Below are 69,913 nucleotides of genomic sequence, written 5' to 3'. Positions count from 1 at the left end.
CGAGGGTCTGGTTCGCGTTGCCACATTCTGACGACGAGAAGGAGGAGATGGTGTCAGAGGAAGAGATCAGCCTGTCTTCCTCTTCTGGCTCCCTCCCCACATCCAAGGAAGATATCAACCAATGATGCCAAGTCATTGCGAGATATGGCATGGAAGAAAGATTCTCGAATTCGTGATGCGTATTTGGCTTGTGAGAGTAAGGGTGAGCATGAAAGGTTGACTACCTTCCTGAAGTTGACGTACACCAGTACAAGGTTTAGTTTCTTATTGCTATTCAGATGTTTTTGTACAACATTCAGTTATGAAAGTTCATACGGTTACTCTTTATTTTTCTATTTCTCTTATGCAGGACAGGATTACACATTATCCTTATTGCTGCAGAAATGGCGCACCAGTTGCAAAGGTGAGCCAAACTTGCATCTTACATAATGTGAACTCTTTGTTTCTTGTATCAGAACTTTGCGATCTTACATTAAAAATTTTAATCAGAGGAGTTCTTATTCACTGCACTACTCAGACATGTTGAAGTGGTTTTAGGATATTTTTAGATTCCTTCTTTTGTTTTTTTTTTTTGAAGTGCCTTCTAAGTATTGTTGCAAGTGAACATTCAACATTTAATGTCTGCTTAGCCTCTTGAGTAATACTAAACAGATATTTCTGTTAAAATACTTGTGCATATCACAATATCTGTTTGTTTTTATGTTTTTGTTGCACACTTCCACTGACTCTTGGACCTCTTAACTTTCTATTCCTACATACAAATCTTTTCTATGTAAATTATGAAATTTATGTGGATGGAATAGGGATGGAATAATATTGTCAGGTGCTATGAATCAAAGGCAATTAAGGATGAAATAACATTGTGAAGTCTAAACTCGAGAATCCAGCTGAAAGTTTATATTTTAAGTGCTTGCCTGTGTACATGCATATGTTCTACCTGGAAATTACCCTTATGAACTTCAATGTTTCTTTCTATTACTTTTAATTTTTTTGTGATCTATATTTATTTTTAGGTTGGTGGTTTAGGGGATGTTATCACTGGTCTTGGTAAAGCATTGCAAAGGAAGGGACACCTAGTGGAAATTGTCCTTCCAAAATATGATTATATACAGTATGATCTTATTGCCGATCTGAAGGTATATTACATTGTTGTTTGTACCAGTTCCTACTTTTGGAATGATATGGTGTTAGTGTAGGTTCTCAGTATAGTTGATGTTGCAGGCACTGGATGTTGTGATAGAGTCTTATTTTGATGGGCAACTATTCAGGAACAAAATTTGGGTTGGGACTATTGAAGGTGTAAAACTAAGTTTATTCTGGTTTTTTAACTTGTATTAGATATACAAATTGAGCTTGACAGAAAGTTAGTTTTCAGGTCTGCCTGTTTATTTAATTGAGCCTCACCATCCAGCCAAGTTCTTCTGGAGAGGAACATATTATGGAGAGCATGACGACTTCAAACGGTTTTCATTTTTCAGTCGTGCTGCACTTGAGTTACTCTATGAAGCTGGGAAAAGGCCTGACATAATCCATTGTCATGATTGGCAGACAACCTTTGTTGTATGGACCAAATCCTATCTTCTTAAATCGTGTTGTCTGATGGTCATTGATTTCTAGTGAAATTCAATGAACCTTAGCTTTATAGATCTATGGTTTATTAACGTAATCAGATTTTTTTAAAAAAATTTTAGGCACCACTTTATTGGGACATATATGCTGCAAAAGGTTTGAATTCAGCTAGAATTTGCTTTACCTGCCACAACTTTGAGCATCAAGGAACATATATATGCTGCAAAGGGTTTTTAAAGCACGGGCACTATTTTTGTTACTTTTCTTTTTATTTATTTATTATTTTGGTAGAGTTCATAAATACATGTATCAATCTTTCATGCTCTTTTATGTTTGTTAAAGTAGTCTATATATCTCGTTCAAAGCTTTACCAATTTCTTTATATATGTGCCCATCCATTAAATTTCAAGTAGAATTGGAGTTAAGGTTGGTGTGAATAAACTCAGCTCTATTAAGTTTGTGTAGTATGCATTTTCCCTAGTTGGTTTAAGTGATAATGAGAGGACTGATTACCGATGTTGATTGATAAGTAAAGTTTGTTGATTTATTTTGTTACTAATGATGTTTGCTTTGTTGGTGCACATATACTGTTATGGAAATAAAAACTTTTCATTGTTTTCTTTGGTGTTTGTAGTTAACAGTAAGCGAAGACTACTATTAGGTGCATATGGAATGATACTTTGCATTTTTCTCGTTTGGTATGATGTATAATATTTTGAACTATTTTTATTAATTTTGTATCTTCATTGTTTTATTTCATTTATACAAATATATACATTGTATTTGCAGGTGACAGGTACTTGGATTTTTATGAATCAATATAATGGTTGAAGATGATCCATCTAATCGAGTTTTTATTTTACAAGACTTTGTTAGTATTTACAATTTAATATTTTGAGTGTATTTGTAGGTTGTTTTGAATGTAAAAGATTTATCATTAGTATTGTATTTGTAAATTTGACTCAAATGAGTATTGGATGAATAAAAATATCTATGAGCCTTTTAAATTTTGTTTTGTAATTTTTTATATTCTAAATGGTCAATGAATTGTGATGATATGTAAATATTGAATTCAAGTTATTTATTCTAAATAAAAATTAATGATAATTTTTAATGTATTTATAAATTATTATAATGATATTTATTATACATTATAAATTAGTTTAGGTGACATTTATAAATGTCCTTAAAATATGATTTTTCTTGACATTTTTGACTGTCAGTATATCCCTATATTGTGACACTTTTAAAGTTAACATTGATATTGTATAAAGACATCATAAAATGTTAGGAATGTGAGGAGGTCTAAGACGACATCACTTTATAGGACGTTTTTTTGGTGATGTCACTAAAATTTAAGTGTCACCAAAAATATACTATAAGGACATTTATGTGTGTCATTATAGACCTTTTTTCTTGTAGTGATATAAGTCATATAGACAAGTCTAACTGATCAACTTGATGCTACTATTCATCTCATAAGACACTAATTTACTTTGACGCTTGTCGTTTGATTCTTTAAAAGAGTTGTATGTATATTTGTAGTTAAATATGCTACTACAATAGATTTTATCGATGATCATTCGGATCATCACTTCTATTATATTGTAAAGAAGTCCTATGAAGATGAAGGAGGGACAAACAATTTATTTTACTGATGGTCATTTCGATCTTCACTTATATTGGGTAAAGATGACTTGCCTCTGAGCCCTCTAGGACACGGCACGATGATAAGAGGTAGTATGGATTTTCATGCAAAGAAGGTTTGAAACTCATGCTAGGTATCTCATACGTCCACGATATTCAAATCACTTGTAATCTTGGATCATTTGTCATGACCTATCTATATTTTTTGGATTTATCCTAGTGCATGGTGGATGAAAAATTTTCATGGGATTGAATCAGTTATTTCAGAATTAGTTATCTTCAGAATTAATTGGTTCAAAGAACTGAACATTTGGATAAAACAAAGACTTGCCTCCGAGCTTTCCACCAAATGCAACACTAAAAGCATGAGTTTAAGTACAATGGTAAAACACTCAAAGAAATTATTATTTGAATCTTAAATGGGACTAAATTTATGTGATAGACAAATTAAGAAAAATATTATTTATAAAAAAAATAGCTTTCATCTGTATGAGATCCCAAGAAAGGGTCAAAGTATATTAGATATATTATATATAGTCTTATCTTAGATTATTTTCACGATTCAAACTCGTAACCTCAATTTCCTATGTCAGCAACTTTAAGTTACACCAAACTTCCGAAAAATTATGTGAAACTTGAATAATATCACATTAAGATAGAAGAAAGCAATCTCCAATAGTTAATGTTGTAAACTTGCCCATTTTTATGATATTTAAATTTATTTGATGAGGTAGTCAAGTCTATAATAAATTAAATTGTTGAAATGATTATTCAAGCCCAGTTTTATTTTTTTATAAATTAGAGTTTAATTCAAATTTGACTTGAATTTGATTTGTTTAGATGTCATAGAGCTCTCAATTTAAATTTGTTGATTATTGAATTGGATAATATAAATTTATTTGTTCATTTTTTTTTCTAAAAAAATCATTTAATATACTGACAAGAATTTTATTGAGGAATATATATATTTTGTTTATGAACATGCTCCAACAACATTACATACAAATATAATTTATGAACATATGCATTCGGGCTTATTTATTTAATTTAATAAGTAATTTTCGTTGGATTCATTTATAACTCAACTAATAGCCGAAATGTGCACCCCTGATGATTGCGATAGAACAAGGCTCACAATAGTTGTATGGGCATTAGAAGGTCCTTTTTGAAGCGTTATAATGATTAAAATATGAAGTGTTGTCAGAATAAAAATTTGACGTATCAGAATGATTCCTCCCTGCTTCCTTTCTCTTGGAGGGTCATCTCTCTTAAAAACTTGTTTTGTCTGTCTGTCCATGAATCTCAGCGCCATTGCCCTCCTCCACTCCTTTCTTACTAACCTCGATAGCTAATCTGAGTTAGTTTAGCAGTTAACACCTGCACACACACAGTTCTGTACGTTATCAGCATTTCAGTTTCACCTCCACGCAGCAGAATTCAGAAACAAACAATTAATTTGGAGTATTTGCTGTCGACAGCCCATTGGTGGGAGGAGGAGGAAGAAGAAAACAAAAGATATGGAGTCCGCCCCCCGCTCCAGAGAAAGATGTCGAGCATGCCGCCTATGGCATTAAGCACGCTGCTTAACCTAAAGGCTAAACCTGAACCTTCTCTTGTTGGCCTGGCCATGGCCTTGGCCGTGGCCTTGACCAAGCAATTGGAGAAAGACTACGACGAGCTCAAGAGACAGCTCGAGGCCGGGAAATCCCAGAACGAGGCCCTGCAGGCGCACAACGACAAGCTCCAAACTGAGGTATACATACATATCACTGCTCATCCATTCTGATCGATCGAACACGTACGATCTGATCAGTGATCACGAAGTTCATGCAGAGCACGGCTCTCGGAAGGCTCGTGCAGCGAGAACAGCTCCGAGATCAACTTGGACATGGAGAGCGCCTCCTTGCAGCCTCACCAGGTCCTTCCTTTCTTGGCGTCGATTAGGCCGGCGGAGATGGAGGCGCAGCAACTTGCAACTTGCTGTGCAGCATGGAAGACCATCACTCTGCTTCCTTCTGGCCATGGCCAGACCACCACCGCTTCCATTGATCATGTATCAAGAATCAGTAGCTTGCAGTGCAGTGCTTGAATTCTACTTTGTTGCTAGGGATTTCGAACTCGACAATTTTATCGAACTGAGCTCGAGCTTAAGGATATTCGGCTTGTGAGTTCGCGAATATATTCGTTTGTAGGCTCACGAGCCAAAAAACGAGCCTTAAATCGAACCAAAAAATGAGCTTTAAAACGAGTCAAAAAACGAGTTCTAAAACGAATTTTAAAATGAACTTTAAAACGAGTCAAAAAAAACGAGCTTTAAAATGAACCTGAAAACGAGCCCGAGCTTGCTTAACGAATTAGGCTCGTTAACTATGATAATCGAACTAATAACGAGCCGAGCTGGAACTGTTTGCGAGCTTGATAATTCCAAGACGAGCCGAGCTTGAGTCTTGTAATACGAGTTCGATTCAAGCTCGAGCCGAGCTTGAGCCCGAATATAACTTAAACGAGCCGAGCTCAAGCCTAATACTCTTCAGCTCGGTTCAACTCGTTTACATCCCTATTTGTTGCGTAAAGAGAGGGTAACACCTCTCAACCTCTAAAACGCGAAAGAAGAGGGAGAGAGAAAAGAGATCGCACGGAGCAATAAGACAAAGACGCATAAAAGGAGAGCAAATACGAGGAAGAAGAAGAAGAGAAAGAAGAAGAGTTACCGTGGTTCGACGACGTGCCTACTCCACAAAAACGACCAAAGCTTTATTTGAATTCTCTCTACACGAGAGAATCATATTACATGATTCTTATGATTGTTTGTTATACAATAGGTTTACAATGACCCCTATAAATAATGCACAAACCCCATATCCGGTAAAATCATAACAGAATTTTGTTATGAAAAATCGTAGCAGAATTCTGTTATGAAAAATCGTAACAAAATTCTATTATATAAAATCGTAACAAAATTTTTTTACGAAAAATTTTAACAGATTTTTCTTTCATAACATCCATCACATTGACCTCATCCAAATATGAGTCACCCGTCAACAATCTTTACCTTAGCGAATATTCACCCGTTCGAAGAACACAAGTATCTGAATAAAACTCCACATGGATTCCTGGGTCTGAGCTTTCTTCCTCTAGCATCTAGAGATATGAATCAAGTTCAAGCAATGCTTAAACTTCTCTGTGGTCACTGGTTTTGTCAACATATCTACAGCATTGTCTGCAGTGTGAACCTTCTCAAGTTGAATTTCTCCGGAAACAATCAACTCTCTGATCTTGTGAAACCTCACATCAATGTGCTCGGTTCTCGCATGATACACTTAATTCTTCACCAAATAGATAGCACTCTGACTATCACATAATAATTCGACTTCACATTGTTGAACACTCAGTTCTTTGACCAACCTTGTAAGCCATAAAACTTCCTTCGTTTGTTTTAGCTGCTGCCATGTACTCGGACTCCGTAGTAAACAATGCAACAATAGATTGTATCATAGATTTTCAACAAATAGGTCCTCCTGCCATAGTGAACACATATCCTATAGTAGACCTTTTGTTATCTAAATCTCCTACATAGTCTGCATCTACGTACACAGCAACTGAAGGATCTTCCAGTTGTCTACTGAACATGATGGCATAATCAGTTGTATTTCTCAAGTATCTGAAAATCCATTTCACTGCATCCTAATTTGGTCAACCAGGATTTGAGAGAAACTTACTTACCATACTAACTGCTTGCGCCAAATTTGGTCTCATGTAAACCATGGTATACATCAGACAACCAACTGCACTGGCATAAGAAACATTTGACATCTCTTGGATCTCGTCTTCCGTCTTTGACACTGTGTACTGGATAACTTGAAGTGATGCGCCAGGGGTGTGCTCACTGACTTTGCATTCTTCATGTTGAACCTATCCAGCACCTTCTCCACAAAGCTACATTGAGACAACCATAATCTCCCTGCAGCTCTATCCATATGAATCTCCATCCCAAGAATCTTCTTGCCCTCTCCCAAATCTTTCATGTCAACTTCCTTGCTCAGTAGCCTCTTTAATTTGTCAATCGCTTTTATCTTTTTCGCAACAGTAAGCATGTCATCTACGTATAGTAGTAAGAAAATCAGTTATTCATCTTCAAGGTTCTTCACATATATACAGCAATTATACTCACATCTCCTATAGCCGTTTTGAATCATGTATGAAGCAAAAATATTTCTACCATTGCCTAGAAGATTGTTTCAACCCATAGAATGATTTCTTCAACTTGCAAACCAACCGCTCTTGTACGGGCTGACTAAATCCCTCAGATTATGACATAAAAATCTGCTCCTCCAAATTTTCATGAAGAAATGTCGTCTTCACATCCATTTGCTCAAACTACAAATCGTGATGTGCCACTAAAGCCAACACCGCTCTAATTGACGTATGTCTTACCACCAGAGAGAAAATTTCTTCATAGTTAATCCCCTTTCTCTGTAAATACCCCTTTGCTACCAACCAAGCCTTGTGTTGGGTTCTTCGGGCCGCGAAAACCGCTTTTCGCGTTGCGGAAACCCCGAATCACCCAAAGTCGTAGATCCGTGCAAGGAAAACCGAACGAAATACAAATACGAGTTTCAAAAACTTTAGATCTACTCCTAGATCCATGTGTTGAGAACTTTACCCTTGTTGCATGCCCTTTCGCGTTCCCGCTCTTCCAAGAAGTTGCCGGATCTCAAGACCGTCAAGCGTCGGTCCTCTAGAAGTATCCACACGGACACGTAGGTGGAGAAACCTCACACAAAAGGCGTGCTAGCACCTTGGTGAGATTCGGCCAAGCAAAGAGGAGAGGGAGAGGGAGAGCTTGAGAAAGAAGAAAGGAGTAAAAATGAGGAGTTGAATCAAAAATTCATTTTTTTCCCCTCACTAAAGTGGCCGGCCACATTTGGTTGTGTAACCCCATTTCCACTTAATTACAATTAAGTGGAGGCCATTAAGAGGTGTCTTGTAACTCCCATGAGGTGGCACACCATGAAAATGTGGACCATTACCATTGGTCCACCTCTTGCCACCTCACTAATGATGTGGCAAATGAGTAACCTACACTCATTTAATATGGCCGGCCACATTAAATGCAATGGAGGCTTGTAACCTCCATGAGGTGGCAAACCATGATGATGTGGAGTAACACCATTGGTCCACATCTCGCCACCTCACTCATGATGTGGCAAAGAGTCAAGTCAAACTTGATTCTACCTCTTCCTCTCTAGTCAAGTCAAACTTGACTCAATCTCTCTCATGGTTGATCTAATCTAACCATTTGATTCAAGCCAACTTAATATAATGAATCTAATTCATTAAATTAAATTGATCTAATGAGTCATAATCTAAATTAGACTCATTAAATACATGAATCAACTTGAGTCTAACTCAATTAGCCCAATTTGGATTACTCTTAATCCAATTTGATTCATCAAATGAATCTAATCCTCTTGGTTCATCATATGAACCAAATCTCCATCTAAATATCCTAAGTGTGTGACCCTATAGGTTCTTGTAACGTTGGCAATGCCCTAAACTCATTTAGGAGCATAAGTAATGAGCGGTATCTAACAACACATCATTACTACCCAAGTTACAAGAATGTCGAGATCCGACATCACCTTGTGACTACTAATTGTGACTCCTCACAATATATGACATTGTCCTTCTATCCTAGACATCTAGATTGATCAATATGAGGCATAGACTGTGTCATCCTCTAATCAATCTAAATCTTGAACTCCAAGTAGACTCACTCGATCAAATGAGCTCAACATCTAATGTTGACTCATTTGGGCATGGACATGCACTTAGTGGTCTCACTCTATCAAGAATACCGATGTCGCTCCCGTCATATGGGAGGGATAGATCCCATCTACATCACTCACATCCCTCTACATAATTCGTTATATACCCAGTAATCGCCTTTATAGTCCACCCAGTTACGGGTGATGTTTGACGAAACCAAAGTATATAACTCCTTATGTAGGGATCCATGGTGACTTCAGGTCTAAGGACTAATAGTCATACTAATAGCCACATGAGAAAGTATATGACACTCATATAACGATCCATGATACTTTCTCATGACGGGTCATTCAGTATACATTCTCCAATGTATACTCATGTGTCAGCTTGATATCTCTATATCCATGACTTGTGAGACCAAGTCATCGAGCTGACCTACATGCTAGTCTTATTGCATTAACATTGTCCCTGAATGTTAATACTCGACTAGGAATGATTTAGAGTAGTGTTCCCTATATCATCTCACTATCGATTCAACTAATCGATTGATATAGGTATGAACCTTCTACTCAAGGACGCTATTATACTTAGTCTATTTGGCACTAATACAAATAAGTATAATAACCAAACAAATGTCTTTATTAATATACAAGAATATGATACAATGAGTCCATACAATCATCAAATGATTGGCTCTAGGGCTCTAACTAACACCTTGAACTTCACTTCTTCTCCCTCTGGCATTGCTTCTTTCTTCTTGAATATCCACTTGCACCCAATAACTTTCTCTCCTTCAGGAAGTTCCACTAGATCCCACGTTTGGTTCTTATGCAACGACTCAATCTCCTCTGTGATAGCACTCGTCCACCTGTCCTTCTTAGAGTCGTGTATCGTCTCGTGAAAAGATGTAGGGTCTCCACTACTAGCGATAAGCGCATAAGATACCAAGTCTTTGAATCCGTATCTGGTGGGTGATTTTACGACTTGTCTCGTTCTGCCACCAGCTATAGTACGATGCTCCATGTGCTTTGAGCTAGAATCATCTTAGCCATGAGTCTCTAGCTCCACCTGCACAATATCTTTCTTCATATTGCTCTTTGGTGTTTCCTTTCCTTCTTCCTGAGTACGCTGTAACATAGCTTTCTTGTCAAACACCACATCTCTGCTAATCGCCACCTTGTTTGCCTTAGGATCCCAAAGCTTGAAGCCTTTAACTCCTTTCTGATATCTCAGAAATATGCACTACTTTGACTTCTCATCCAGCTTTGATCTTTCCTCACTAGATATGTGCATATAGGCTTGACATCCAAAAATTCGAAGATGAGAGTAATTTACTTTATTCTCTGTCCATACTTCCTTTGATATTTTACCTTCTAGTGCTGCCATTGGTGATCTATTAATAAGATAACATGTCATGTTAACTGCTTCCACCCAGAAATTCTTTGTAAGCCTTGCATTCAGCCCGAGACATCTTGTCTTCTCAATGATTATCCTATTCAACCTTTTCGCTATCCCGTTCTACTGAGGTGTCCTGTGAACCAAGAAATGCCTCATTATCTCATGCTGCTCACAAAATCCTTGAAACTTTGAATCTGTGTACCCATGCCCATTGTCTGAGCTAAGACATTTGATCTTTCTTCCGGTCTGGTTCTTTACTTCAGTTTTCCACAATTTAAACTTTGTAAAAGTTTTCGACTTGTGACGCATAAAGTATACACATACCTTTCGCAAGAAATCATCAATAAAACTCACAAAATACAAGTGCCCTCCACGTGATGCTACACTAGTTGGTCCCCAGAGATTCATATGTATGTAGTCCAAAATCCCCTCCATCTTGTTTGCTGTCGTTATGAATTGCACTTTGCTTTGTTTCCCAAGAATACAAAATTTGCAGAATTCAAACTTGCACGTCTTGACACCCTTTAACAAATCTCTTTTGTGAAGTTCTAGCATCCCACGTTCACTCATATGCCCTAGCCACATATGCCACAAGACAGTACTGTCTGATTCAGACTCCACTGAGGTGGTTCCACCTACAACTGTAGTCCCTATCAACTTGTAAATGTTTCCTGCTACATTTTCTCCTTTCATTACCGTCAGAGCTCCCTTACTGACCTTCATCGTCTCATTTACTGATTTGTAATTGCAACCAATACCATCCAGTGTGCCTAGTGAAATCAAGTTCTTCCTTAGCTTTGGTATATATCTGGCATCACATAAAGTTCTAATCACACCATCAAACATCTTGATTATAACGTTCCCTATATCGATAACTTTACATGACGCATCATTTCCCATCAACACTAAACTAGAATCCACTGCCCTATAGGTGTCAAACCAATCCTTGTTTGGAGTCATGTGATATGAACATGCAGAGTCTAAAATTCATGCATCCGTCAACTACTTCGAACTGGACATAATTGATAGCATATCTCCATCACCGCTCTCTGAATTTTCTTCTGCAACTATGTTTGTAAACTTTATCGAACTATCTTTGTTCTCTATAATATATTTCTTTATTTCTGGACAATCTCTCTTGATATGACCTTTGTCTCCATATTTGTAGCACGTGATTACCTTCTTCCTTCTCGATTTAGAATGAGCCTTGTTGTTGTTACACGATCCATGTCGAGATTTACTCCTACCATGCTCTTTGTTGATATTTACCACAAGTTCTTCTCCCTAAGAAACTTTATCGCTTGTTTTGTTCCTTTGGTGAAACCTAGCAAAGTACTTGTGATCTTCTCTAATTTAAGAGTTTCCTTACCCCACATCAAAGTAATAACCAAATCTCACACGTAGGAGATGAAAGTAGAAAATTCAACAACATCAACACTTTATCTTCATCTTCGATCTTCACATCAACCCACTTCAGATCGCTTACTATCTAATTGAATACATTGATGTGTTGGCTCAGATCGGTTCTTTTGTCATCTTCTGCCCGAATAATTTTTGCTTAAAATACAACTTGTTTGTCAATAACTTTGACATGTACCGGCTTTCCAGCTTTTGCTAAACTGTCACCGGTGACTCGTCGTCCATAATATGGTACATCACGTCATCCGTAAGACAAAGTCTGATTGTTACTACTGCCTTCGCCTGAAGTTCTTCCCAATCTGATCTCTCCATGCTTTCCGGTTTTCTTTCTCCTAGTGGCTTCATCATGCCTTGTTGCACCAACAAGTCCTTGACTCTTCTCTGCCATAATCTAAAGTTTTCGGTCCCATCAAACTTCATCATATCAAACTTCACAGAAGTCATCCCCGACATGTTGAAGAAATCCGCCAAACAACCTGTAGCTCTAATACCAATTGTTGCGTAAAGATAGGGCAACACCTCTCAACCTCTAAGGCGCGAAAGAAGAGGGAGAGAGAAAAGAGATCGCACGGAGCAACAAGACAAAGACGCACAAAAGGAGAGCAAACACGAGGAATGAGAAGAAGAAGAGAAAGAAGAAGAGTTATCGTGTTTCGACGAAATGCCTACTCCACAAAAACGGCCAAAACTTTATTAGAATTCTATCTACATAAGAAAAATTATATTACATGATTTTTATTGTGATTGTTTGTTATACAATAGGTTTACAATGACCCTTATAAATAATGCACAAACTTCAGACCTGATAAAATCATAATAGAATTTTATTATGAAAAATTATAAAAGAATTCTGTTATAAAAATCATAAAAAAAATCTATTATATAACATCGTAATAGAATTTTATTACTAAAAATCTTAATATAGATTTTTCTTTCATTATTCATCGCATTGACTTCATCCAAATATGAATCATCCGTCGACATACTTAATATTTACATAAAATTCATGATCGTATTTAGAAATTAAGATTGTGTTCTTATTGACAAAAAAAAACATCATTTACTAATCAATTAGATTATAAAAGTATTAAAATTGTTAGGCATGCATAGTCAATGAAGAAGGGGACTTGATAGCACAAGCTCAAAAGGCACGGCGCCATGCTTTCTTCAGTCAACCACACACGCTGACACGCTGAGGGTGGACAAAGCAGTCAGAGGGACAAAATCATTGCCCATCCAACTCACCGATTCATCAATTAATTATATTAGAAGCAAAATATCAATTGACTTGTACAGAGAAGTACATGAACTGGCCGGTGCCGCTGGATTCCCAACACCCAGCCCCAGTGTGTGCTTGTTCTTCTCGACAGATCAAACTTTTAGCATTACCGTTCGTGACAAATGGCATATATTAGTGTGGAAGCACAACATCGCATTCAAACTAAAAGTCGGTTGTTCACATTAATTACTTGGACCATACTGCACGTCCAGCGTAACTTGTTTAATTTTTAATTTTCTTGTTTATTTTTTTATTAGCGTAACCGATTGTTTAAATAAATAAATAAAATAAAAAAGTTATTATATACCTGATTTATAAGAATTTCAACTATTGATGCAAAAAAAAAAGGTGATGCCGTGGGCCTCATCACGTTTTTTTGCAGCAGATGTACATCGTACTAAATTTACTTAATAATTATCATTTTAAAAATTATATTAATGCAACTCAATTATATTTATACAAATAGATATAATTGAGTTGAATGAACATTATAATACCGATTATGGATGCTCTAAGTGATTAAAATTTAAGAGTTGAATCGTAATTGCAGTGCATTGTGAGTTCTATGGGATGAGAAGAAGTTTTAATACTCAATTATCTCTTGATCCAAACCCTTTATATGGGGCCATTTAAGTTCCAGCCAAGTCCATCAAAGATAATAAAAACTAAGTCATACGGTATGTTATGAGTGGATCAAGTAATAAAGTGGAAGTCAAACCCATCCCATGTGTCTTCTCCATCGGCATCATATTCCCCTGCCAGTGTACCTATATCACCCCTTCGTCAGCCGGGCCCATCTCATGTACCTTCTGCACCGGTTTCATATTCGCCGCCACAAGTACCTTACCCAGAGCAGTTACCCGTCCACTCAGATCCTCCTGACTCAGCAAGAAACTCATTTGCTGAGTTTAGGAATGATAGAGCTCCTTTAGTCCCCATCCGTGATTCGTAAGTACTATAAAATATTTTATTTGTTAGACCTATCTTAATTATTTAACATCGTTATTTTGTAATTTAATGCAGCTTTGAAAATCCGGTACAAGTTGTTCGAGAAATAAATAGAATCGTGAACAACCATTGGGGAGGGGATTCTTTGACATATTCAAGCACTCCACCAGCCACAAAACAACTTTGGTGGAGCGAGTTCAAAGTATATTTTCTTGAGTTTACTTCAATTTTACAGTGATTATATAATAAAATAAATTTCTATTTCAGCGCTTAAATAATTGGGACCCGAATGACGAAATGGAGATACGAAGAATATTTAAAAAGAAATGTGACGATCACATTAGACATGTATTAAGTCACACAAAGAGTCAGGGGAAAAAGCCAAACTTCATCACTGAAGAAAATTGGGAGAGGATCACTGTATTTTGGGCAACGGAGGAAAGTAAACAAAGGAGTGACATGAATAGAATGAATCAATCTCACAATTCTGGTGACTCAAGTGCTATATATGCGGGAGGCTCCGTTAACATAGATGAGCATAGACGGAGAATGTTAATTGTTTCACTCTTTCACAAATTTTTAATATATATCAAATTATTTAATTATTTGAAATAATATTTTTTTAGACCAAGGAGACAGGGAAAGAGCCTTCTTTCATTGATACTTTCACTCACACTTTTAAAAAAAAAAGATAACACATGAAGTGGGGCGAGAGCAAAAGCAGTCAAGGTAATATTTATTTTACCTTAATATATGGTTTAAATTTAATTAGTTACCTACCATTATTGTCTTAATATTATATGTGTTTCTATTATATCTAATCAATATCGTATGTGTTTTACAAAACAGGAAAAATATGATCAACTCGAGCTAGCTCAAACATGCTCAAAGCTGGTATCGATAGTCAGGGGTCTAAGGAGTCTGTTGGCAATAATTTGAGTTTATGGTTAGATGCCAGTGGAGGACCAAAAGGGGGAAGAATATTGGGGATAGGTTCCTTGAGTAGAACCCAAAGATTAGTTGGAACTTCTTCCTCCACATCAGCACTTACGACCCAAATAAATACCTTGACTGATGAGGTTAGCCATCTGAAGGAAATAATATCGCAAAGAGACCAAGAAAGGGTGCAAAGAGATCTAGAACGGGCTAATTTGGAGAAAGATATTAGAGATATGCGCCGACAACAAGAATTAATCATGAAACACCTTCAGTTGAGCTCCGCTCAAAGTCAAAATCCTCCCAATGACGACGATGATGATGCCTACGATGATAACGATGATGGCGGTGATGATTTTTGATGATTTTAATAATGTATGATGAATTTTTTTTCTCATGTTTACTGCTTTACACATTAATCAATGGTTTTTTAACTTTTCAACTCTACCATTTGTAGGTTAAGTCTGTTGTCTTCTTGCACTGTTCCACTGTCAATGTATAAGATGACTTATCTTTGACGTAGACTAATCTATATGATTCTTAGTTGTGTACCAGTAACAAAATTAAAGCATAACTAGGCAATATGAATGGAGTCTTTAATACTCTAACTTTATTTTTATCCTGATTTGATAATGTTGTTTGTGCAGGTCTCAATTTGGTATGATCTCACTGTAGTTGAAGACAGCTGTATTTTTTCACCTCTTTTCGGTATTCTTAAGTTCATTAATATGCATTTACTGATCTATATATACAGTTAGCTTTAAATAATTATGTTATAGTTGTTTAATTATATAAAGTTAACTTTAAATAATTATGTTAAAGTTAGCTTTAAATAGTTGTTTAATTGTGTTCCTTCTTTTTGATAAGTTGCTCTTTCTTGTTTTGTCTTCAATGATAATGATGCATAAAAGTTCTGAATTTGATCTATGTACAGTCTCAAAACTATATAGATACATAAAAGTTCTATATTTCATCTAGAATTACATCACATTATTCTAAAATTCTTTACTAGATAACGATGCATCCTCCTACCTTAATATTTTGCAAAGAGTTGTTAAAAATGTGCTAAAGTTATTCATATGAAATTGTCAACTAGTTAACACAATGAAAGGAACAATTATTTTAAACATCATTTAGTTTACATTAAATATCAACCAAAGACAAAACTATAAATTCAGCAAATTAAAATGAAAAAAAAGTTAACTAAGTGAGAAAATTTGAACCCTAATACCATACTTCACAAGATCTCTTTCTCTTTCTCTCTATATGATGTGCCAATTATATTAGGTTGTATCATAGTTACGATACATGTACTTAGCTTCAAAATAATGCTTATAATTTTATTTACCGTTGCTATGACATGGATGATTCATATCGTTGGTAAATATGACTTTTATTAGAATTAGGGCTTTTATTAGAATGTTTAAGGAATTTCACATTTATGTTTTGTTTCCAATTATTCTTTTTACATGGCCATATCGTATAATATTTACAATATTTCTTGTTACACATAATCTAGTTTATTTGTTTGTTGTTATGTAGGCAAAGGAGATTTGATGGGGATCAAATATTTTGTGGCACACGAAGATGACTATATGTATTCTTAGTGTTGTTGGATGGATGATGGACTTATAAAACATTGGGTTGTTGAACTTGTAAACTTTGTTGAACAAGATGGATTTTGTAAACTTTGTTGAAATCTTTATATTTCTTGAATTATGAGTTGATGTGTTGAATGTTAAATTAGGATGTGTTGAATGTTAAATTAGGATGTGTTGAATGCATATTATTTGTTATTTGAATTTCGTTTTTATGTATTTGGATTGTATTGCAGAAATAAATTGAAGTTGGAAAAAAATATTTGATATAGGGACGAATTTGACAACGAAAATGATTTGTCCCAATTCTATCATAATTTGGGACAAAATTATTTTCGTCCCAGAATTCGTCCCAGATTCTGGGACGAATTTTGGGACGAATCCACAAAATTCGTCCCAAAATTCGTCCCAGCATTTGGGACAAATTCTGGGACGAAAATTTATCTTATGATTATCAAAGAATTTGGTAAGTTTTTGTATTCGTTGCCAGTTTTGCAACAAATTTATTATTCGTTGCAAACTTAGGAACAAAAATGGCAACAAAAAAAATTTTGTCACCGAATTTGTCCCCAAATTCATTGCAATATTAGGGACAAACTTGGCAACAAAATATAATTTATCACCGAATTCGTCCCCAAATTTGTTGCAAAAATAGAGACAAATTTGGCGAAAAATTTATGTGAATTCGTCCCCAAATTCGTTCCTAAGTTTGCAACAAAAATAATTTTCGTTGCAAATTTGTATACTTTTTTGCAACGAATTTGGGGACGAAAATTTTATTCGTCGCCAAATTCATCCCCAAATTCGTTCCCAAATTTGCAACAATCCATAATTCGTTCCAAAAGTTGGCATCAACCATTTTGGGACGAAAAATTTTCGTCCCAAATTTTGTCCCTAAAATTTTTGCAACGAATTTTTTTTTAAAATTCGTCCTCAATTTTGTCCCAAAATGCCTTATTTTTTGTAGTGAATCAAGATCAAAATATAAGTAGATGGCCAAGTCACTCATCAAAACTCAACTCCTCACCCCTCAACTTTAAGACATTCAATACGGAGCTGGTTGACTTTAGAGCCGACCTAACTTAAGGGTCTCAACGCTCTACATCTAAGTGCTAAGACACATAATAAATCCAGTCGACCCCAAATGACTAGTCAAGTTTATAGGGCATAATTCACCATCTCTCATCATATGATTGGTTGGCCCAAGCGCCAGTCAAGTTTACAAGGCATTGCTCCCTACCTCTTAGTATATGTTCAGTTGACTCCAATAGTTGGTCAGGTTTACATGGCATAACTCCCTATCTCTTAGCGTATGGTTGGTCGACCCAAGCGTCGATCGGGTTTACAAGACATAGCTCCTTACCTAGCTACATCTCAACATATGTTTGGTCGGTCCAAGGGCTGGTCGGATTTATAGGGCATATATATAGTTCCCTATCTTGCAACACTAAGGCAACTCTCAGCATATTGTCGGTTAGCCTAAGCGTCGGTCAAGTTTACAGGGCATATCTCCTTACCTCTCAGCATATGTCTGGTTGGCTCAAGGGTTGGTCAGCCCAAGGGTTGGTCAGCCCAAAGACTGGTCGAGTTTACAAAACATAGTTTCCTGTCTTGCAGTACTAAGGCAATTCTCAGCATATGGTCGGTTTGCCTAAACACCAGTCGAGTTTACAGGGCATACCTCTCTATCTCTCAGTGTATGACCGATCGATCACAACACTGATTGGGTTTATGAGGCTCAGCGCCTCCACTTATATATAAGACAAATGTATGAGGCAATTCTTAGTACAAACCTAGTTAGTCATATTTAAGAGACTTAGTTCTCCATTTTTATTATCAGTGTCCCATCAAACAGTTGGTCAGATATTAGGTTGGTCAGACAGTCAATATGGGATAGCATTGTTAGAAAATCACAACAATCCGTCAGAGAATAACAACTACTTATTAAAGAATATTTTGTTGCTATAATATATACGTGCGATGGAACTTTTTTCGAATGGTAACTATATATTTTTCATCACCCGACATTCTGACAGTATGTTCTCTCATTTGCCTCATTGATGACAAAAGTGATAAAAAAAAATGATTCATATATCAATAACGGAAGATTTCTCGGAAGATAACTGTATATCTTTCAGGTTGTACATCTTCCATCACCAGATATATTCTGACATCAAATATTCTTCGTCGCCTCATTAATGCAGAGATTATGAGAGACGACATAAAAGGAGGTTCTCGCTATTGGCTAGATATGTAAAAAATATCCTCACGCTTTACATTGCGCATATGCATCTATTGTTCATTTTCTTTTTCACTTTTCACTCGACCACCGTATTGACTTAAGCATTGGAGGGTCTACGTCAAAGACCTCCTCCCTAATTCTCGCTTTAATACTCCTTTTACGCTCTCTCTAGTGTCTAGAGAAGAAAAATAAATCCTTTTCTCTCCGGTTCGAAGCCTTCTCCCATTCATCAACATGCCTACGCACATAAAATCATCAACAAATATAAGTCCACCAAACCAAATGAAAAAATAAATTCCAACTTTAATGGAAAAAATGAGTTAAATTCTCATACGTTTAGTCCGTTGTCCAAGTCCAAGCACGTGCCAGTGTAGGAACTGCTTTGTTGAGTTTCTGCCCCCTCAAGACTTTAATGATCAAGACTTTAAGAACCCCACTGATCAGACCCTTCACGGAATGATTAATGAAAGAGCACTCCTAAAAAGATCTTAGATTTTGATGTTCCCACACAGCACAGCACGTTCAGGGTGAGTAAGTGATAATCCAGATATTCAAGTTTTCAAATCTCAATTTTTTTATCACTGAAGAAAATTTCTTACAATACACCAGAATCAAACCATAAATATTTTGGAACTGTGGGAAAACCCCTACCGCTGCATCAGCCCTAATCGAGCAAGTTCATACATGAGCAGAGCCGTGATTGATCAAATTTTCCAACTAGGTTGTTGACTTCAGCCCTAATGCTCAAGTTTGACTGTATGATGTGAGAAAATTCTTCAACCGGATCATGAGGCCAGACTTCTTCCTTCGTTCCCCTGAGTTTCCCTTTCCCTTCATCTGTTCCTTTCACCAATCAGAGTCCCTTGGAATCTTTATACTGTTTAATAAAATAATTTATTTCTGGAGATTTATGAAATATTAGTTATTTTACTAGGGTAAATTTTATCCTAATCAGTTCGGCATTCGATGCACGTAAGTCGTGAGGCTGATCAGGCGGACCAAAGCTTGCGATTGACACAATTTCCTTGAAACAGATTCGCCTCACCTGCGACAATATTTCGAATTGACCATTAATCGTCGAGCTACGAAACACTAGTAATTTTGCAAAATGTTGATTATTCCACTTAAGTAAATTTTATCTTGATCGGCATGAGTCAACATAATTCAATATAATCTAAGCCTTGAATTGCACCTCCTTGTGTACTGAGAAAAAACCTCTTCTCATATATTTATTCACATCCTCAATATATGTGAATGAATATAAATCAAACAAATCATGAAACTCCCAATATGAACTTCTTTCCTCCTCCACTCCCCATTAACATCACTTATATCGAACACATACACCTCCTAAACCTCCATTTTTTTTGGCTCTCTCATTCCCATGCATTTCTAATCTCCTCTCCTTCACAATCTCGTCGACAGATTTCATGGGAAACTGCTTCAACTGGTTCTCTAGGGCGGACACCACGCAAAATCCTACTTGTGAGTTTTCAATCTCCTACTTTTATCATTGTTCTTCGTTTTTGTCTTTGAACTCCTTTTCAGGCAGTTCATGAAATATCTGTTCTTCATCTGTTACTTTCGTTGATCTTACTGCTTAAAGTTGCCATCTTTCAGCTTGATTCTAACAATCCAATCCTGCTCATGTACAGATGCTTCGAGAACCATAACCAGCAGGACCGACCCTTCTTCTCTTCCTTCGACTCTGACATATTCGATTTCGTCGAATCTTTACTCGACTTCCTACAACGGAACCATCGCCGGCGGAGCTCTTCCGGCGCGGGAACCCGAAGGGGAAATTCTGTCCTCCAATTTGAAGGACTTCAGTCTCAACGATCTAAAAAACGCCACCAAAAACTTTCGCTCCGACAGTCTCATCGGGGAAGGCGGCTTTGGCTACGTGTACAAAGGTTGGATCGGTGAGCCGTCGTCGTCCATGGTGGTCGCGGTGAAGAAACTCAAACCTGATGGAATTCAGGGTCACAATGAATGGCTGGTACGATCTGCTTAGTTCTTCCTCCTCTCTGAACATCGTTGACCGGAAGCTACCAATTCTTCGCAGACAGAAGTCAACTGTCTGGGTCAACTCCACCACCCGAACCTGGTCAAGCTGATCGGCTACTGCTCGGAGGGCGACAACCGGCTCCTGGTCTACGAGTACATGCCGAAAGGAAGCTTGGACAACCACCTCAACAGAAGTGAGCAACGAAGTTCAAATCTCTGCTCGAGCTATCACTAAAATCTTCTCTTCTCTTCGCAGGAGCTGAACCTCTGTCATGGCAAACCAGGATCAAAGTTGCAGTTCAAGCCGCCAGAGGCCTATCGTATCTGAACGACGAGTGCAAGATCATCTGCCGAGATGTGAAGTCGTCGAACATACTTCTCGACTTAGTGAGTATCAGACATTCGATCCTGCAAGAGAGGGTTTCTGAATCTCACAGCCGGTTTTTGCTCTGTTTCGATCGATTGCATTTGCAGGAGTTCAACGCCAAACTTTCCGACTTCGGCTTGGCTAAAGACGGACCGACCGGCGACGACACTCACGTATCGACTCGCATCGTGGGAACCTATGGATATGCAGCTCCAGAGTACATCGCCACAGGCAGGCTTTCGGTGAAGGCCGATGTGTACAGCTTCGGGGTTGTGCTCCTGGAGATTCTCACGGGGCGACGAGCTTTCGACAGATCAAGAGAGGGAGCAGAGCAGAAACTTGTGGACTGGGCGAGGCCTCAATTGGGCAACAAGCACAAGCTGCGCCGGATCGCCGACCCGAAGCTCGGCGGGGAGTATCCAAAGAAGGGGGCGCTTGAGCTCAGCCTCCTCGCTCAGCAATGCATCGGAGAGGATGCCAAGAAGCGCCCTGCCATGTCCGAGGTCTTGGCCTCCCTTGAGAAACTGCAAGACGGTCTAAGGCAGATGAGTTCTAGTTCAGCCGCGCTGTCTTAGGTTCCTACTCCACGGTCTAGGAAACCATAGCTATCAAATTTCTACAAATGGACATTGACATGATCTTGGATGTGTGTTTGCTTGAGTTTGCAAATATTTACTTGTAGGTGCACATTGTTTTTTTCCTTCTTCTTTGGGATAGATTCATTTAAAACGGGGATTGTATAGAATCTGTTGTTAAAATTTGCCTCATCCAACCATTTTGAGTGGATGATCATACCTTTTTATTGAAATAATTAAATAAAAAAGTTCTTGTAGAGTTTATTAGAACTGAGCTAAGTTGTGTGGTATTCATAAGTTTAATCTAAAATGAATTAAATCGTTGAAATGATTGTTTAGATTTAGTTTTTTTTTTTTTTATGAGTTTGAGATTGTTTCAAGTTTAGCTTGAGTTTGAATCATTTAAATGTTATCGAACTCTCAATTCAAATTTATTTATTATTTGAACTTTTATATTATAAAGGATTGGTTATTAAGCTTAATAATATAAATTTATTTTTTATTTTAATTTTTATTTATTTATTTAACATATTAGTAAGAGTTTTATTGATGAATATAATTTATGAATGTTGTTCCAGAATATTATTTATGAATATTATTTCTAAAAGCGAATATTATTCTTGAACATTAACAAATTGAATATATATATATATATATATGTGTGTGTGTTCAAGTTAATTTATTTAAATTAACGAGTTATTTAAATTTATTCATTTAATTAATCTGATATGTATTACCAAATGGGATGTTATATTTATTTATAAAGATTAAATTTACGACCTCCCTAATAATAATAATATTAATATTAATATTAATATTATGTTAAAGTAACTTTTTAATTCAATTGATTAAAAATATACATAAAACAATGAATTTAATTAAAACTATTTAACTATTATAAAACTCTAAAATACTGTTAATTATTGTAATTATGCTATACTTTTATATATATAATAACTATTTAATAGATGTTACAAAGTGTTATAATAATTTTAAAGTGATTTTGATCCTTTTAAAAATAATTTTAATTAAATTAATACAAAATTTGATATAAACAATTTTGTCTTTACCAAATTAAAATTGATTTATTTTAACCCACTCTATCGTTTTAATATAAAATTAGTTGCTATATTAATATTAAAATAATAATATTTTTTAGATGAAAAAATATATTAATCGTTATTTTAACCCTTTTTTTTTCATAAAAGGGTTTTTTATATGGGCGCTCTTTTTTTTTTTTTTGAATTACAATATAACTTCTTTTATAAAAGATTCAAATTTGAACCTTAAATTCCCTTATTTAAGGTTTATGGAGTTATTTACCGTCATTTCAATCCATTAAGTTTACTATATTTTGAAAAACACATTTTATGTTCTAAATTTGGATAATTTTAAAATTATCTTCCTAACCGTTAGTTTTTTTTTTTGAAAAAAAAACTTATCTATTTTATTTTTAAAATTATACTCAATTCATTTATCAATAAAAAAAATAGCATCTCGATGATATAATAAAATTTTAAAACTACCATTTATATAATTTATTATTTTTTTTAAAATTAAATTTGAAATCGAATAGCGCGCCGCGTTGCCTTCGCCGTTAATTTTTTTTTATTCCTTTTTCGTGGACCAGGTCATTAAAACCTAACGGAGAAGCTCGGCCCGCCGGCGACGATCTGATGGAGCGGAGCGGCCCGCCGGAGTCCTGGATGGACTCTCCTTCCTCGATCCGAAGGGGGCGGCTCTCTTCTCCCCCTCCAAGCGCTTTCCTCGCCCCCGCCTTCGACGCCTGCGTCGCCGCCACCCCTCACTCTTCCTCCAGCGGCGACTCCATCGACATCGATGCCTCCCTCCTCCGCTACACTCGCTCGGGGAAGCACCTTTATCCCTACGATTCGTTCGATCTGTCTTCGTCCACCACGCGGCGCCTTCGCGGCCATCTCAAGCTCTGTCCCTCCTTGGATTCCCCTCCACCTGCGTCGGAGGTCGGGGGACGCTCTTTCATCTCGCCTCTGTCTCCGATCGACAACCTCCCGCCGAGGAGGGTCACGAAGTACGTGACGCCTGTGAAGGTGGAGGTGGGGGAGAGCATGGTGTTCATGGACGGGGCGCTTGTGAGCGACGCCGGACATGGAATCGGACGGAGTGATATTGAAAGAGATGTGTGCGGCGCCTTGGATGAGAATGGCATCTGCCGCAATGGTTCCAAATGCGTGGTCAATCAATTATTCAATTTTCTGACGATTTCTTACTAGTTTATTAATCATACTTACTCGCATTATTATTTATTTTATTTCTATAGCTTCACAATTTCACATAGCACTAGATCCATTCTAGTTTATTTGTTCTTTTTCGTGGCATCTTTGGCATTATTATCTTCTCATTGAAAATGTTGATTTTTCTTATATCGTTTCGTTCCTTCTTCAAGCATATCTACACCAATTTGCTCAACTTGTGACATAGATGAAGAAGAACATAGATCCAACATCTATTTGTAGCATAAGAAGATTTGCAATTGCATATCAACACTATGCCACTTGAACTCCTCTGTTCCCTTCATCTAATTCAAGTTCCATGATTTCTGCCTCTAACATCTTCAGTTGAGAGAGAGTCTAGCATTAAGTTTGGTTCAATGTACACAAACCCATATTCCAAGCCCTCAGATAGATCTGTATAGAGGAAGGGAATTAAGGATTCTATCTTCTAAGCCTAAATTTTTTTGACATAGGTAAAGAACATAATCCAACATCCATTTTGGCACAAGAAGATTTCCTGTTGCATATCAACACTATACCACTTGAACTTCTCTGCTCCCTTCATCTAATTCAAGTTCCATGATTTCTGCCACTAACATCTTCAGTTTGAGGGAGAGTCTGGCACTAAGTTTGGTTCACGGAATGCAATTGACAAGGAATAAAGTACTTATTTTTAGGGAATGAAAATATGAAATCAAGTGAATGGAATAGGAATATATATATATTCATTAGTACAGTTAATGGAACAACAAGCCAAACATATTAGAACAAGAATTTGTGTGTTCCATACAAGGAATAACCAAGAGGGATTTAGAGAATACTAATTATGTCAGAGAGTATTCTTGGCTCTGCAACCAAATTCAGGGAAACCTATTCTACCAAAATTCATTGGGAATTGAATAGCTTCTTTTATGAACCAAACATACTATAAGTATGTATAATTTTTTGATATTGTATAAGTACATAGATTTTCATCTTTAAGTTTGTATAGTACCCATATTCTGTTCTAATGATTTCCAATTCTGCAGTTTGCTCATTGGAAAAAGAACCTGCATAATGCCCCTGATGTGAAGCAAAGCTCTGAGGTAGGCATGGACATTAGTAGATGATTCTGCAAGATAATGTTACCGTTTTGCACTTTTCATAAATCATGTTCTTCCCCTTGCTCATTCACAGTTATTACTGTGTGAAAGAAACTGAATCATTTGATGTTGATCCTTCCATGAGATTCACATTAATCAATAATTCAAATTCTTTATTGTACTATATGTATAATGTTTTAAAAGGAAAATGGGGTTCTAATTTCTGGCCCACCAATGACATTTTAAATATATTGCAAACAAAAGAAAGTTTTAATTGTTGGTTGCTACTCGGAATATCGTACTGGTTCCCCTGTACAAAAATTTTGTACAAGTCCTGAACCATTCCTAACAACCTATTGTGTTCTTTAGAAATTAAATTTGGAATCGCAAACAGAACTTAACATTATTGATTCCAAATTCAACTTATCTGTTCTTAGAGGTTTAGACTTGGATCGCAAACGATACTTAACATTATTAATTCAAATCCACCTATGTTACAAATTTGATTAAATATTTATTTCAGAGATCGGTTTCTTTATGGGAGCATCCACCACTTCCTAGACAAAGCCTTTCAACGAAATTCAATATTTAATCTCCTTATAGTAACCCTAGGTTTAACCAATAAGAATAATCGAATCACAAGATCGAAAAACAAAAGAAACACAAATTCGAATCATAAATCCGAAACCTAGAAACGTTAGCCTCTTGTGTTTGGTATTTCAAGATCTAAAAAAAAAGATGAACTAGTTATGATGCGGAAATTAATAACTAGTTATACCTTTTATAGCTTATAGGCCTCACGATCTTCTGCCGTATTCCTCTTCTTATCTCCGACGTCGTGTGGCCGACGATCTACCGAGACGAGAATCCACCCAAGCTTCCTTCTTTTTCAAGCAAGTTTTGGTCAATCAACAAACTCCTTGAGATGAAGAACTTCGGTCACCAACCAAGCTCCAAGGGATGCAAAGAAACAAATCCTCCTTTCTCTACTTCTTCTCCAAGCAAAATCCGGCCACCAAGAGTCTCCTAGAGAGTTGATGCCGCCGGCTAAAGAAGAAGAAAAGGAGGATAGGATGAGGGTGAGGGTCGGCCACCACAAGGAAGAGAAGAGAGGAATACTAGATGCATGTTGTTATGAGGTGAGACACCTCTATCTTCTTTTTTATATTCCTTGGTCTTGGTAAATAAGGAAAGTTTTAATAAAAATTTCCTTATTTTCCTTGCCAATGAAAGGAAAATTTAATTGATAAAAAATTTCCTTTTCTTCTATGGATGTGGCCGCCCATATCAAATCCTCCAAGGAAGGAAAGTTTTAAACACAAAATTAAAACTTCTTAATTTTTTTCCGGAAATTTTAAAATAAAAATTTTCTTTTAAAAATTCCCTTCATGGTTGGTTATAAAAGGAAATTTTTATAAATTAAAATCTCTCTATTAAAACATGTGGATGATTTACAAAAAGGAAAGTTTTCTCTAAAATTAAAATCTTCCTTTTAACTATAAATAAAGAAAGATATCAAATCTTTCTCTTAATTTTTTTAGAAAGCTATAAAAGGAAAGATTTAAAACTCTTTTTTAAAATCATGAGGATGGTTACAAAAAAGGAAAGTTTTATCAAAAATTAAAATCTTCCTTTTAACTACAAATAAGGAAAGATATCAAACCTTTCTCTTAATCTTTTGTAGAAAGCTATAAAAGGAAAGATTTAAATTTTAAAACTCTCTTTTAAAACCATGAGGATGGTTACAAAAAAAGAAAGTTTTATCAAAAATTAAAATCTTCTTTTTAACTACAAATAAGGAAAGATATCAAACATTTCTCTTAATCTTTTGTAGAAAGCTATAAAAGGAAAGATTTAAATTTTAAACTCTCTTTTAAAACCATGGCTTCCACATAAGGAAAGATTTAAATTTAAACTCCCTTTTTATTTTATTTTGGCCGGCCACCTAAGCTTGGGTTCAAGCTAGGGCCGGCCACAACTTGACCCATCATGCCTTTGTTTGGCCAACCCTAGCTTGGGCTCCAAGCTAGTCTTTGGCCGACCATCTTAAGGTGGGTAAAAAGTTGGGTATAGGTGGGTATAAGACTTTATAAATAAGAGGCTACGACAGGGACCGAGAGGAGAAATTGGTTTTGGTCTCCCGATGAACTTGAGCTTCCCGTGTTCGCCCCGAACACCCAACTCGAGTTCATCAATAATATCTCATTCACTAAAGAGTTATTATTGCACTACCGCACCAATCTCATATTACTATATGGGCTTCTTATCATAAGTGTGTTAATCTCTCTGTATTTAAGATATTGAATGTCCACTAATTAAATGAGTTGCTGACAACTTACTTTAATTAATATCTAGCTCTAAGAGTAGTACCACTCAACCTTATCGTCATGTCGGACTAAGTCCACCTGCAGGGTTTACATGACAATCCTTATGAGCTCCTCTTGGGGACATTATCAACCTAGATTACTAGGACACAGTTTCATTCTACAATCAACAACACACCATATAAATAATATCATTTCCCAACTTATCGGGTCTATTGATTTATCGAACTAAATCGCACCCTTTGATAAATTAAAGAAATGAATATTGAGTATATGTGCTTGTTATTATATCATGATTAAGAGCATACACTTCCATAATAACAAAGGTCTTGTTCTTTTATGCAATCAATATAAAAAGAACTTACCTTAAATGGTCCTGCTCAATACACTCAGAGTGTACTAGTGTAATTTTATTGTCAAGATAAACTAATACCAAATTACACTATGATTATTTCAATGATTTGTTCCTATCCATCTTAGTCGTGAGCTACTGTTTATAATTTATAAAGAACTGATAACATGATATTCTGTGTGTGACACCATACACCATGTTATCTTCAATATAAATTAATTGAACAACTACATTTAGCATATAAATGTAGATATTTGACCAATGTGATTCTTTATTTCAAAATAAATGTTTATAAAAAAACTAGGCTTTTAGTATACGCTCTAACATTAATAACTTATAGTTTCACCCCTACAGAAGTGTAGATAGTCTTATCAAAAGTTTGATTTGTATGCCATGCTTTTGTGTGACATGAAACCTATCATGGTGCAACTAGTATTAAGTAGGGAGAGTCTAAGAAGTACATGTTTATCAACCAGCAAAGTAGGAGCCTCGGGGACATATACACTTGTTTCTCTAAAATTTACAATTAGTCATGCTCCAGTTTATGTTGTGTTCATTGATTTACCATAATTACAGTTTAATGTGCATATCAATTATAAATCCAAAGATTAAGAAAAACCTTGATGTTTACATAACCATAGAACATAATGACGAGTGAATTAAGCTCATCCATGCAAGTCAAAACCAAAAACCACATTCTAGGTAAAGCTAAACCAAACAGTACATTTTTTGGGGCTTCCTGTCATCATTGTCTTATTTGGAATCTAGTATGCCATCAGAGGTAAAACTGTCTCATGTTTCAGTTATCGGCTAGGCGATTTGGCTGGCGAAGTAATCACTCTCTTCCATCAGCCACAGATATTTTTGCTGCAGGAGAGTTTATCAAAAATGTTGCTTCAGCTTCTCCTACTACTCTCTTGAACGCAGAGACAAACTGTAGCAAACTGAGAATTTGTTGCCTTACTCCACAAGGATCAGTTGATCCTCCTTCGAACCTGAGCAAACCAGCATTATTAACTGAAGGGGGGACTATTAGTGACCTTCCTCATCTGATCACAGATCTAACTGAAGCGTATGACATGAAGCTGGTGGCACCTCTTGCTTCACCAATGTCACTAAAGTCATCATTTCAATTGCTCCTGACAGAAATCGATGATGCTCAGATAACTCATATTCTGTATGGCCTTAACCAGAGGCCAAGACTCCCGGTCTTCACTCAATTCTGCATAGCGTGAGTTCCTCTATTTCATCTCCGTACTCTTGTATATGCGTCTGAAGTCTTCCATATGCCATCTTTTTTTTTCCTCATATAATTTATTGCATTAGTTCTTGAAAGTTGGCTCACGGTCCTAGGCAACCAGAGGCCATCTGCACATTTCTAATTCTAATTATCTTTGCTTCTCATTACAATTGTGTGTATTCTGTGCAGGCATGTGGAGGAAGAAGGGAGTGAAAGCAACACCTAAAAGTAATTGGGAAGCATTAATGACGGCTTCATAATTTAATGAAACCAAGTGAAGTTTAAACGTTTGAAAGTCGTTATGTTATGGTACATAGGTAGTAGTAGTAGTAGTAGTAGTAGTAGTAAGGATCGCATAAATACTAGAACCAAAAGTATATTGTTGAATGCTGATTCATTCATGTTTTCCTTGGATTTCTTGTGAATAGTGGTGTTTGATCAAGTCTAAATTCTGTGAGTATCTTGCTAGTAAATCTGTTTATATACATATATTTGCTCATGCAGAATGAGAATTTGCAAGGTTGATACTTAGTTGGTTCAGTATACTGATTGATTTTGTCTAGAGCTAGTTTTCTTGTCTTGTAAATCAAAACATGAAACAAATCGAAGCATTGTCATTGTTATATTATCCCTGAAATCTAAGAGTTACCATAGTATATGACAGACTAACATTCTCATATCCTCAACTCATACATTTTAACTGTAGGTATTCTTATTTTAGAGATGCAAAAGGCTTTTCTCCTGTTGCTAAACATTAAAACCTCAGCCCTCCAGTTACACCATGATATCCAAGTAACAAAACCACAACCACAGCTACAAAATTGGTATTTATCAAACAATATCAGAGTTCTCTTGTTTCATGGCACTACTAGCAAGTGCTTCCACAGCCTCACTTACAGTGAGGAATATTCGTGCTCCTATCTTGTCGACAAGCCTTGACAACTTCATCTTGTGAATCACTTCCCAACCAGGGTTTACTACAGCTACCTGCATACCAAACCCAAATGCATTTGTCAAGGAAACCATATAGAGACCAGGTTAAAAATAAATCAAATTGCATTCACTTTTACTTCTAGAATTGTTTGGCTTACCTGTACACAAGCAGAGACCAGCTTTTTGTGGAGTTCTTCAATAGCTGAGATGCCTGATGTGTCGATGTTTAGAACATCTGCAAATCAATGAGGGAGTTTCAAATGATGACATGAAGAAGAATGAAGAACTGATGTTATGGTTTTGAGTTGATGGACTAATAACTGGACATGTCAATGATCACCGAAGTAACTTCAATTCCTGTTTTCTCCTTTATGGCATCATGTCCTTCAGTTACCCATGCGATGATTCTGGAGCAACAATGTGAAAATTGAGTGCTGATAGATATTCTAGAGAGTATTTTTTGTAGCTAGGAGAACTTTACCTTTCTCTTATGAAATTGGCATTGATGAAGCAAAGGAAAGGTGAATCAATGCGAATTATTAGCAAGTTTGGTGTTGTAATGGCAAAGGGATACTGCTTCATATTGCAATATATGTTGGTCCCTTCGATTCTTCCCAGCATTTCAATGTTTGGCCTTAGTGCTCTTATGATTATCCTTGCAAAGGAGATGATCACCTATGATTGCCACCATCAAAGATCTCAGAAAAAGCCACTTCTCGTCTCAAGAAAATTGACTGAAAATTAAGCTACTTACTGCAGTCAAGAGACCAATTTCCACTGATCCAAATAGGACACCAGCAAATGCTCCAAAGCAAGCCAGGAAATCCATCTTATCGACTTTCCATATTATGTAAGCCTCTTTGAAGTTGATGAGACCAGGTAGCGCTGAAAGGATTATCGATGCCAATATTGCAATAGGTGTGTAGTACAAGAGCTTCATTAGCACTTCCAAGGATATCAGTACAGTTATCGCCATTATGATATTTGATACCGCTGTAACACAGCCTGCACTCACATTTACTGCAGTCCGAGAGAACGATCCTGCAAATGATGGTGTTCTTTCTGTAGTTTTCTGATCATTACTGATACAAACTCTTTTAGCAGTAATATTTACCTGTTGCAACATAACAAGAAGACAAAGATCCAGCAATGTTCATGAAGCCCATTGCCACCATTTCCTTGTTACCATCAAGTTGATAGCCTTTAACTGCAGCAAATGATCTGCCAACAGCAATAGCCTCCTGAGGATGTGTCACAAACTAGTTATTTGTGCTTTCATTTGGAAAAAAGAAATAAAAAAAGAATGCGGATATCATGGATTGATCAAGTTCATGAAGGCATACAGTAAGAGCTATGATTGCACAAATGAGACCAATCTTTGCTGATTCGCCAACATGTGACCCAGTTAGTTGAATTTGTTTGACAGAACTAGGATTCAAGCCTTCTTTTACTTGCTGAATAATTTTAACACCATGCTTATCTGCTCTTGTCAAGTACACTAGTAGTGTTGACAGAATGACTGAAAGCAAAGGAGTGGTGGCAGCCAACCAGAAGAGTTTTCTTTTCCTCACACCCTAATGTTGGAACTTTTGATATTTAGCTTGCAAATATTAAAGAAGTGAGTGCAAAATAAAATTTTGAGATACTTACAATGAATCTCACAAAAAGGATGAATATGAGGAATGAGCATCCGATGAGAAAATTATCAGGGTGCCACTGTTGTTGAGAAAGAATAACTTTGGGTCAACTGCAAGAAACAATACAAGTGTAGTGAGGATCTGTGAGTTTCAATTACTTACATTGTGGTGAAGTGCAACCCAAACAGCCCTGATTACTGAAACAATATCAGTATTGTTAGTGAAGTGACTGATCCCAAGAAGCCCTTTTAGTTGTTGAAGGCCTATTACAATTGCTGCTCCTCCCATGAACCCCACAATTGTGGCATGTGAAAGGAAGTCCACTACGAAGCCCAATCTAGACAGCATTGCATACATTGGATGAGATGGAGAAATAAATGTCCCAAGTAATGAATATTAGGAGAATGAAAGAAGCACAGACCGAAAGAATCCAAATGAAACTTGGAAAATTCCAGCAAAGAAGGTTGATGTGAGCACCAGATTCCTGTAAGTAGTTGGATCAGCCAAAGGATCCACTATTTTCTGAGTCATTGAGGATAGAAGAAGCGAAACTACAGCAACTGGACCAATTGCTATATCTCGTGAAGAACCCATTACGGCATATATCAAAGGTGGCACGAAACTTGTATCTATCACAGTGAATGAATCTTCATTAACTCATTTGGGAAAAATAATTATGACTCTAACAACACTTGATTTGAGAAAGGAAAGGCAACTTACAAAGGCCATATTGAGGATCAAGTTTAGCTAAATTAGCATACCCAATGCTCTGCGAAAGATCAAATGGCCTCAAGGGAATTGTAGCAATTGAGCTAGTAGGAAAAAAAAACCTATACAGCACATTAAGATACATCATGCAAGCAATCACCTGTGGGATACCGAGGCTTGCAAGAGTCAATCCGGCAATAAGATCACTCTTAAAAGACTTGAGATTATAATTCCTTGCCCAATGAACTATGGGGAAGAGGCCATAGATCACTGATACAATCCATTGGGTCAGTGAAGAAGGTCTGTTTCTTGTGGGTAAAATTGAGCTTCTGATTGACCCTGAGAGTTCATGCCACAGAGAAGGTGGCTCTGAAACATTCAACACTAGCATTAGCGTCTCAGATTCTCTGCGAGAACTCATGGTTGCTTGAAGCATTCGGGAGAACTCTTACTGCTTTCTCTTTTCAAAATAAGTTGATCTTGGATCAGGATTCCTGGAAATGCATGGACCCTTTTTAAACTGCAGGCAAGAAAAGTTGAAAAATGCTGAAAGAGATGGGAAAGAAAGCACGAAGACCAGAGGTGTGCAAACATGTTTGAAGAATGATGAGTTGGATTGGACATTAATGAGGTTGGACTCTCATCTGGTAGCAAATTGACTTGAATTAGTTGGGCTTCTCTCATATGGAGAGGATCAAACATTTGGGGATTGACAACACCAAAAAATATGCAACAATTGTGAAAGAAAGAGGAAACAAAGGTACAAATCCATACCATCTATAAGTTTGTCGATGAATTTTTCAGTTATGGTTACATGCTGTGCTAACTATAAAACTATACTTTTTGAGAAAAGTGTTAAGGAAAACAGTTGTAATATTACAAATATGTAGTTTCATAATCAGGGTAGCATTTTTGAGATTCTTATGGTGAATAGACCATTTCATTGCCAAAGGTCCCCAAATAAGAAGTGTGGTGTAGAGTACAAGCCAGCATATCATGTCTCATCCAATGACCTGAGCTTTAAGATGGAATCATTTTTTTCAGAAAAGACAAGGACCACCAAGAATTTATTAAGTGGCTAGAAACGAAACCTTTTTGCAAACATATATATAGATTTAGATTGTACTTTTAGCTTTCTGGATATCAATGTTAGTGGTGACATAGTGAAGATTCTAAGATTATCCAAATCTCTGTAAATGCCTTGTTTTAGTTGTATCTTAGAATCTTCAACTTATTTGTGATTAGATCTTGACCCTAGCAAGATCTATCTACAAAAATTTTGAAAGGAATCAATCAGACCGTCATGAAAACTCAGTTCTTCAAAACATTTCTCAGGTCATTTTCAGGTCTAAAAGGCATCTCATTTCTCATTATTGTTCCACCATGTGTTCAAAAAGTTGCTCAGAGCAAATGCTAATTGACTCATCCATGTCCTCTCACTGCTTCATCTGATTCAATTCCAAAATGATTGCTTTGGCATCAATTCAACCAAGAACAAACTAGAATTCTAGATCTCTTTGATCGGTCCGATCAAACGATGAAATACCCTTTTCAATTTCAATCTGAAACAACTTTCAGTGGAGCAAAGTTTCCCAACACATTCGTAGAAACTGAACATAACCTAGAACTTGACATGCTAACAATTACTTGCCATATTGCACGGTAATGATTGAGGCCACTAAGCCTTCTTATCTCACTGACCAAAAGAAGGGTTCTACACCAATAGGAGCAAGCTCTGAAAAACAAAAGGATTAAAAAAGTTTCCTACTTTTCTAGCTTGCACCTTATCATATTTCATTCATTTCATTACATCATTGTCCAAGATCCATGGAAAGTTTTCAGATTTAACTCTGAACACCATTGTGATCAGTTGACTGTATAAATTTTCTTTTCTGTATTAAACTTTGTGTAAAATTATTTCACTAAGATATTTGGATGTGCTAATTGTTTTGTCATATGAGATAGAGTGCTAGTTTTCTCATCTTCTTTAATTTCTTGGCTATATGAGCATGTTCAGAATCATTCACAGTGATAGTGGAATTTGAACAGTCGTGGATCAGCTAGATCTTGAGCAAGATCCTGTTGACTTTGAATCTCAAGTTGTCCATTGTCGTATCTGTTTGACCTTTTTTTGCAGGACCTGAATCATTTTTTTTTTTGAACATAAAAGCAATCAAGTGAAGTGGTGGGGTACAGCTGATGAGAGACATGGGAGGCTTCAGGCTCATTCAAGATGTTTTTAACAACTACTATTGTGAAAATTTTCTAAGTTAGTATAATAAATCATATTCAGAGTTTTTAAATTAATTATTTGATTTATTTTAAAATTTATTATTATTATTAAATAATTATATAATATGGTTATTTCAGTTTGAGATGATAAAATTATAAGTATGCAACAAAATTACTATGGTTATTTTATAATTTGGTTATTAAATAATATTTTGATATACAAAGAAGATTAGGTAACAAAATTATTTTAAAAAATATATTAATGTGGATTTTAATACCTAATTTGATTATTCAAATTAATTAATATACAGTTTTACCATAAGCATTCTTGAATTTAAAATTTAACTTTAAGATGAGAAAATTATGTAATTTTAATTTGCAATGATATAAAAACATATTTTAAAAAATACTATCCTTAAATAATTGTCGAAATATACTTATTTTCTTTGAGTTGATAAATTATAAAGATTGTTAATATAGAGATTAATATCTAATTCAAATCTTGAAAATGATGCATTATCAATAGGCCTGAATACCTAACACAACAGGGGCTCTATCAGCTAATTATGTTTATGTTAAGTTGAGCACGATATGATTCATCATTAGTTGTGTCGAAACAAACTGTCACATATCGCCTGTGATGTTGAACTCGACTGCAAAATATAATTTTTAAGGTCAATTTTTTAATTTTAAACATAATTTGAATACACTAGACTTGCCTTTTTTTTTAAAAAAAAAAATCAAGTATATTTTAATTATTTCAAGCATTTCTATGCGCAGGTAGGTACACATGTGCTAGCATACGGGTCATGCCCAGTCCAGATCCATACTGTCCTCTGTCTAGCGCCGCTGCCCGCTGTCCGAACTTGGTTTGTGTCCAACTCGGATTCATGTCATACTCAGTCCAATTCTACCTAAATGTGAGTTATGCTCAACCTGACCTGCTAAGTCTGACCTGATTTCTAAGTCAGACTTAGCACCGCACAATCTGATCTTTTGGATGATATTACATAGACACAAGATCTCCACAATGAAAACCACTGCATCAACCCAAATTCTAAACCTAGATGATACACTCACACAGCAATTAACAAACAGTCACTAGCAGTCAGTGACGGATCCAGAAATTCAAACATAGAGGGACGATTATTATATAGAACAAAAGACAATATCTTTTATCTCCATCGATGTAATCCCATAATATTAGGAGGTTCCGCCCCTGCTAGCAGTGATGATATTTTAATGAGCACGATGGAAGTACGATATTTTTCGATGCGCACAGCTTGACGCAAGGCATTCTGAAATTTGTTGAAGTATCATCTTGGCTTAATTTCCTTGTATAAGCTATAACACTTTTGCATCTGCATGGTGTTCGAGAGAGCGATGATTAGCCACCGCATCTAGTGTCATCCTCCGTGAAGGATCTGAAAAGAAGAGTCTGCGATATAATTTAGCAATGCTAACCTTTACATAGAAGTCCTAGTAAATTCTGAAGATCAGGATCAATTTCAGAGGGTAGATTCAGATGACTATGAACTATCTGAGATGAAACACATATCGGCGTGATCAGAGACTTAAAAAAAACCGATTTAGTGTGTTTTATAACTTTTTACTGATTAATGGCAGCAACTAAAGTTTACCTTGTCATAAGTGTCTTGTAAAGTGTCTCCAATGAAAGGGCAACAACCTAGTATCATACAATATAGTGGAACTCCGATAACCTAGATATCGGCAATTTTAGCGGACGTCAAAGTCCCAACAACTTCTCCTATTCCTCCGAATGTACCAGAAGAAGCACAGACTTGCTGACCTTCGACATATTCTAATACTGCAATTGGAAGAGCGTCTTACATAATGACAATCATGATTATAAATAGCACGCGCAAAAAAAGGATTGACAGAACGTCCGATGTTACCTAAGTATAAATTAGCTAAATCAGGGTCATCAATCACCTCAATGAGATTGATTATATTTGGATGCTCTATTGTCTTCATTATTAGCACCTACCAAACAATTGAGAACTTAATAATATTCCACTTCGCTATGATGCTCAATCATATAGAAAAAAAAAAGAATAATAATTAGAAAGAATATTCTTCTGCTACATAGAGTGATTATTTCAAGCTAAACTAATAAAATACAAAAAAGGATGAAGTTCATAAAGCATGCAACTGCCTGCTCGCTCATAGTTCCAAACTTCTTAGCCAGGAACCTATAATTTAGTTTGTTAGTTGTTCTTGGTCTTGGATGATGATTTTCCGAAGACAAATAGTGAACAAGATAGTCGATTGTAATAGTGAACAAGATAGTCGATTGAACAAAACTAAGGAAAAAATTGGCAATGCCTTAGCCTAGTCAAGTGAGGTCAAAACATCAAACTAAATAACAAATGAACCAAAACCATGAAGTTTTTTTTTTTTGAAATATACATACACAAACACAGATATATATATAACTCCTTTAAGGAGAATAACTTGGCATAATAATGACCATTGCCATAGAAAATCTGAGCAGATGGATGACAAGAACAAACAAAAAAACTGCCTCCCTATGCATGGTCGTAATCCACTCAAGAATGTTTGATACAACACCATAACACCATGTTAGAATGAGGCAACGAGCCAATCTTTCTTTCCATTCAAGAATGTTTAGATAATATCCTTTCCAATTATTAAGTTTTTCAAGATCACACAAACCAATCAATATAGGATACATAATCTATGGAACCGATGCTTATTGCCAAGAACTGTAAGTTCACAGAATTTTCATCTAAAGAAAAAGAACAATCCCTAACAGCAAAATGAGTCAAAAATGAAAAATTAAAAATATACTCCTATGTAAAAAAAATTCATTTAGCGTCAAGGCACGACTATGACAGACCTACCTCTGATAACTGTTTCAGTGGATGTAACTTGCAACCTAGACAGACGAGACTTGTAAAATACCTGCACTGGAAAGATTTTCCTACATGAGAACACTTATTAACTGTCTCAAACAACTGTTGGCTATGTTGAAAAATTATGAAAAGGGGACAAGTGCTTTTGTGCAAGTCATGTGGTTAATCTTAATTTGATAAAGAAGTAACAGGATATGTGAAAACCCAGAATGTAATATATAACCTATGAAGCAATAACTATAACTCAGAGTAGCATATAGTGAAGGGAGTATCAAGAAATTATATATAGAACAATGTAGGAAACCACCTATTATGCAAGAAATCTCTTAGAAAAATGACTTTACTATAACCTTCAACAAAGAGTAGACTTATCAGCGACAGCATGAATATTTCCTTAACAAAGCAACAGGAAGAGCTGAGGGCTAAACAAGAATCATACCTTACATGCATATTGTTTGCCATCAATAGGATTCTCATACAAAATCTGTGTCCTATTTAAAGTCAGGCAAATCATCTCAAGTTCAAAAAAACTTCATTACAGATTATTTCAGTACAAACTAAATTCTAAAATCAAGTAAGATAAATACCACTTTTCCATAGCTACCTATGCGGGCAAATTCATTTATCAATTTTTTTAGCCAAAATCATCCTGCATAGATACATTTAGAATACTTATAAGATGTTTTTCATGTTGAATACAAAGACTACAACACATTCATCAATACTATGAATTGCAGATAATCATGTTAATATTTTGAGGGTGTCAACTAGCTAAGTTCGTAAGGACCTTAGGAAGTTGTTGTCAAACTGTCTTAGCTTTTAAACCTGAATTCACCCAAATGTAAGTGCTTGTGGACTTCTATAGCTATTTTTTGTTCTACTAAAAATCATGTTAACATTTTATGCAGCAATAGTATGTATCCATAAACTTATCCAAAAATTCTAAAAGTTTGTACGCAGCAATAGTATTTATCAAGAAACTTATTCGAAATTTTTATAAAAAAATTTAAGCCGCACCAGTCTGTACAGTATCATACTAGTATTTGGCAGTCTAAACATATACCCAAAACCAACAAAACTCAAGGAGGCTTCGACCTGTTTCATTGCATGATGAATGTGGGATTGAAATCTAAGTTTTTTCTAGGGAAAAAAACACATCAAAAATACAAATAATGTGTTAAACCAAGGCATTATGATAATAGGTATCAGATTAGGAATGAAGAATGTAACTAGAACAAAATATACTATCATCTGCACAACTTATCACGAAATGAGAACAATCACAAGCATTCCAACATACTTGGTGTAAGTATATTATTCAGTCATTTCCTATCAACATCCACACTTTCACTTGTTCTTCAGATGGTGCAATTGGACGTTGACATCCAGAATCTACCATTTTTAAAATCACAAAACGAATTCAACAACATATCATACTTGATCGTAACAAGAACAAACAAAAAACCATTAGTACGATATCATTGCACGGTACCTGGCTCAGGGTCAAAAGCTTCGGCATTCCCCTGCAGATCGCTCGATCCTCTACCATCGAGTGTGCGAAATTTCTCGAAATCCACATCTCCTTCAGGCTTGTTAAGGAATCCAAGGTGACCCCGCGGGTCATCCGAGTTGGTATGTGACGGGTGTTGCCACAATGAGATCGCAGGGTCGATCCTCGGCGCAGCTGGGGAATAAATCCCCTATCCCCGTATTACATCCTGTCCGTCACATGCTCACTCGGATGCTACGATTTACCTCCCTCGTGATGGCCTTGGGTCGGGTACGGCAGGGGCGCTGGGGGCGAGCGTTTCGCCTGTTGCCTTTTGCCACAATTGTTAAGGAATCCAAGGCAGCCGCAGCAGCCCATGCCCATATCGAGATCATGAATCTCGACATTAGGAGAATCGTGTTGCAAGCATAAATCGAACTCGAATCCCTAGAAGATCGTGATACATTTCACGACCATTATAAAGTTCGCTGATAATTGAAATGAAGAGAGTATTTGGCTAAACTTATTAAAAACAGCTTATAAAATCTTTTTTTTAAAAGTAAGATCTTCCATACTTTTTTAAAAACAAGTTATTTTGACAGCTTATAAGTTGTTTGAAAAAAAATTTACCAAATAAATTTGAAGAGTTTATAAGCTCCAAAACAACTTATAAACTGTTTTAGAAAGCTTATAAGCTCAGTTAAACAGCCTCAAAGTCAAAACCTACCCATCGATTTATTTATTAGTTAATTTAATATAATTTTTAAATTCTTTTAAAAAGATATTTTTTTATTGACAACAAGTAATTTGTCAAAACAAAAAAAACAATAAAATTATTTTTCCTTCTTTAAATTTAAAAAGAATATATCTATTTGAAAGGGCATCTTTTTTATTGAAATAATAAAAAACATTTTTTTTTGTGTTTATTATAAAAGGACATTTCCACATCAATACATTTTTATTTCTAAAAAAAACTTTTATTTTTAATATTAGTGTAATAGCTATGGATTCTTAATTATTATATTATGGACACTTCAATTTTCATCAACACAAATAAAATATATTATAGCCATTATAATTTAATAATGCTATGTTATAATAAATCAAAACTCTTATAATATGGATGTTTCATATTAATATTGGTACGAATCATAATTGTTATAAATTTTTAATTAATATTAGTCAACATTATATTATATTACTGATAAGATCATAATTACTATAACGATATAATTGTACTAGCTGATATAGTTATGTAACAGTTATAAATAATTGCTATAATTATACGGTAGCTATCATCTTATAATTACTACAATAACACAAAAAATAAATAGAATTTCAAAAATAAAATGTCCACAAATGAGATCAGGCACCCTTTCTTTTGATTGCTACCCCATTTATTTCTTATTCTTAGTAAATAAATAAGTGGAGCTTATTTTGAACATATTATAATAAAGAGATCAAATTTAGATAACTAACCACAAATGCAACAATTAGTAATAAAAAAATGGGAAAAATACCTTTAACCTCCCTATTTTTTATCAAGTAGTATTTTACGCTTCTATATTTTAAAAATAACTTTTAATCCCCTTTAACTAAATCAAGTGTAAAAAAAATTATAAAAGATAATTATGTCCCTGTTTTTTTTATATTTTTTATAATATTAAGGGGGAAAAATCATATTGAATTTATTAAAAATTTATATCCATTTTTGTTTCCTTTATTGATATCTGAACTAATTCTAAACAATTCAAGATCTTAATTGATATTTTCAACATGTGCATGACTGATAATTTATCAATAAATTATATTATATAATCTCCAACAATATACAAAGATTAATACTTAATTATATGAATAAAATAAAATTAAATAGTTTAAAATATATATTTTTATTGCCCCAGCTATGCAGTCTTCTGATATAATATATAATAAATTAATAATCATTTTCTTCACTTCTCCTTAAATTTAAGATTTTAGATCCATTCACATCCACGATTATATAAGGTTCCGCGAAAATAAATAAAGGTATAATTTTCTTTTCTTACGTGTAGATAGATTTTCTTCATTTTCTTCGAACTTTTTTGCTTTCTCATGCATGCAGGCGAACCTCACGTCTCAATGCATGCACGTGAGCCTCACATCTCAATTCATCATTGGCTTGACTGTCAAAGAAGGTAACACTGATAATGTCAACCCTTAATTGATAAACTTTGCTTTGCAAGACATTGAGAGTGAATAAACTGACAAACCAACATCAACCACATATCCAAATGAGTCACGAAGGACATCATTACTGGATGTTTCTATATTTTTTTATCCTTTTATGTATATTTTTCTCCGTGTACATTATCAAACGAACTAATCAATAATTAAAGAGCCGACACTAAAGACATGTATAATTATTTTCCATATCAATTTAATATATATTTTTCCTCTTAATATTATAAAAATATCAAAAACATAATTATCTTTTATAAATTTTTTCACACTTAGATCAAAACAGATTAAGTGTTATTTAAGTAAATTAGACAGAAATAATTATTCAAGTTTGCATTTTATGTCCATTCTGCAAACCAACATAATACAATTATTCAATCAAAATTCAACATACATGCAAAAAATACAAACCCGACAAGCATTAAAAAGGCAATGTAAATAAAACTGCTTATGATGGCAAAATACATGTTGAAATCTGAAGTGTTTCAAGATCGTGACTACAGAGAATATGAATTCTTGCTCTGTGGAGCAATTCACACAATTTGTATGGATTTTAATTGTAGACATGGGGGGAAGACTGACAACCGGAACACAAGGCCAGTTGTGAATGAGCAGCAAAAATTGATCAGCTAAAATGTTAGTAGTGTTTGTATGAAAGAGATTGTCAAACGATGAAGGTAGGAGATGGATTTAACTTCAATCGTACTTGATAGAAAAGAGATCACTACGTTCAGGAAAATAATTCAGAAATCCCATATCGAATCTTCTTCCTTCTCACGACGGTAAGTACAGCTATCCCACTCATGCTCATCAAAATCTGGATAGCTAGCATCTTCATCTTTACCTCCATAATCATCTCCTTCATCAGCAATGCCTTCTGCTTCTTTCTGCATAGATGAGATATAAGCCGCATATCAAGTAGAAGACGCGCTGATCAAGAAAATATAGATCTTCAAAAGAGACGTTAAAAATAAACCTCATTTGTATCAACGTTACATGGTGATGCATTTTCCTGATCATCATTTGTCTCTTCTTTTGCTGATGTCTCGGCCTTTTCTTGGACAATCTTAATTACTTGCATAACATGTGAAAAATCTGTAAAATAAAACTAATATATCAATCAGTTTGTAGGTGAAAGGGGGTGGGCAAGGTTATTTTGTAAAAGGGTCTATCAACAATGATTACAAAAGATGTATCTAATTCTGTTTTTAAAGTTAACATGCTTTGAATTAATTGAGGAACAGGTAGTAGTGTAATAGCTGCGTCACTAAATAATTCGCAGGACGATGCTCCCAGTATTAAACATAAGCATAAAATCTCAACTGTCGAGGATGCCAAATATGCCGTTAATTTTGGCATAATAAAAAGCCTCTCCCGCATAAAAAAACATATAGGACTTGAACTTCAAAACTACTCCCAATCATTGGTTTTGTTCTTAGCACAGAAAAACACTGGTAGAAAACAAGGCTACAGGGCAATTAGATGTTTACTAATACCACTTGATGCGGCATCAGCAGTACGTTCTTGTCATAATTTTAAAATGAACTAAGGAGCTGGAACTGCCTTCCTGCTTTCCCCAGCTTTCCCGGTTGCAAGGTTTCGAGCTAACCGCAGCACTTTCCCTTCATTGCAACTCATACTCATTATAATGAAGTAGTAGTTCGAACTAGATCTTTGCCGCTCGTCCCTTGACAAGCCGCTTATCTATCAAGTTGAAACCTCTTGGTGAAAGCAGACTCAAATGCCTATTCATATGTTCTGACAGTGAGAACCATTTAAAAAACCTAGATTAGATAGAGGTGCTTCTAGTTTCAGGTCATTCCCTTTACATCAGCAAGTTGCATTAGCTCTCCCATCTGGTGATATAGTAACTTGCATGAACGATACATTGGACTTGGTTGTTACCTTTTTCATGGATCATTATGGAGAAGAGTGAGCGGAAGAGTGCAAACCAAAATCTGCAAAAGGCGAAATCGCTCGCCCCCAACACTCCCGCCGCACTCAACCCAAGGTCATCACAAGGGAAGTAAATCACGGTAACCGAGAAGGCAAGTGGTGGGAAGAGTGCAAACCAAAATGTACCAGTAAGAGGTTGTATCACACAATTGAGGGGAAGAATGAGGAGAAAAGAACCATATGTTTTGGACTATTGATGTCACTGAATTTGCATATTATCTGCAAATAAAATGGAGGAAGCACTGGTTCATGCTATCCTTGAGCATTCATATTTCTCTTTTTCACTTTTGCCTTGCAATGCATCAAGGAGGAGAATCGATGGGAGGATACCTTTTGAAACAGTGATTGATTATGCATCGCGTTACTCTTTTAGATAATCAAGGCTATCAAGCACCAAAAGATGAATATGGAAGGTCAAATAAAAGATATAGGGAGATATTATGCGATATTAGGCATCCCATTTTTGTTCCTTATACCTAGGTCATATTCTTCTTGCCTCAACTACTAAGTTGCTAAGATGTAGCATTTTGTACCTTAACAAAGGTGCAGGGGCACCATTTGAAACAGTGATTGATTATGCATCACGCTACTCTTTTAGATTATGGCATAGTATCAATTACGATGCTAAAGGGGGAAAGCAACTTGCAGAAAAAATACAGCAGACCTCAATGAAGGATAAGGCTTCACTTCCCCCAATCTATTACTTTGCCGTATAAAATTGGTCTCATATATGGCAATACATATATTTAAGGAATCAGATAATAACACAAAGCTCAAACAATATACGGGAGAAAACAGCCAAATCTACTCACATACCTTCAGAACGATGAAATAAAGCATCACGAACTTGCAAAGGATGTTTCCTCTCTTCAATTTTAAATTTTAGCTTTATTTGATGTCGTGTGCGATTAGGGAACAACTGTTGTATCATTTCAAAATCCGATCCAAATTGCCGAATAGCCTATAGAAAATCCATAAGAACATCAACCTCTTGTGCCATCCTCTTAGAAACAAGAAATTTCAAAATGGGTCATTTCAGGAAACAAATAAATGGCAGACAGTGGAAGCCATTAAATATTTGACATTAATTTACAGTTGAGTTACCCAGTGGATAGAAATGTTCATATATTTGCATTCAAATTAAAGCAATTGAGAGCCTGGTTTAGAAAGATTTTCATCATCTCACAATATTATAAGTCAGAGGAGTAAATTAGTAAATCGCATCTTAATCTGAAAGAGATACATTTGAGTAAGTCCTAGTCAAGATAACGCAAACCATTTGATCTCATAAAAAGAATCCTAATAAGAGGGAGTGATCTTTGCATGGATTGAGGAATGTCAACCATGAAGTGAAAAAGCATTTGTTCTAATGCTTTAACTGGAGTATGCAGGAAAAAAAACCTCATTTACATTTTACCAAACACAACCCTGACATTGGCATATCAAATGGCATGCAGCCATGCACACATGGTATGGAAATCAAACCATCCTTGGATAAATCGACACTTAAATCCTGCAAATCTCTCTCTCTCTCTCATTTCAAGGAATATGTCATAACTCAAAAGTCCAAAACCATGTAATTTGGCTCGAACAAGGCTTTATGGATATCTAAACCTCCAGTTGAGTTGCATGTTAATATGGATAGCAGTGTGCTTGAGACATAACAGAATGAGAATATATGAAGTACATGAGAAAAATACAGGAATTAACTATACAAACAAACTGGATTAAGGGGCAGACTAGGTCATAGCATTAGATCAGCTAGTTATGATAAATTCATGCAACAATAGAAACTTGGAAAGATCAAGTTACCTCATAAAGCAACTGAGTTTCTGCTTTTGACCATCTGACAGTTGGAAGCCGATTTGAATATGAATGATAGTTCAATTTCTTTGTAGTTGGCTCATTGGGGTAACTTTTGGCTCCACCACAACGGTTCATTTCTTCATCGTCACCAAAAAGACCATTGTCATCCAAGGAACTAGTAATGCCGCATAAAATTATAATCAATCAGTTCGATTACAACTTTATGCAACACATTTTCTAAAAAAGGGTGAGTAAAACAAGATGTTTACAGAAGCCACATGAAATAATGGTATAAAACAGCCCAATTATGATATGATTGGCACATTTGTCTAGAAAATGAAAGAAAAAAACATCAATGCCTTTTTTATATTAGATAGATGGCCTTGTGGTCACAGGTTCAAGTCGCAAAAACAACCTTTTGCAATGCAAGGTAACAATAAACCTAATATGGTCCATCCTTCATTCGAACCACGCATTGGAGAGCTTCGTGTACTAGGGTGCCCTTTATTAGATAAATGACCTTCCCCTCTGGTTCGCCTATGGCCTATCGGGTCAATCTGGAGCACAACTTATGCACACTTAGAAACCGACCTCTAGAATATTCGTCCCTAGTGTGATTCAAATCCTAGTCCTCTTAGTTGTTCCTTTGAATGCTTTACCACCTATACCACACCCGTGGGGGCAAAAAAAAAATCAACCTTTGATTATATGCTGGAGGTCAAAGAAATGACTGCCAAGAGGAACCATTTCTTTGAATATTATTTTACAGTTTACGGTTTCATGATATTGCAATTCCCAGTCACTCATCAATAGCTCTATGTCTATTATTTATTCCAGTATTAAGGAAGCATTCCCAAATGCTAAAAGCATATTTGCCAAACGGATATTTTCAGAAGACTCAAACTAACTCCTTACAAATCCAAAGAGGAATAGCTTTCCACGTGTCTGAATATCATTTTTTAAAAAATCATCTCAGACACAAACTTGTGCAAAGTAACATGCATACTTATTTATTTAGTGATATCAAATTATGCTCTATTCTATTTCCATAAACACTAACATTTAGTGCCATATCCTTCCCTTTGTAGTTATACTGCATTCTATGCAACTTAGTTTCAGTCTGCCCTTCTACAGCATATATGCATTCTGTGTCAGAAATGCCACTGAACACTCCTCAAGCAAGATAAGGTAATAATACATGGTACGAGTTTGTTAGATCTGGCGCTTTACATAATAAACTTAACCAAATATACAAACAAAATATATTCCCAGGATGGATTGCAAGTAAACATGACATCAGCATTAACATTAAATAGCAGAATTAATGTTTTATGGCATTAAATGTGTATATACCAATAATGAGAAAAATGCACAGAAACGGACTCTCGTTTTCTATAGGATGAAACATTTTTCCATACCTCTGATTCGAGAATAAATTACCGGTTGCAATCGGTTCCTTTGTCTGCTTAATACATCACAACCAACATAAATGAAATATCACTGACAATGATAAATTTCAAAGAATCAAGTTGATGACATACAGATATACGCTCCTTAGCTTCTGCAAGCATTATTAGGTCCTTTATGCAAATCTGTCTTCGGTCGATCTCCTCTTCAGGTGTTTGAAGCAAAATCTTGTTGACTAGAGATACAAATATATGATTGTACCAGGTTTCCCTGACTTCCTACAAGAATGCAGCAAAAAACACACTCAGTGGAACAAGTAGCATAATTACCTTGTCTTCTCTTTCGCCTAGTAGCATGAGGGAACTTCTTTTTAGATGATTCCTCAACAGAAGAATCAGCTGTTGAAGAGACTTTCATGCCCCTCTTTGCTGGTTTTGGGTCTTCAGATGTCTGTCCTTTCCTTTTTCTGCTAGCCCTCTTTGGCTTTGGCATATTCTCATCCTCTTGTCCATCGTTGCTTTGACTTTCATCGACTCCAGCACCACAATCACCATCAATACTTCCTTCAAGGTTGCCAGCCTTGCTTTTGACTGTCCTCTTTCTCAGTTTTCTAGTAGATTTCGTAGCACTGGCATTAGTGTCATTTTCTGAAGTAGTTCTCTTCAGGTTCTGGGGGTTAGGTTCCTCAATAAATTGAAATTCAGACATCACGTCAATGCTCTTGGGAACTCTTTGAAGCTCATTTTCTCCATTATTCTGCAAGAAACAAGTGGTAGAGTTTATAAATAATAGTTCAAGTTACAAAATCTACTATAGGTGAAAGTGAAACATACAAGTAAAAACTGATTTAGTTTGTATTTTTCTTTTTTGTTGGTGATGGATTTAGTTTGCATGCTGCTCTAAGGTTTTATACTGATGAATAGCACTTTGTTACAAAACTTTAGAACCAATATCTATAATTACAAAACCTAGCATTCTCCTTTACACATTTGTTAATGTGCTCCTTTGTTAATTTGGATCAATTAATTATGCCTTGCTATACCGAAATTGCAGAAACGTATCAATGTAATTATAGATTTGACATCAAAAGACAAAAATGGATTAAACACTGTAAATCACTATCTTCAGACGTAATAAGAGATATGGCAAATAATGTCAGTTAATCAAGATTATTTTTTTTAGGAAAAAACCTCTTCTCCTATCCTTGCATAATCTACTTGATGTTCTCCATTCCAGTCTGACGCTGTATCTGAAGTGTGCAAAGGGTTATCTGCAGGGCTATGGATTGTCGCTTGTATGGAGGAAGTGTCCATAGCAGAAATTGATTCCACAGGAGCAGAACAGGAAGCATCAGGAAGGATAAAAGAAACAGATTTTACTGTTGCCTTTTTCGAAGGTAGCTTGGTCACTTTGGGTTTGAATTTGCTTACTTTTCCGACTTCTAAAAAAAAGAATTAAAATCAAAAAGATATCCAAAAGCGTATTACAAAAGGAAAAGTAGAAATTTTGGTACCAAATAACTTGTGCACAAATCTAAGAAAATACTTAAACAGAAGCATGCAAGAATGAAACAATCTCATTTGTTTTAATATTTCAGAGATGACTGCTGTGCCGAAAAGGAGTTTGAAGGAGTAGGATGTCTTCTGATGGATAGGCATGGGAAGAGCATGGTTGTTGTGTGCATAAGCAAAACATCCACCATTTACAATCAGTTTATTTGACCATTTCGTACTCACCCATACGTTTCTCTCAAAGTGGTTGGATGGACTTAAATTTTCACATGGGACTCTTCAACTCATCCACTTAGACAAGAAAATTTGAATTCCTAGGTGTTCGATTAAAAAAATACTTTTGTCATGGATATTTACCATATATAAACAGATGGATTTATATCCATAGAAACTAAATCAAATAGACTTAAAGTGAACTTGGCTAATCTAGGACGCTTTAGCAAACATTTGTTTAGTTGAATATATGAACAGTTTGATGTGTGCTTGTATTAAGAATTAACTCCCACCATTATTCCATTGGGCCTTAACAACAAATAAGTTCAGACCAATAAGAATATATCTATAGTCATTAGATGAAAATAAGTGAAAAATCTAATTCGAAAGGCTTCCAGATTTACCTACAGTCTTTAAAGGAACATCATCTGAAGCGCTCAAAGTTAAGCTTGTGTTTTCATCCTGAAAGAAATTAACTAATATAGAATGTTGCCTCACATAAAATTGATTACTGGAGAAAAGATCATATCTTACCTGGTACAAATTTGCCTCATTCAGCTGACAATTATCTGCATGTTTATCTTGGGGTGCTACTAGCTCTGTCCGCATGACCTCTGGTTGCTGTACTGATTCTGGCATGGATCTGTGCTGACCCGAAACTGTCGAGCAACTGGACATGCAAGACTGGAAACAGGTTGTATCAGTCTGAAGCTCAGAATGAGCATCATGAGCAATAGACTCTAAAGGAGCCGACACCACATGTTGGGCATCATCAGAAGTTTTGGTAGAAGCAGAAACAACTTTAGCAGTTTTAGCACGAACTTTAGGACGAAACTTGCCCAATTGTTGTCCTGTGTGCAAAAAATGGTAGCTAATGACTTAATCTAATAAGATATTATTTTTTAAAAAACAAGGAAATAAACACCCAAACATTTTTCCTTAAATTTACCTTTGGTAGTCTCCATTGGACAAAGAAAATCATCAACAGAATCCAAATCATTGAACATGACCTCTGTGCAAAGGACATGTGAAAATCAATAATTGCAAAACATTAAAAAAGATATCAATCTAAGATCCTCTATGATGGTTTTTTTATTTTTTATAAGGAGAATTGGAATTCCAAGAAAACTAAAAATCCTCTAAATCTACTAGTTGTCGGATATGCAACATATGGAGGGGAATCATTAAATATATATTAAATTGCTAATCTCAACCCTCTAAAGTTAACTAACATGAATAAACGAAAAATATGAAGCTAATAAAAATGAAGATTTCAGACCATATGCAGGAAGTATGCAAGTAAGCCACTTCATAATGCATAAGCAGCACACAAATGCATATGAGGTTCATATTTTTCAAATATTATTATTCGATAAGTCGAAGATAATATATAACAACACGTGCCAAAAATCAGTTTACACAAGAAAATATATCAAATTAGTCAACCTAAGCAATCAATATAAACAATCACTTAATGATTGAATTAATAAGTGTAACAAATCAGTAATTTCAAATAAATATTTTGCATATCAACCTAAGCAATATGTACAATTAAAAACACAACATTATTGTCATAGATGAATTGTTGCAAACAATATAGCAGGTGTAGGGGTTGGTTCAATGGTATAACCCAGTATCCTTATGTGGCCATATGTTGATGGCATACCCTCTTGACTACATAAGCTTATGTAGCCACATAAGCAGCTTGTGTGGGTGAAGATTTTTTTTAAAACAATATTCAAAACAAAGACAGATTATTTACTAGAAAACAAAAATGATTATAATTTCCAAGGCAATGTAACCAGGAAAGAGAACTATAGCCAATAAAAACAGCAAGGAAACAGAGATTAGAATATCAAAAAACAAAAAATTAAAGGTACTGATGACCCTCAAGGAATACAATTAGAAGAAGCTTATGAGAAAATTCAGCAAAATAAATCCTAGATAACTATAGATTTCGCAAAACAACACTCATTTGTCTCCACTGTTCAACCTAGCTCACCTCCATCTATCATAAGCCTATGGTCTGTCTTTGCACACAAACTCTCAATCACTTGCTTTGGGATGCAGTGACCAGGAAGTTAGGAGTGGAGGAAAGTGGAAACAGGGATAGTTTGTCAGCAGGCTGGATATGCAGACGGTTGTAAGATTAGCTGCCCACTCTACTCCAAGCACTCACTGTCAACACTCCTACCATCTTTATCAGATATGTGATGCTGTCACTATGCCTTAGCACAACATTATCTTCCAAAGCTTTTCTGATTTAAGGACCAACACTTCACTCTCCCTCCTATGTAGCATAACCCTTAATATACCTAGTTGGTGAAATGCAAATGCTGTTCTGAGATTGCTACTGTGATGAAAGCAAGTTAGAAGGAGCAGCAAATCTTCTTTGGATGTGTGGGGACAATAAGGTTGTTGTGTACATAAGTGGAATCCTCCACAGATTTAGGTAAAATTACCCACATATTGTTTGGAGTAAATAGACACGTGTTAGAAGGAGGGTCAAGTTCAGACCAAGGCACATCAACCATAACTAATTAGAAGATGGCACCTGTCCTATAAGAACTGTGTGCCACCATCTGATTGGTGAAGCATTCATTCAAGAGGAAATAAATAGCGCCCGGGGTGATACATGCGGGGATCTCTTTGCTCGGCTTGCACGGGCTCAACTTTAGGCTGCACGAACTCAACCTCAAACCCCATGAATCAACTTTGAAATTGCAGGGGTTTAGTGGCACTTACTGAATTCTTTAGCGATCCGTAGTCATCTCAGTCGAACATCCATATCTCGGATGAGTAAAGGAGAGGATTGCGAGTTTTATTTGATTTGGCCTAGTTCAAGTTAGATTCAGTCGAACTCTTGTGTGTTTTCTCTGATCAGACCCAATATCAGACTTGCGTTGGCCATGTGTCAGCAGGTTTAAACATTTTTTACAATTTGACCATAACATCTAGCATTTAATTCAGTTGATTTGGCCATTTCATACACGCTGGTACTTTTCTCTCAAAAAGATTTTGATGGACTTCCTTTTCACACTGGATTCTTCAACATGTCCAAATAGTTGACAGGAACAAATGAACTCCTTGATATTTGATTAATAAAAAATGTTTTGCCAACGATATTAATCTTAAAATTTATGCGCATGGAATCAAATAGACCTTTAATCAAATTGGCTAATTTAGGATACTATATCCATCATTTCTTTAGTTTAGTATTTGAACTCCTTTGCATGTTGCTTGTATTGAAAAACAATGGCCTCATTACTTCATTAGGTTCTAAGGACATGAAAAATCACTAAATGAAAATCAAAGTAATAAATTCAATTCAATACTTCTAGATTTACCTGTAAGCTGTAGGGGATCATCATTGGATGTGTTCAAACTTAAGCTTGTATTTTCATCCTGAAAGAAGTTAATTTATATAGTATGTTCTCTCATATAAAATTGATTATTTTGAGAAAAAAGAACATCTTACCTGACACAAATTTTCTTTATTCAGCTGACACAAATTTTCTTTATTCAGCTGAAAATTATCCGCATGTTTACCTTGGGATGCTCCAGATTCTGTCTGTGTGACCTTAGGTTGTGGTACAGTTTCTGTCGTGGATCCATTCTGACAGGTCATTATAGAGCCACTAGAAGTGCAAGGTTGGAGATGGGGTCGCTCTGTCTCAATCTCAGAATGAGAATCAAGAGCCACTGGCTCCAAAGAAGCAGATGCACCATGGGCAACATCTGAAGTTTTGGTAGAAGCAGAGACAACCTTGACAGTTTTAGCACGAGCTTTAGGGCGAAACTTGCCCAACTGTCGCCCTGTGATTATGAAAGCAGCAACTAATAATTTAAGCAAACAAGATAACTTTGAAAAATAATTGAGGAAAAAAACCAAGTAGATAAACAGCAACGCTTTTCTTAACATATACCTGTGGTAGTCTCCGTGGGAAAAAGAAAATCATCAATAGTATCTGAATCATCGAACATGGCCACTGCATGAAGGACAATGGGAAAAAATAATTATAACAAAACCTCAAAACAGAATAAGGTAAGAATACGACCCCCATATGAAATTTTTGTGAAGAGAAACATAATTTACATAAACTAAAGTTAACCCCCGTGTCCTATGACTCCAAATCCTAAGGAACAAAAATTAGACAAAACATCTACCACTGCCTCGCCTCCAACACCAAACAACCCTCTTCATAAACACTCAAACTCCAGTGCAACCGAATCCCTTAGCCCTTGATGCAAAATCATCCCTCAACTACTAGCATCCCAAAATTGAATTAGCTGCTCAATTTTTTCTGCTATGTTCCCGAGTACAATTCGCAAAATCAACATTTTTATTCCTTATCTCTTCTTACCGTCTCACCCGATTCAAGGGGAAAATAAATGTAAACACCATCTTCCTCGATCACCCAGGAGCCTTTTGCGGTCAGAAATAGCGAGCAATCAACGTTCTCTTTTATACGACAATGCAATAAAAATCCAAAAAAGAAAGACGGGTACCACGAACTCAACCTCAAACCCCATGAATCAACTTTGAAATTGCAGGGGTTTAGTGGCACTTACTGAACTCTTTAGCGATCCGTAGTCATCTCAGTCGAACATCCATATCTCGGATGAGTAAAGGAGAGGATTGCGAGTTTTATTTGATTTGGCCTAGTTCAAGTTAGATTCAGTCGAACTCTTGTGTGTTTTCTCTGATCAGACCCAATATCAGACTTGCGTTGGCCATGTGTCAGCAGGTTTAAACATTTTTTACAATTTGACCATAACATCTAGCATTTAATTCAGTTGATTTGGCCATTTCATACACGCTGGTACTTTTCTCTCAAAAAGATTTGATGGACTTCCTTTTCACACTGGATTCTTCAACATGTCCAAATAGTTGACAGGAACAAATGAACTCCTTGATATTTGATTAATAAAAAATGTTTTGCCAACGATATTAATCTTAAAATTTATGCGCATGGAATCAAATAGACCTTTAGTCAAACTGGCTAATTTAGGATACTATATCCATCATTTCTTTAGTTTAGTATTTGAACTCCTTTGCATGTTGCTTGTATTGAAAAACAATGGCCTCATTACTTCATTAGGTTCTAAGGACATGAAAAATCACTAAATGAAAATCAAAGTAATAAATTCAATTCAATACTTCTAGATTTACCTGTAAGCTGTAGGGGATCATCATTGGATGTGTTCAAACTTAAGCTTGTATTTTCATCCTGAAAGAAGTTAATTTATATAGTATGTTCTCTCATATAAAATTGATTATTTTGAGAAAAAAGAACATCTTACCTGACACAAATTTTCTTTATTCAGCTGACACAAATTTTCTTTATTCAGCTGAAAATTATCCGCATGTTTACCTTGGGATGCTCCAGATTCTGTCTGTGTGACCTTAGGTTGTGGTACAGTTTCTGTCGTGGATCCATTCTGACAGGTCATTATAGAGCCACTAGAAGTGCAAGGTTGGAGATGGGGTCGCTCTGTCTCAATCTCAGAATGAGAATCAAGAGCCACTGGCTCCAAAGAAGCAGATGCACCATGGGCAACATCTGAAGTTTTGGTAGAAGCAGAGACAACCTTGACAGTTTTAGCACGAGCTTTAGGGCGAAACTTGCCCAACTGTCGCCCTGTGATTATGAAAGCAGCAACTAATAATTTAAGCAAACAAGATAACTTTGAAAAATAATTGAGGAAAAAAACCAAGTAGATAAACAGCAACGCTTTTCTTAACATATACCTGTGGTAGTCTCCGTGGGAAAAAGAAAATCATCAATGGTATCTGAATCATCGAACATGGCCACTACATGAAGGACAATGGGAAAAAATAATTATAACAAAACCTCAAAACAGAATAAGGGAAGAATACGACCCCCAAATGAAGTTTTTGTGAAGAGAAACATAATTTACATAAACTAAAGTTAACCCCCGTGTCCTATGACTCCAAATCCTAAGGAACAAAAATTAGACAAAACATCTACCACTGCCTCGCCTCCAACACCAAACAACGCTCTTCATAAACACTCAAACTCCAGTGCAACCGAATCCCTTAGCCCTTGATGCAAAATCATCCCTCAACTACTAGCATCCCAAAATTGAATTAGCTGCTCAATTTTTCCTGCTACGTTCCCGAGTACAATTCGCAAAATCAACATTTTTATTCCTTATCTCTTCTTACCGTCTCACCCGATTCAAGGGGAAAATAGGAGAACCCTATGTAAACGCCATCTTCCTCGATCACCCAGGAGCCTTTTGCGGTCAGAAATAGCGAGCAATCAACGTTCTCTTTTATACGACAATGCAATAAAAATCCAAAAAAGAAAGACGGGTACCAGGACTCACCACTGCGCGCGTCGAGACGAGGGAACTCTAGATTCCGGCGTTTCTGCCCGCGAAAAAAAGAGGAGGAGGAAGAAAAGCGGGCTGCTTCTCGGCGGAAATCGCGAGCACTGGCAAACGTGGGCGACAACGGGCGAGCACGGGCGGAAGGCTCCACTGGGTTAACCGCGGTCCAACGGACCTGTTAAAACTGTCGTAACGCGTGCAATTGCTCGCTAGCCCTAATTTAATCTCATATCCAAAAAAAGCCCAGCCTTTAAGATCAGCAAAGTATAAGCCGGACCGAGCTTGGCCCAAACCCTAAATAGGCTCAAAAATCCAATACAGCGGAGCGGCCGAGGGAAAAGCAGGGAGACGGAGCGCCACTGGTCGGCGACGGAGTCGTAGAGGCAGCGGTCGGAGAAATGGGGGTGGGGGAGGAGGCGGAAAGGTCAGTACTGGGCGTGGAGGAGAGAGAGGAAAGCCGGGGAGGAGACGAAGGAGCGGAAGCGGCGGCAGGTGGGGCGGAGGGGTAGGAAGGCGATGATGCGATCGAGGAGGTCGTCACGGCGAATAATATTTGTCGTAAACTATCCAAAAAAAAGCCCCAAAGCTTAATATCTGAGTAAATTATCTTCAAATCTCCTCCAAATTTAACATCATTCTTAAATATATGATAAAATATATATATACAAAAGTCTTTATAAATATAATTCCCCTCAAATTTAATATCATTTAAATTAAAATATAATATATTTTCTATCAATTCAATTTATATAAAGATATATAATCCACGTTATTAGTACAAAATATTTAAAATTAAATATATATATATATATATATAAAATTTAATGAGATATAATTATAAAAAAATTATGTATAAATAGTGAATTAGATAAATTAGTATAAATTAGAGAATTGAAATAAATATTCCGAGTTTATGACAATTAACCGTTAATATATTTTTAAATTTTCAATAAATGTTAACTCTCAATATATAATTTATTTTTATCTTTATTACATTGCTTAGATAAAAATAATTTACTATTTGAGGGATTTAACTTATCCAATATAAAATATAAAATATATTTTAGGAAAAATATTTTTCATTATTATTATTAAAAAATCATGTTATCTCTTTTTTTTATTAAAAATAACTTTATTTTAATAATATTACAATAATTTAATCAAAACTACTCTATTGAAATAATTCTTATTGAATTTAGGTAATTTAGAATAAGTTAGAGCAATTTTGATAAATAAGTAGTTTTAAATAATGATAGAATAATTTTGATTAAAAATTACTTAGAGGGTTTATTCAATGTACGTTTAATTATTTTGAATGATTTTTATGAATTTTAAAAATCTAGATGTATTCAATCTATATTTTTATAAATTTTACCGACATCTAGTGATATCCAAATTAGATTTTTATAGATATTCAAAATTTCAATATATTTTTATGATTTAATTTAGAGTTTCTTGGACACAAATTTTAATTAATAAGAGTTCTCCCAAACATTTGGTACGACTTTAAAAATAAATTAAAAAGTCTTCTCTTCATCATTGAGATTTTTATAGATTTCAAATCCTCTTAATTTTTTATGAATAAGTTCTTTCTCATCTCCTTCCTTGATTTTAATTATTTTTTTTTTATCTTAAAGAATCAATTTAACTATCCCTTCTCCATCAATCCTTAGCCTATACCAGTTGATCCAATAATCCATAAGCTCGGATGTTTCATTTTGAGTTTAGGGGGAAAACAACCCTGTAATAATTATTACAGGTTTCGACCAAATCAAGAAACGTAGTTGACTTGCGACCCTTTAAGCTCAAAACATTTCCTCGATTTCGCCTTGTGTTCAACCCACTCAGTTTGTGACCCTCTAATTTGGTCGACTCTTTAGTTTGGTCAAACGTTCAAATTACTATATTTTTTTACTCTTTCAATTTAATATTTTATTAAAAGTTTGATTAAATTAGAGGGTTGATCAACATGAAAATAATTTCGATTAAATTTATAAATAAAAATATTATAATATTATTGGATTTAAAATTATATTATTAAAAAAAATTAATTACAAAATGAAACGTTATCCTTTATCTGTTTAGTTAAACCAAGTCAAAAGTATAAACAGTTGAAAAAAAAAATTTATAAACAAGTATGTTATTTATTATTTTATTAAAAATAATTTAATTAGGTATTTTAGGTTTTGTTCGAAGATATATATCACGTGAGACTGTAACCACTTGTGTTTTTTTAAAATTAAATACACCCCCTTAATTTTACATGTCTTTCTCTTTTCTTATCTCACAAGATAAGACATTCCTTACTATACAATGAGAGTTCTCACCGTTAAATTTTAAAGATATGTTTTTAATGAAATTTTTTGAGTCATCCTTGCCATTTTTATCTGCTTTAACACCGACCGTTTTATCCTTTCGTAGCCATGCATTTATCCTTAAACATAAAGAGAATCCCTAACGTTCTAAGTCTTTAGTGGAGTCAATTAGATCTAAAATCATAGTTATCATTATTCTCTACAATTAAAAAACATGCACAATGACTTTTTCTTATGCAAGGTAAATATTTGTTAGTGCATGGTGGATATCTGAATCAGTGTTAATTTTTTGCTCCATTTCAAGCTGTACGATATCATCTCTAGGAATTCACCGGGCAAGGTCGTCACTCAAAAAATGAAAAGAAGTTGTTTATCCTTCGTCATGCCTCCTTGAGGAACGTTGTTGAGAGGATATTTGGAATATTTAAATCATAATTTAAAATATTAAAAATAGCTCCTCCATTCTCATATACTACACAAGTTGAGCTTGTTTTGGTTTATGTCGGATTACATAATTTTTTTTACAAGGAGTGTCGTTCTGATGAATTTCTAGTTAAATCAGATAATGAAGTTTCATCATCCTTATCATAACAAGTTTATGATGTTAATTGCTTTGATCAATTATTTGATACGCAAGAACCACAATGAGCAAATGCTAATGCATGGAGAGATACAATAGCGAATCGAATATGGAGTGGTGTTTATCGTATTGGCAATAACGACAATCAGAAATATTTTTTCTGTAAATTTACAAGTTTCTATATAATTTACAAGTACATGTAAAAGTCTTGCAAAAAATTTATAGAACTTCATGAAATTATTTTCACAACTATATAAGATTAAAAAATAAAAATCTATCAACCCCATAAAAATTTATTATTAAAAAAAATCAATGAAAGTCATTCAATCTCTTGATTAAATTTTTACTTAATATTTTATTAATTTTTAATCAAAATTATTATAATAATATATTGGTATCTTTAAAATAAAAAATAAAAAATATGCCCTTTTAATATGTTGTAATATGGGGTGCCTAAAGGAAATTAATGAACATTCTTTTAATTTTTACCTAAAAATTAATATGTTTTGAAAATTAATAAAATATTAAATATATTTTTTAAAAATAATTAAATTTTGAGGGTTGTTTTGAAATTATCCAAAAGGTTACGAGGTGTGTAAATTCAACGCGGGGATAAAATAATTGAATTGAGAATTTGGGGAAGTAATGAATGGTAAAGAAATGAAATAAATAAGATAAATTTAAAAAATATCTTTTTAAGTTATTTTATTTTACTCATCGATTTATTTTTTAAATAGATTCATCGTTTCTTCTTCACTTTGTACTTATAAAATAGGTATTTTTTTATTTCTATCCTGTTCAAGAAAGAATTAACAATTTTATATCTTCATATAATTAAACACATAACAAATAAAGATAAAAAAAGAAAATATATATTTAGTTTTTATAAAAAAAAATTATTTTCCATAAAAAAATGATCTAATTAAAATTGCTTTATAACAATTTTAATTAATGTTATGAATTTAAAATAGTTTATGTGTCTTTATTCGCTTATCGATATAAAATTAATTAATTCGATCAAATATTGAATTTATCGGATTTTTCTCGAGTCCGATTCAGAAATATCAATCGGTTAATCGATTAATTGACTATAATATTCGATTAATCGATTAAATTAATTCATATAAATTAAAATTAAAATCAAATAAATATAAAATATTGAATTTTTTAATGAATTGAATCATGGAATTTGATCGTGTTATTCAATTTAACATGAATTTTCAACTATTAAAAAATATTATAGGAATAAAAAAATTGCAAAATAAAGCGCCGTCATTTTGTTTTTTATCATATTTTTTAAATAAAATTTCAGTTTTTTTTTATTAAATCTGAAATTCAATTTAGTGAAACTAAAAGTGTCGAAAACAAATTTTTACGAGTTATTTAGTTTTATTTATTTCAAAAATAGGGTATTTAGGTTTTTTCGGCTCGGTTCTGCCCAGAGAGCGATATTTAACGAGGGCGGACGATGCTCAGTCTTCTTCCACATGGCGGCATGTCTCTCCAGAACCCTAAAACTGAAGCGGTCTCTTCCCTATAACTTCCAAAGCTCGTCGCCGAGGCCTCTCGCTGCTTTCTCGTCGTCTAATGCATCTCCACCAACCGCCGCCGCCGCCGCCGCCGCCGCCGCCGATGCTGCTGCGGCCGCGTCATCTGCCTCTCAATCACAAGGTTCGCATTTCCCTCTTACTTTTTCTGCACTCACTTCATTGATCTTTCTCTTGATTCCCTCCCCAAAATAGTGTGAAGTTTGTGCTCTTTTCCAGAGAAAAAAAGAGGGAAATTGTCCAAAGCTCTGCTATTTCTCCCCGGCGCAATCACTTTCGGACTTGGGACCTGGCAGATCTTCAGAAGACAAGAGAAGGTATGTGCTCCTGCCTGTGTCTCTGTAGTTCACTTCCTTTTCCGCTTAGCTATAAAAATGACATCTTGATTGGTTTTGTGTTGCGTCTCATTGTATCAGATAGAATTGTTGGATTATAGGAGGAAAAGGCTGGAGATGGAACCATTAAACTGGAATGAGCTATCTTCTTTGAATTACGATTGGAATACTTTGGAATTTAGGAAAGTCATATGCGAGGGTGATTTTGATGAGAGCAAGTCGGTTTTTATAGGTCCACGGTCGAGGAGCATATCAGGAGTTACAGAGAATGGGTATTATGTTATCACTCCATTGGTTCCAAGGAGAACTGAGCCTGGGAGGTAAGGTTTCACTGAATAAAGTATTCCTCTGTGTAAATTTCAGGTCTTTAACCTGTCGCTAGTCAATCCGAAGCTCTTTGTAGTTTAATCTAAATGTTTCTTGGCACTTGATAATTGAAAAGAATGACTGCATAAACTTCACTTCAGTTCATTGGTAATTTCTTTGTGCTTCCAGGAAAATATCTGTGCTGTAACTATTTTAGCAAATTGTGTCTTATATGGTCCCAATATCACATGTTTAATTGACTATCGGAGAAGAGTATTGAAGAGAACCACCTTAACTAATGTCCTTTGATAGAAAATTGTTGTTAGTTGTAAGCTAATAACATAATCAGCATGTAATGTAGAAAAATTCTGGTAGGAAACATGCCCAACGAAATAGATTGAAGCGATTATCAATTGATGATCTAATGAATAACCTCGTAGAATCAATGGTTATATTGTTTCAGTTGATCTTAAACGAAAAGGTGACAAGTGAATTGTATGCTTGTAGAATAACTTAGTCTTTTATCTTGTCAACCTGCTCCTGCTTCTATATAATGCAGATCTAGGAATATGAATGCTACTATTCAGCTAACCTATTAATCTTTTAGGATGCCATATTTCAGAAAACTCCTTCAGGATGAGATTTGTTCTATTTCAGTCTCTGATAAATTTTACAACAGGAAATGATTATACAATGCAAATTATTATGTTGAATATGTTTCACCACCTAATTTAGTAATCCCAATTAGTGCTTTATTTTAATAAATTGGTACTTGTATTTGATTCCTCAATGTAATATAAATCAGATTATCTTTTAAGATTATTTTTTTATCGCCTTGCGTCTTTAGGTCCTGGTTAACACATAACAGTATTATTGAGCTAATGCTTGGTCATATTCCATGTAAAATCTTTCAGAAAGCTCCTTCATGATAAGATATGCTCACTTTTCTTATTGTGTTTTGTGTCCCTTATGCATCATTGTAATATAATTCACAATCTACTTACATTTCTCTAACCAGCTTTTCTTTTTGAAGAATTATATTTGTACTTGATTCCTGAATTTACTTGAATAATCTTTTAAGGAATTTTTGTCAGCGTGCAGGTTCCAGTCCTGGTTAATAGAGGATGGGTTCCTCGTGGTTGGCGACAAAAGTCATTAGGGAATTCTGAGAACTTTAGAACCTCCTCAATTGCAGGAACAGTTGAGGCAAAAGAGAATGAAGGAAGTATACGGTGGAAATTTTGGTCTAGGAAACCTGAAGCTTTAAAGGTATTTCCTTGTTACCTTTTTTTTTTCCTACTGTTGATTTTTCGTAGGTGAGGTAAATTATGAGATATCACAGATTGTCGTATCATGCTTATTTTTACCGAAACCGTGTCCTAGAAGTTCGTGTTCAGAAAATATTCCATACTACTATGAAGAATTGATGGATTTGTTGCCATTATGCTAATGCCCCATTCTTTCTGTTTAGAGCCCTTCACTACCATCCTTAATAACTTAAGGTAATTTTATCATCAAGGTACACGATTTATGGTGGATTCGTGGTTATAAATATTTTCCTTTAGTTGAGCATTATGGCAGACAATGTCACAAACAATATTCAAATTTATTTCTTTGGTCTCTCTTTACCCTTTCTACCTTCTACCCTTATAGATTCAGCTATTATATTTATAGAATTTATATATATATATATGATCATTAAGAATGAAAAATAAGAACAAAAATACTTATGATGTAGATCGTGTATTAAGTTATAGTAGTTTGGTTTAAATTATATCATATAATTGGCTGAAGTGGACATGTTAGGATAATTGAGAGGTACATGGAGTACTAATAGATCTCAAGGGCAGTTCATGTATAAATAATCTGCTCTCTATATTAGTCTTTTGATTGATTTCTTATTCCATTTATCTTTTGTCATCTGTTGATTGTTTTATCCATATATACCTCAGTTTATTGCACTGGAGATGAAAAGTCCTGATATGTATCGTAAAATTATGAAAATCTGTTTTTTTTATGCAGTTAGTAATTATACAAGCTATCTAGGTCCATGGTTTTTCCTGTTTGTTTTTCTTTTCAAATTGTGACAATGAACTTTTAGGTGGAAGAAAACATCCCGCCTCCAAAACGAGTTGTGGGTGTAATTCGAGGAAGTGAGGATCCAAGCATATTTGTACCAGAAAATGATCCCAGCAGCGGGCAATGGTTCTATGTTAATATTCCCATGATTGCACGATCCTGTGCTCTTCCAGAGAATACTCTTTATATCGAAGACATAAATGAAGATTTCAGCGCAACCAATCCTTATCCAGCTCCGAAAGATGTCAACAAATTGATCCGCTACTCCGTCATGCCTCAAGATCACTTGAATTATACTTTGACATGGTATGGACTTCTTCTTAGGTTTCATAACTATCTTCCAGCCATTTCCTGATACATAATTGATCTTTCGCTTAGCAATGATTATTCATATGCTCTTCTTTGATAAGGCCAGCTACTTCATATCTGATTTGTCATTCTCTATGTTTTAGGTACTCCCTCTCGGCTGCTGTATCTTTCATGGCTTTCCAGCGGATTAAACCGAAGAAATTACGCAGATGATGAATCTCTCAAACTATTTGTTGCCTGTGTTCTATGAATGTTTTAGACAGAACCGATATTTTTAGCGTTCATTTCGATTAGAAACAATATTCATGGCAGTCAAGAATGGTGCGCCAAATAAAAGTATTGACTGTTCATTTACAATTGCAATTTACATGTCAAGGTCTCAAGGTGGTTTCCATGCGCAGTTGTACTTGATTGTATGTGATCCTCTAATTTTGAGGAACAGGTCTGATGGAAGAAATTTTGTTGTTTTGTTTACAAGAAAAAGTAAGAGTGATGTTGATATTAATTGATAATGGGGCAATGAATCAGTGTTTGTTTTGATATCATTTTTTATATTTGTATAAAAAATTATTGTTGCTTGATTTTATATTAGTTTTTGGGAAAGATCATTAATCAGAATGAATGTTCTTTTGAGTGTTTTTATTCTAAAGCTAAGCGAATCGATCGGACACTTCACAAACCATTACCTTTCTTTCTAGCTAATAATGGCTTGTCTTCTCATCCACCATTATCCTTCACTACCTCTCTTCCTATTTGCTTTTGTTGGCTCCTCCGCAATTCTCTTCCCCTCACTTCCTTTTATTTCTCCTCCCTCCCTCTCCATCCCCCATGCTTCCTCCCGTCTCCCTTGGGACCAAACAACGCCAAGATCCATTCACCATTCATTTACTCATCGATTAATTCTCCAAGCTACCGGAAGGTAGAGACAACAATGGCATTTCAGGGGACAACCACCAAGTGCACTGCTTGCGACAAGACGGTGTATTTGGTCGACAAGCTCATCGCCGATAAGCGGCCCTACCACAAGGCCTGCTTCCGCTGCCACCACTGCAACGGCACCTTGAAGGTTCAATCATCTTTTCCTTCTCCCTTCATCATTGTTGTCGTCATCATGCGCCTCCTCATTTTTAGTTTTGTGCAGTTGGGAAACTTCAATTCCTTTGAAGGAGTGCTATATTGCAAACCCCATTTTGATCAGCTGTACAAAACCACAGGCAGCCTGGAGAAAAGCTTTGAAGGTCACTGTCATTTTCTGTCATTTCCAAATGAAAATTTCTTGATGTTCTGAAACTTGAAACTGCTCTCGTTTGCTACCTTTAGGGACCCCAAAAATTGTGAAACCAGACAAGCCTATCGACAATGAGGTAGAGAGCAATTCGAGTTTCCGTAAGCCTGTTAGATTCGATACTGACACTGAGTTAAAAATCATGGTACTGCAGAATGCAAACAGAATGTCAAATGCTTTTGTTGGCACACAAGAAAAGTGTGTTGGATGCAGCAAGACAGCTTACCCAACTGAAAGGGTTATTTCTCAGACTATTGTGATCAAATAAAATGCTTATGTATCGATGAACTGATCGATCGAACTGTATACTTCTTGAAGGTCAAGGTTAATGGAGCCGCATATCACAAGAGCTGCTTCAAATGCTGCCATGGCGGATGCGTCATCAGCCCTTCTAACTACATTGCCCACGACGGAAAACTCTACTGCAAGCATCACCATACTCAGCTCATCAAAGAGAAGGGCAACCTGAGCCAACTTGAGATGGATAGAGAGGCGAGTTCCGGTGTGGGTGAAGTACCTGATGAACCTGAGGCAGGTAAAACAAAGGAAACAACTGATGAGCCATAGATGATGATTCATCCTCACAAGGCTGGTGTGTTAAATTAGTTGATTTTGTTGAATTGAAGTGGAATGATTTGGCTTTTCAATTTGTCTATATTTAACTAATTTGTTTAGTGATGATCATTTTTTTTGATAATTCATATGTTCTAGTTTCATCCAACTAATTCTAAAGGTAAGATATTGTTCAGAATTGTACTGGAAATAATAAGTTTTGGTATAGCTATGAAAGACAATGTAGTAGAAAATGATAACAAATATAATGCAATGGAGACATGGAGTGATGATTAACCAGTTAACATCGAACTTGGGACGATCAATCTGATTCTACGGAAATTTTTCACCGGCCAAGCTCTACGGAAGATAATGCAATGGAGTGATGGTAACTTGGTAAGGTACCTTGCCATGGTCCGCCTAGAACCATTTAAGAGCTTGGGGTCTTCCTGACCCAGACCGAGCCAGCCGGACCGGGTTTTCTCGACCGCCGACCACCGCCTCTCACCGGATTTGACGCCTTTCTCGGCGTTCCGGCGACGGCTTCCTCGCCTCCGTTGAAGCCCTGCTGCTGCACCTGCACCGAAGGCTCCAGTCGGCTGCAAGGAAAATAGGCGAGCTTGGGCTGCGTCAGGCCCTGATTTTGAACTTCTCGTTCCTTGTTCATCGGAATGGGATTCCTTGAAGATGATTCGTCGGTATCCGCCACCTCTGGTTGACCACAAGAAACCCCGGCGAGCTTTGGCTGAGCCATCGCTCGGCGTCGATTTTGATCCTCTGTTACCTTCTTCATCGGAATGGGATTCTTCGAAGGTGCCTTTTTAGATTCAGTAGTTGACACCTCCGGTCCACCGCTAGAAATCCCGGTGAGCTTTGGCCGATGTTGATCCTCGCCTACCTTCTTCATCGGAAAGGGATTCTTTGAAGATGCCCCCTTAGATTCGGTATCCCCACCAGAAACCCCGGCTCGCTTTCGCCGCTCCGACGCTCGGCGCCGATTTCGACGCTCTCCTTCGTTCCTAACCGGAATGTGATTTTTCCGAGATGCCTCCTCAGATTCGATAACCATCACCTCCGATGCACCACCAGAAATCCCGGGGAGCTTGGGCTGAAGACTCGCCGGGCGATTTTGACCCTTGCCCTCCTTCGCCGAGATGGGCTTGTCCCGAGATGCTTGCTCAGATTCGAGGACCGCCGCCTTCGGTTCATCACCAGAAACCCCAGTAAGCTTAAGTTGCGCTCTTGCCGGCCGATTTCGACCATTGCCTTCCTTGTTCACCGGAATGGGGTTCTCCGAAGACTCCTCCGGTCCTGCGCGCTTCTGTGCATCAGATTTTACTGTATCCTTACCCTTCCAAGCCCGCTTACCATCTCCCCCAGCAGATTCGCCAATTGCAAAGGCCGGGGCGGAATCCTCAGCAGTCCCCTTCCGCCCGGTCAACTCCGAAATCGACAACGGTGCCGGCCACGGAGCCGCCCGTCTCCGAAATCCACGAGGAGGCCGATGGCGGCTGGATCGGGCCGCTTCTGCTCCCTTGATATTGAAATCGCAATCGCGAAGCTTCTGTTCTTCGTCGAACTGCTCCTTGAGGCGCAGATCTTGCAGCTGTTTAAGGGTCACGTAGTTCTTCCGCAAAGCAAAAGGCGCTACAGTTGACGGGCAGGCGGCAACAGCAGCAGCGGAGGCGGAGGCGGAGGAGACGGCAGCGGAGCTGGCGCTTGCTCCCGCGGTGGCGGCCATGATCGTTTTTCTGTTTTTCAGCTTCGGGATTTCTTCCCCTCTTTCTAGACTTGGCAACCAAGAAAGAGTAAAAGCCTCCTTTTATAGCAAAGCGTAGCCTACAACTATAAATGCAAATTTTGATTTATTTAAACATTTGGAAAGTTTTAAGTATTTAATTTATCTCAATTCAAATTCATATGTCAGAAATTATTTATTTAATATTATTATGAAATAAAACAAAGTAAATTCGACAAATTCATTAAACAAAATTGGTCGAATATCCAAATCTAGTAGGGAATTTTTAAAATATCAAAATAACTATCTCGTATCTATTTTGCTCCTCTATCTATCCTAATCGGTCTATCATATCATTCTAAGGTTGTGTTTGATATACGTATTTTTCATTTTCATTTTCTGAAAAACACGTGTTTTCTAAAAAATGATGTTTGGTTTGTGTTTTTCGTGCCTGTTTTCTAAAAAAATAGATAGCATTTTCTAAAAAAACAGAGAATGATAAAAAATTATTTTATGTTTTCTAGAAAATGCGCGTTTTTTAAAAAATGAAAATAAAAAACGCGCGTACCAAATGCACCCTAAGCTTTCTAGGTCTACAATATACCAATTAATATAATCAAATTTTTTAATGATTTGCTACAGTATCAATCTATTCGGAATATTATTGTGTTGATGAACATTATCTTGAGATAGGCGCGAGCGAATGTGAAGGGGTAAAAATAAAATTAGATATATAATTTGATATAAATTTTTTTAATAATCCCGGTATCAATTTTTTTAATCGACTAATCTTGTAGGTGATCGGTCTGATCCCACAGAATTTCCCATCGACCACCAGGATAAATCAGGAAGCGCTCATGAAGACTCATCCAAATGACCAGCATTTTAAGCCTGCTTCCTACCCTTCACTATGGTAAATCAAAAAGCACTCATGTAATTTGATAATTTTGAAACTTAATTTGGATATTCAATTGTAGCAAAAGGTAATTACGCTCATCCTTTCACAGCTCGTTTCCAAGTTATGTGAAAGGAGGTAAATCACAGAGTCAACTTATAGCCGACAACTAAGTTGGCTAAGGGTGGAAAAAAAAATTCCCTTAAACTTTAATTATGTGATTCAGTAGTTCGTTGTTTTTACTTAACCATGTACGTAAGGTTTCGTAATTACCAAATCGTGTAGGATAGTTCGTTGTTATTACTAAATCATGTATGTTGTATCGATTTTACCCCTCATCCACGTTGCTTGCTCATCCACGTCACCGTCCACCTTAGCTGCTTGTCCGAAGCATGGAAAAATGCATCCTGAACCACTTCCCATAAAAAATCAAGATGAAATCCCGCTTCAACTTCAAAAACTCAAAACCCTAACTCCCCCCTCCTGAATCACATCACCTGCTCGTTCCCGGCGTTCAGTGTTTCATTGGTGAAGTTCGATCCTCATGATATTTGGCTTCTTCACCTCCACCGATGTCATCATTGGCCTCTTTGTTCTCCAACAGTTTTAAAGTATAAATCATATCCTTCATCGCTAGTTTTGAAGTCCATATTGTATCCTTCACTAGCTACTGCATTCTCGGAAGCTTCTAGGTTAAACTTCGGCTTCACCACCTTCACCGCGTTAGGTCCTTCTTCTCCTGTGGCATTGCATTAGTACATACATGAGAATGTTGAAGCATACCTCATCATCTCCAAAGGTAAAATTTTTTAGAGTATAAGTTGTTTTTTTTAATTGTTCGTTTATTTCACATTATAACGTTATTTATCAAAAGACATTCTTTATATTTAACTTTGTTAGTACTATCAAGATGAATGGGATGAATTGCCTAAAACACACTTAATCTAAATAGGTTAATACTATCCGGATGAATTGTTAATACTATTTAACTTTGGTACAAAGAGCATATTTGATTTCTTCTATGTCATACTTCCTACCTAAAATGGATTAAGAATTTCTTAATCTAAATAGATTATATCATCTCTAACCTACCCCTTGTATGTGTATAGATCTCATCATGTTGATTTTCATAGTTCATCAACTTAGTTTAACTTATCAACAAATTTAATATTTTTTACCTTATATGTTATTTATGATTGTATTCATTTTAATTCCATAATTGTTATTTATCTTTTCATTCATTGTATAGAGTTAGTGACGAAAAAATTGCACCATTACCGATGTCGATGTTGGTTCAGACGCCTGTCACGAAGAAAAATCGAATGTGGTGTAGATTTCTCTTTCGGTTTAGATGCACGCGACAACCATGAGGAAAGCGGAGGATAAAATTGATATTTCATATGTGATTTGATAATTTTTAAAGTAACGTACATGAAATAAGTATTTGACAAACTTAGTTACATGATTAAGCTAAGTGAAAAAGTTGAACTAAATTTAATATTTTGTGGGACCGGCCTGGTCCGCTCCAGGCCTGTTAATCTCCTCCAAGAAACCCTAATTTGACTTGTGCGGTCCTTTAAGCTCGGCTCATAAAAAATAAACTAAGTCATGCTTGAACAATTATTTTAAAAGCTTGGTTCATTTTAAACTCGGCTCGGTTACCTTATCAAACAAGCTTGAACACCCCAAAGCACGACTCGGCTTGGTTCATTTCATTTACAGTCCTATACATACCAGTCAATATTATAATTTTATTTTATAGATACCATTAGATCTTGACTATGGTCAATAGAGATAAAAATATGATATATTTATTGGACTCTATGTCTAATAGAAATTGAGACGATGAATAGTGATTGATCCGACAGTAAGGACGGGGGACCCCCTTTGTGGGGAGCCAATGACAAGTGGAGGTCAAACGTCAAAAGGGTCAGTATGAGGTCCATCCGATCGGAGAATGGTTGGGTCGATCGGCCGAACGGGTCCGGGTGGAATCAAAGACAACCCGACGGGGAGTCGGGTTTCCGACGCTCATGGTGGGCAGGGTCGTCGGGCCGAGCGGGTAGCCCGCTCGGCCGAAGCGTAAAGCATCAATGCTGTGAATGAACAGTCTCAGCCGAGCACCCGGTCGGACCGATACCTACGCCCGGTCGGACCGATGCCTGCCGAGCGGATGGACGCTCGGCTCGGGGAAAAAGGAGACGAGGACAAGGGGACATTGGGGAACATCTTCTGACAACAGGCATGTTCGACGACCAAGCCATACGCAGAATCCTACGACGGAAGGTTCTGCTGTCCCATCAGAGAGGTGCTCGGACTGTAGCAGTATGGTGTCAGACATGCTCCTCTGGTAAGCCCATACTAAGGTATGGTAAAGGACACGTGTACGCCTCGATAGGTGTGCATAAGCATCCCCACAGCTCCATATAAGAACCCTCAGACTTCGCAGGAGGTAGGCGATCTCTCATCTTTGGAGTCATTTCATCATTTTCCTCTTGCCTGACTTGAGCGTCGGAGGTCGTCGCCGGGAACCCCTTCCCGGCTCGACTTCCTTGCAGGTTCGCCGGAGACCCATACGGTCGGTCAGAGATCCACGTCATCATCTGGAAGAGCGTCACATGCCCAACGTCCATCGACTCAGCGTTCGGACATGATCAATGACCTTGCTAAACTTTTTGAAGATGATCCGGCAGTAAGAATGGGGGACCCACTTCCTGAAGGGTCTTAGCTTGAGAACCGATGAAGGGCTGACTAAGCGGTTAAAGGCCGAGCCGATCAGCCGGGTTGGTCCGAGCGGAGTTAGAGATAACCCATCCATGGGGTTGGGTGTCCGACGCCAAGGCAGGAGGATCGAAGGGCCGACCGGGAGCCCGAACGGCAGGGGCCAAAGAGCTGAACGGGCAACCCGCCCGGACAAAATAAGGGCGAGGTGACAAAAAGGTGGCCGAGCGGGCTATGCGCTCGGCTCGGGATATGGGATATCGGTAGAAGCATGTCTGATGATTAGGCCGTACACAAGATCGCACGATGGAGGATCTTGCCGTCACATCATGGAAAGGTTGATACAGTAGCAGTATGGCCTCAGGGACGCCTTTTCTGACGGATCCATATCTGGGCATGGCCCTTCTGACAGACCCATGCCTGGGCATGGTCAAATGCAGGTGATTGCTTTGATTGGCGCGCCCAGGCTTCTTCGAGGGGTCTATATAAGGCCCCAATTTCTTCACCTGAGGTATGCACGTCTTCATCTTGAGGCCACCTTTTTGTCATTCCTCGCCTGACTTGAGCGTCGGAGGACCGTCGCCGGGACACCCCTCCCGGCTCGGTTTTGTTGCAGGTTCGCCGGAGCACTCGAGGATCCAGCAGAGAGCGCCACGTGCCCAGCGTCCACTGACTCTTGGTTCGGACAGGATCAGAAGAGATGAAATAAAACCAAGGTATATCCTTTTGATCAGAGGTTGAATCTATTATCAAAAGAAGAATTAGGCCAAAAATTAGGATACATTCTGGGAAAATGAAACTTCCATCGAAAAGAAGCAAATGAAATGCTTTCATAAAAATTCTCATAGAATCGAGAATGAAGTTTTCATTCTGTACATGCC

At 36.2% G+C, this 69,913-nt stretch overlaps 8 protein-coding genes across 17 annotated transcripts in view; 5 read left to right on the top strand and 3 right to left on the bottom strand.

The window, feature by feature from the left end:
- LOC121972039 (probable starch synthase 4, chloroplastic/amyloplastic) overlaps window positions 1–2,579 on the top strand; it is a 2,948-nt gene extending 369 nt beyond the window's left edge. For 2 of the 4 annotated variants that reach the window (XR_006109301.1, XR_006109300.1), the window contains exons 2-7: window positions 1–254; window positions 355–403; window positions 1,014–1,136; window positions 1,222–1,297; window positions 1,376–2,267; window positions 2,359–2,579. The exon at window positions 1–254 is cut by the window's left edge and continues 157 nt beyond it. Coding sequence is in view for 2 of the 4 variants with exons in the window: in XM_042523628.1 (XP_042379562.1) it covers window positions 1–254; window positions 355–403; window positions 1,014–1,136; window positions 1,222–1,297; window positions 1,376–1,560; window positions 2,359–2,400 (729 nt within the window). In the remaining 2 variants the exon portion in view is untranslated. The remainder of the gene's footprint in view (window positions 255–354; window positions 404–1,013; window positions 1,137–1,221; window positions 1,298–1,375; window positions 2,268–2,358) is intronic. The other 2 variants (XM_042523629.1, XM_042523628.1) reach the window with 2 other exon arrangements.
- A 17,520-nt stretch (window positions 2,580–20,099) lies between these two features.
- Window positions 20,100–22,013, top strand: LOC121973852 (probable serine/threonine-protein kinase PBL3). 2 transcript variants are annotated; one of them, XM_042525199.1, is made up of 5 exons: window positions 20,101–20,290; window positions 20,461–20,804; window positions 20,871–21,006; window positions 21,069–21,199; window positions 21,287–22,013. In XM_042525199.1, exons 1-5 carry the CDS (start codon window positions 20,236–20,238, stop codon window positions 21,752–21,754), a joined length of 1,134 nt encoding a protein of 377 aa, XP_042381133.1. In that variant the 5' UTR covers window positions 20,101–20,235; the 3' UTR covers window positions 21,755–22,013. The 2 variants fall into 2 exon arrangements, with proteins under 2 accessions (XP_042381131.1, XP_042381133.1); XM_042525197.1 differs by having other exon boundaries at window positions 20,100–20,290; window positions 21,069–22,013.
- Window positions 22,014–23,381: 1,368 nt separating this feature from the next.
- On the top strand, window positions 23,382–29,492 carry LOC121973851. The gene is made up of 4 exons (XM_042525196.1): window positions 23,382–23,967; window positions 25,035–25,091; window positions 28,568–28,995; window positions 29,194–29,492. Exons 1-4 carry the CDS (start codon window positions 23,431–23,433, stop codon window positions 29,228–29,230), a joined length of 1,059 nt encoding a protein of 352 aa, XP_042381130.1. The 5' UTR covers window positions 23,382–23,430; the 3' UTR covers window positions 29,231–29,492.
- Window positions 29,493–29,598: 106 nt separating this feature from the next.
- On the bottom strand, window positions 29,599–33,215 carry LOC121972038 (low affinity sulfate transporter 3-like). 2 transcript variants are annotated; one of them, XM_042523627.1, is made up of 13 exons: window positions 33,057–33,215; window positions 32,443–32,776; window positions 32,295–32,343; window positions 31,996–32,203; window positions 31,737–31,911; window positions 31,588–31,653; window positions 31,281–31,511; window positions 31,052–31,178; window positions 30,692–30,978; window positions 30,419–30,612; window positions 30,259–30,344; window positions 30,096–30,172; window positions 29,599–29,991 (listed from the first exon to the last, which is right to left on the bottom strand). In XM_042523627.1, exons 2-13 carry the CDS (start codon window positions 32,716–32,718, stop codon window positions 29,836–29,838), a joined length of 1,932 nt encoding a protein of 643 aa, XP_042379561.1. In that variant the 5' UTR covers window positions 32,719–32,776; window positions 33,057–33,215; the 3' UTR covers window positions 29,599–29,835. The 2 variants fall into 2 exon arrangements, with proteins under 2 accessions (XP_042379561.1, XP_042379560.1); XM_042523626.1 differs by lacking the exon at window positions 33,057–33,215 and adding an exon at window positions 32,860–33,010.
- An 8,255-nt stretch (window positions 33,216–41,470) lies between these two features.
- LOC121972036 lies at window positions 41,471–54,953 on the bottom strand. Of its 5 annotated transcripts, XM_042523622.1 has the most exons (19): window positions 54,368–54,953; window positions 54,204–54,274; window positions 53,766–53,828; window positions 53,318–53,655; window positions 53,187–53,244; window positions 51,940–52,002; window positions 51,492–51,829; window positions 51,361–51,418; window positions 48,963–49,025; window positions 48,548–48,864; window positions 48,418–48,475; window positions 47,480–47,730; window positions 46,619–47,045; window positions 46,424–46,524; window positions 46,301–46,344; window positions 44,889–45,057; window positions 43,893–44,037; window positions 42,097–42,215; window positions 41,471–42,007 (listed from the first exon to the last, which is right to left on the bottom strand). In XM_042523622.1, exons 3-19 carry the CDS (start codon window positions 53,821–53,823, stop codon window positions 41,864–41,866), a joined length of 2,751 nt encoding a protein of 916 aa, XP_042379556.1. In that variant the 5' UTR covers window positions 53,824–53,828; window positions 54,204–54,274; window positions 54,368–54,953; the 3' UTR covers window positions 41,471–41,863. The 5 variants fall into 5 exon arrangements, with proteins under 5 accessions (XP_042379556.1, XP_042379557.1, XP_042379558.1 ...); XM_042523623.1 differs by lacking the exon at window positions 54,204–54,274 and having other exon boundaries at window positions 54,358–54,953; XM_042523624.1 differs by lacking the exon at window positions 54,204–54,274 and having other exon boundaries at window positions 47,480–47,727.
- A 3,736-nt stretch (window positions 54,954–58,689) lies between these two features.
- LOC121972035 (surfeit locus protein 1-like) lies at window positions 58,690–62,395 on the top strand. The gene is made up of 6 exons (XM_042523620.1): window positions 58,690–58,936; window positions 59,032–59,129; window positions 59,229–59,467; window positions 60,548–60,722; window positions 61,555–61,838; window positions 61,985–62,395. The coding sequence occupies exons 1-6, from the start codon at window positions 58,753–58,755 to the stop codon at window positions 62,052–62,054; spliced, it is 1,050 nt and encodes a 349-aa protein (XP_042379554.1). The 5' UTR covers window positions 58,690–58,752; the 3' UTR covers window positions 62,055–62,395.
- Window positions 62,396–62,772: 377 nt separating this feature from the next.
- Window positions 62,773–63,964, top strand: LOC121972034 (LIM domain-containing protein WLIM1-like). Its single transcript, XM_042523619.1, has 5 exons — window positions 62,773–62,907; window positions 62,983–63,079; window positions 63,162–63,205; window positions 63,281–63,364; window positions 63,445–63,964. The coding sequence occupies exons 1-5, from the start codon at window positions 62,773–62,775 to the stop codon at window positions 63,691–63,693; spliced, it is 609 nt and encodes a 202-aa protein (XP_042379553.1). The 3' UTR covers window positions 63,694–63,964.
- Window positions 63,283–65,468, bottom strand: LOC121972033. Its single transcript, XM_042523618.1, has 2 exons — window positions 64,084–65,468; window positions 63,283–63,652 (listed from the first exon to the last, which is right to left on the bottom strand). Exon 1 carries the CDS (start codon window positions 65,417–65,419, stop codon window positions 64,109–64,111), a length of 1,311 nt encoding a protein of 436 aa, XP_042379552.1. The 5' UTR covers window positions 65,420–65,468; the 3' UTR covers window positions 63,283–63,652; window positions 64,084–64,108.
- Between the last annotated feature and the right edge of the window lie 4,445 nt (window positions 65,469–69,913).

The sequence above is a fragment of the Zingiber officinale genome, chromosome 4A (assembly GCF_018446385.1).
Source record: "Zingiber officinale cultivar Zhangliang chromosome 4A, Zo_v1.1, whole genome shotgun sequence".
Classification (NCBI taxonomy): Eukaryota; Viridiplantae; Streptophyta; class Magnoliopsida; order Zingiberales; family Zingiberaceae; genus Zingiber; species Zingiber officinale.
The sequence above is the reverse complement of the archived record's forward strand: the minus strand, read 5'-3'. Positions and strand labels throughout refer to the sequence as shown.

Excerpts from the sequence above, each read along its gene's own strand:
- LOC121972038 (XM_042523627.1), bottom strand. The coding sequence starts at position 32,718 with ATGCTTCAAGCAACCATGAGTTCTCGCAGAGAATCTGAGACGCTAATG. Across the intron at positions 30,613-30,691 it reads AAATTGGTCTCTTGACTGCA|GTGATCATCTCCTTTGCAAG; the intron begins GTAAGTAGCTTA and ends TGGCAATCATAG. Across the intron at positions 30,173-30,258 it reads GGTGATCATTGACATGTCCA|ATGTTCTAAACATCGACACA; the intron begins GTTATTAGTCCA and ends ATTGATTTGCAG.
- LOC121972034 (XM_042523619.1), top strand. The coding sequence starts at position 62,773 with ATGGCATTTCAGGGGACAACCACCAAGTGCACTGCTTGCGACAAGACG. Across the intron at positions 63,206-63,280 it reads ACAAGCCTATCGACAATGAG|AATGCAAACAGAATGTCAAA; the intron begins GTAGAGAGCAAT and ends ATGGTACTGCAG. Across the intron at positions 63,365-63,444 it reads CAGCTTACCCAACTGAAAGG|GTCAAGGTTAATGGAGCCGC; the intron begins GTTATTTCTCAG and ends TACTTCTTGAAG.
- LOC121972036 (XM_042523623.1), bottom strand. The coding sequence starts at position 53,823 with ATGTTCGATGATTCAGATACCATTGATGATTTTCTTTTTCCCACGGAG. Across the intron at positions 53,245-53,317 it reads ATAAAGAAAATTTGTGTCAG|GATGAAAATACAAGCTTAAG; the intron begins GTAAGATGTTCT and ends AACTTCTTTCAG. Across the intron at positions 46,345-46,423 it reads AAGCTAAGGAGCGTATATCT|ACAAAGGAACCGATTGCAAC; the intron begins GTATGTCATCAA and ends TGTATTAAGCAG.
- LOC121972033 (XM_042523618.1), bottom strand. The coding sequence starts at position 65,419 with ATGGCCGCCACCGCGGGAGCAAGCGCCAGCTCCGCTGCCGTCTCCTCC.
- LOC121973851 (XM_042525196.1), top strand. The coding sequence starts at position 23,431 with ATGGAGCGGAGCGGCCCGCCGGAGTCCTGGATGGACTCTCCTTCCTCG. Across the intron at positions 25,092-28,567 it reads ATGTGAAGCAAAGCTCTGAG|TTATCGGCTAGGCGATTTGG; the intron begins GTAGGCATGGAC and ends CTCATGTTTCAG. Across the intron at positions 28,996-29,193 it reads TTCACTCAATTCTGCATAGC|GCATGTGGAGGAAGAAGGGA; the intron begins GTGAGTTCCTCT and ends TATTCTGTGCAG.
- LOC121973852 (XM_042525197.1), top strand. The coding sequence starts at position 20,236 with ATGGGAAACTGCTTCAACTGGTTCTCTAGGGCGGACACCACGCAAAAT. Across the intron at positions 20,805-20,870 it reads AGGGTCACAATGAATGGCTG|ACAGAAGTCAACTGTCTGGG; the intron begins GTACGATCTGCT and ends AATTCTTCGCAG. Across the intron at positions 21,007-21,068 it reads GGACAACCACCTCAACAGAA|GAGCTGAACCTCTGTCATGG; the intron begins GTGAGCAACGAA and ends TTCTCTTCGCAG.
- LOC121972035 (XM_042523620.1), top strand. The coding sequence starts at position 58,753 with ATGGCGGCATGTCTCTCCAGAACCCTAAAACTGAAGCGGTCTCTTCCC. Across the intron at positions 58,937-59,031 it reads ATCTGCCTCTCAATCACAAG|AGAAAAAAAGAGGGAAATTG; the intron begins GTTCGCATTTCC and ends GCTCTTTTCCAG. Across the intron at positions 61,839-61,984 it reads TTGAATTATACTTTGACATG|GTACTCCCTCTCGGCTGCTG; the intron begins GTATGGACTTCT and ends TCTATGTTTTAG.